The sequence below is a fragment of the Choloepus didactylus genome, chromosome 8 (genome assembly GCF_015220235.1).
Source record: "Choloepus didactylus isolate mChoDid1 chromosome 8, mChoDid1.pri, whole genome shotgun sequence".
Lineage (NCBI taxonomy): Eukaryota > Metazoa > Chordata > Mammalia > Pilosa > Megalonychidae > Choloepus > Choloepus didactylus.
This window is the reverse complement of record NC_051314.1, coordinates 8,839,022-8,906,021: the sequence shown is the minus strand read 5'-3', so window position 1 is coordinate 8,906,021 and position 67,000 is coordinate 8,839,022. Positions and strand designations below refer to the sequence as shown.

The 67,000-nt window shown below is 49.5% G+C and overlaps 1 protein-coding gene and 1 pseudogene across 1 annotated transcript; both read right to left on the bottom strand.

Moving 5' to 3' along the window:
* Positions 1 to 11,069: 11,069 nt before the first annotated feature.
* Positions 11,070 to 41,320, bottom strand: SULT4A1 (sulfotransferase family 4A member 1). The gene is made up of 7 exons (XM_037846511.1): positions 41,125 to 41,320; positions 27,038 to 27,168; positions 25,686 to 25,766; positions 24,905 to 25,031; positions 21,002 to 21,096; positions 15,600 to 15,738; positions 11,070 to 12,693 (listed from the first exon to the last, which is right to left on the bottom strand). Exons 1-7 carry the CDS (start codon positions 41,291 to 41,293, stop codon positions 12,581 to 12,583), a joined length of 855 nt encoding a protein of 284 aa, XP_037702439.1. The 5' UTR covers positions 41,294 to 41,320; the 3' UTR covers positions 11,070 to 12,580.
* Positions 41,321 to 41,659: 339 nt separating this feature from the next.
* LOC119542520 lies at positions 41,660 to 52,236 on the bottom strand (annotated as a pseudogene).
* Positions 52,237 to 67,000: the final 14,764 nt, after the last annotated feature.

Genomic DNA, 67,000 nt, shown 5'->3' with positions numbered 1-67,000 from the left:
TGGATGTGTATGTTCATATCTTTCATTAAATTTAGGGAATTTTTGCCCATTATTTCTTCAAATATTTCTTCCCCTTTCTCTTTCTCTTACCTTTATGGGACTTCTATAATGCATGCATTTGACATGCTTCATGTTGTCTCACAGGTCCCTTAGGCTCTGCTCATTTTTTTTCATTCTGCTCTTCAGATGGAATAATTTCAATTATCCTATCTTCAGGTTCTCTGATTCTTTCTTTGGCCTTTTCAGATCTGCTATTGAACCCTTCTAGTGCCTTTATTTTTATTTTTTATTTTTATTCCCCTTATTGTGTTTTTCACCTCCAGAATTTGTTTAGTTTCTTTTCAAACTTTCTAATTCCTCCCTTTGTTCATACATCATTTTCCTTATTTCCTTTAGTTCTATGTCCATGTTTTCTTTAGCTCATTGAACTTATTTAGGAGGGTTAACATAATGTCTTTGGTTAGTTGTTCTAATGTCTGAGCTTCTTCAAGGATAGTTTCTGTTGTTTTATCTGTTCCTTTGAATGGACTATCTCTTCCTGTTCCTTTGTATGTTTTGTGATTTGTGTGTGTGTGTGTGTGTAAGTCTGGAAATTTGAATATTTTGAGGTGTTAACTCTGGAAATCAGATTCTCCCCTTCCCCAGGGGTTTGATGCAGTTTGTCTCTGTGTCAAGGTTCTTCTTCAACACTTAGCCCGATTTATATTGAACCTATAAATCAGTCCATGATGAACAGTTAAATTCTCAGGTCTTTCTGAGCAGATGTCTTGCCCTGGGCTTGCACAGTAGCTTTCAAGAATTCCTCAGGATGTGTGACTGTCTCCCCTCCAAAAAAGGAGTTTCTCTCCCCCAGCATCTCCTCCTGGGGCCCTGGGCACTGTGCTCTATGTCTCAATCTCAGTCTTTTACCACAGGAAGCTGCAGTCTTCTTGGCTCCACTCCACCTGTCTGTACCACTTCTCTCCCCAGTAAATTGTGGGTTAGGCAACACAAACATGCACCTTGGGTCAGCCTTCCAGGGAAGAGGTTGTGGCCAATGTACAAATACACCCAACTGGCTTCTTTAGGTGTGCTAATAACCAGACACTAGGGACCCATACTGGGAATGTATGTGGGCTGCCAAGCCACCATTAGCTCCACAGCCTGCCATTCCAAGCTGGGGGTGGGGGTGGGTTTGCAGGGAAGGGAAGGTAGTGCAAGTAAGTGTGTGCTGCTGCTTTCCTGCATTTTTGGTTTTTCTTTTTCCTGATTTAGCATTTACTGAGTTGTGGTCTATCTTAAATCATTTTCCAGAGTTCTGGGGAAGTTGGTTCTGACAGATTCTGCCCATTTTTCACTGTTTCTAAGGGGGGCCATTTGCCTAGGGCATCTTACTCTACCATCTTGCTGACATAACCCCTCAGGAACTATAATTATAGTTTTATTATAGCAAAAAGGATACAAATAAGAAGAGACTCATAGGATGAGGTCTAGGAGGGTCTCAAACACAAGCTTGGGTGTCCACACCATGTGGAGTCAGAAACTGGCACCCTCCTGGCACACTGATGTATGTTATCAACCAAGGAAGCTCCCTTTGTACTATTCTTATTTTATTCCAAATAAAAATATAGAGAAACTTGTGGATTTTCTTCATAGTACTTATTAGCAATTATTTTCTTTGCCTACATATTTATTGTCCATTGCCATAAACTAGACTATAATCTAGATTACAGTCTCCATGAGGGCAGGGACCATGTCTATCTTGTTCACAGTTATAACCTTAGCACCTAGCTCAATGCCTGCTACATAGTAAACATCCATTATATATTTATTGAATATTGTTATTCTTAGGAACTACACACATTCTAAGCACCAGGCATTCTGCTAGGCACTTTATCCTGTCATTTTTCATTCCTCCATTCAACAACCCTATGGAAGATATTATCTGAAATTTAAGGATGGGGAAATTGACTTTCAGATATTAAGTGAACTGACCAATATCTCTATAAATCCGTATCCCTGAATGTGCTAAGACTCATCTATCACATATTTTCTTAAAATGCAGTTTTGTGTGAGTTTTCATGCATAAAACATATTACCACAGTGACTTTAAAACTTTTTCACTTTAAACCATGGGAAGAAATATATTTTACATCATAACTGCCTACATTATAAGCACATATATGTACATAGTATAATTAAAATAACATTTTGCAAACAATGCTTATCCTGATTGCATGCATAAATACTCAGTTCCTATTTAATTTAAAACTCATGAGCTCAAACGTAACAACTGGAAATCTACAGTTTGGAGAAATACTTATTATAGCATGATCACAGCCACAACTCCATCCAAGATTACATTCTAATTTTTCCAAGTTCCCACTTTCTAGCTAAGAACTATCACTTTCCTAGTCTTCTTTATCTTAATTTACATCAATATCATTAGCAGTTGACTTTCTTTTTTAGGGGACTTTTTTTGCATATGAAAATAAAATTTTTAATGACTAGCTAGAATTATTTCATATTTGATGAGGGATCAGAGTCACATAAAGGGTGGAACACCAAGGCCTCACGAGGTGAGTTATCCAGATATATGGTTACTGATTTGATGTGAATCTTCAGGAGCTCAAGTGAAAACCTAACACTGTAAAAGCCACGGGTTTCCTTCAGTTTAAAAGTGTTATTACAGGTATCCCCAGGGTGCTATGAGAGCAGAACGGAAGAGCCTTCCTAGGGAAGGCTTCCTAGAACAGGTATTCTCAAGTTGATGCTTATTGGAATCACCTGAAAGGTTATTAAAAATTGGAACATCCCAGGCCATATGTCCAAATGATCTAATTCATTAGTTCTGTAAAGGGGCTTAAGCACTGTATTAACTATCTATTGTTGTGCAACAAATTACCCCAAAACTTAAGTGTCTTAAAACCACAAACAAAACTTTTATTATCTCATTGGTTTTTTGGGGTCAGGAATTGGCACAGCTTAGATAGGTGCTTCTGGATCTGGTGGCAGTCAAGCTGTTGGCTGGAGCTGCGGTCTCATCTGAGGGCTCACCTGAGGTAGATCTCATTTCCAAGCTCACAAACATGACTGTTTGCAGGTGTTGATCCCTCACTCTGTGGGTTTCCCCACAGAGCTGCCTTAGGACATGTCAGTGGCTTCCTCCAGGACAAGAGAGCACTCAAAACAGGAGCCACAGTCTTGATAACCCAACATTGGAGGTGATATCCCATCGCTTCTGCTATATGCAATTTGTTAGAAATGAGAAGCAAAATCCAGCCCACATTCAAAGGGAGGGTATTACATAAAGGCATCAATGTCTGGAGGCTGGGATCATTGGGGATCTGCCTTTGAGGCCATCCACACAGGCACCCACATTTTAAATAAACACCATGAATGATGCTGATGCAGTTGGTTCATGAGCCATACTTTGACAAATTCTGACCTAGACACTGCACAGCCTGAGCTAGATAAGTAAGAATGCACTGGTGTTAGTAAACAGGAGAGAAAATTCCAAAAAAATGGACTCAGCAAGTGCAAACACAATAATGCATGAGTGAACATAGCGCTTTTAAGGAACCCTAACCCTAATCCTATAAATCCTTACTGACTTGTAGGAGCTCTTTATATATTCTGGATGAGTCCTTGGTTGGAGGTATATATATATATATATATATATATATATACTTTCACTTTAAAGTTCACCTTTATGTGAGTCTTCTAAGGATTCTAGTTTTTTTTTTTTTTTTTTTTTAGTGGCACTCTTTACAGAGGGATAATTTTAGGTGAAAAAACTTGACATGTATTTGGCTGTGAGAAAACAATGATATTTTAGCAGAAACTTAAACAATGTCTTTTGAACTGAACTGCACTCAACAGTGAAGCATAAGTGGTGTGTGATTGGGTCAATTGCTTATTTCCTTGACCACAGGATGCCTTTTCCATGTATTTAAACGGCTAATTAGATCACTTGGTCATGCGGTTTTGCCATGTAATTCTTTTTTTTTCATAGCAACTTCAAAGTGTTTTCTCCCTTCTTGGAAACTTTAAACTTCCATGTGAAGAGTTAACTTAGATGTTTTATAAGAACCTAAATGCTCTTTCATAGCCCCATGAAGTCTTTTGTGTTAGGTTTGATCTTTGTTCAAATAGACCAAAGTTCTGTAATGTGGCAGTGACTCCAAAGAACGGTTTAAGAAGGAGATGGGTATCTTCCTTGACAATAGTTGACAGTTCCCTTAGATGCCCAGTAGTGGATCTCCTTTCAATAGGGCTGAACCTAGACTTTTTGGGTAAGATCCCTTACCTTGTCCAAGATACCATACAGCATCATTTAAACCAGTAACACTCACCTCCCAAGAAACTGTACAGTCGACTACTTATAGCTACTGCATGAATCTGCCGCTCAAGATCTTTGATGATAATCTTGAAAGGCAAACCATGAAAAGTTGAAGTAAATATTTTTACAATATGATAGCCAATAGATACCTTATTTCCTCTGTAACTAGGAAGAAACTTTGGGATCATTAGGGCTGTGTAGCAATAATCCTCTGCCTCTTCAACCAGGTTATGAATACTCAGTGCCATTTTCCCACCACAATTCTGTACACCTAAGAGACTGGCTACAAGATCAAGCCCGTAATTATTTCACACTAACTGATAATGATATTGTAAATGGAGATTATGCCTTCCTGTGGAGAAATAAACAGCAGGAACTGATTAACCCCTAAGAAGTTAAGTGCTGTTTTTCCACAATGTCTATTAATAAAGAAGGAAGGAAGAGGACACACGTGGCATACATACATAATGTATCTAAATAGAAGCTGAGAATATCTCTGGGATATCTGCTAGGAAAGGTTTTTCTGACTGCTGTCCTTTTGGTAGCCTCATAAAATGGAGACTCTCCTGAGCTGTCCTTAGGATTAAAAAAAAATGTTAAAAAATAATGAGGTTTTAGTTCTTTTGGAAAAATTACTGTGGTTATTTTTTTCTCTACTAAAATAGATGCTTCCTCCCCCAGATATTTTCCCTGACAGATGATGCAGCTGCTCATTTTAGTTCAATCAGCCAGAAACTAAATTGCACATTTTAAACAGTCACTACAAATAATTGATTATCAGTTATAAATGGGGTCATTTTAATATCTATTTTAGGATCCTATGTTGATAAAGACTATCTGCAGGCTATTGCACCTCAGCATATTTTCATTTCCCTTTAATGTACTAATAGACTATTAAGCTCTTAATTTCCTTTAATAGTTACTGGTTGTCTCTCTTCATGTAAACAGGAATCAAAATCCACTTATCTTGCCCCTGAACAGGATCCCACTGTGTAGAACACCAACATTCAGAATCTTAATGAATCTGCCCCCAGAACATTATATTGCAGCAATCATAGCGTTAACAGTCCCTCCAGAATAAAGACCCAGTTAGAGAAGAACAATTTCGTGTTTCATACACCTGGGCAAACAAGCAAACCCCTCACAATTCCAAGTAATTTTCTTTGTGAAGAGCCAGGATCTTGCCAGAGCTTGCAATTAGAACTGTTCAGCATTTAATTTGCCTTTAGTTGGGTAACAAGCATCTATTGATTACCCGATAGGAAGAGAGTGCTGCACTAAGCACAGGCTGGGGACACAGCAATGAACAACACAGAGTCTCGGCTTATAGTCTAGTTGGGGCTGAAAATCAACACTTTGGAAATTTGGAAATGGTTACAAAATGTTTTCTGAACAAACAGAAGCCAATACACTGTTACAAGGAATTATAACTTTCAGAATTCAAGGTTCTAACTCTTGGTGCACTCCATTCTAAGGAGAAAGAGACTTGCTGCTGCTTGTCTTACGCTGGGAGTGGGGACAGTCATTCTCTGGGCTCCCACCTAATGTCTTTGGTAAAAACTAAAACCTTCATGTGTATAGGGTGGCAGCATCTGTGAGCTAGGATAAATTCATGATGGCTTCCCGGAGATCGAGTTTTAAGGCCATGGACAGGGACTGGCTGAACTTAGGAGAAGGAAGGGAAGGCTTTTTAAGAGGGCACTGTGGTTCATCAGAGTTAGGGACGCGACTATAGGTGAGGGTCATGGATGAGGCTAGAGGGCCCTCGCGGCCAGGAACAAACGATGTGCTTGGAGGGCATGGATGGAAGCGGCCGAGCGAGGCTTGTGTGAGCAGGGAGGCTAACCTCAGCGGGCAGGAGGAACGTCTGGTCATCAATGGCTTCTTCAGCATCTCTTAGGTGTTAACTTCCTGACACCAAGAAAAGCGAACAAGCCATGGCCACATAAAGCTTTGTCAGTGCCCAGGATGTTACGGGAGAGTGCTGTGGCTCCCAGAAGCGGGGTGCCGACACACAGCTGCCCCCTGCAGGCACGGGAGTGGGAGGCCAGGGGTGTCCCAGAGGGGTTCGGGCTGCGGAGATGTGATCTGGGTTAAGAAGGGAGAGGCCACCCGGCAGAGTGAACAGCCCCAGGAAGGGCAAAGGGCCCCGGGTGCCAGAGTTCCTGAGCAGAGAGATGGGCTCCAAGCTTCCAACTGTGTTCGAGAAAGATTCTTTTTCAGGAACTCACAGGTACAATGGGTTGTAAAGGGGAGAACTGAGAGACGGGAATACTGGAAAAGAAAAGAAATTAGCCAGTCCACTTACATCTTTTGAGAACACCCAAGATGGGAGAAAAGAGTGTTTTGCTGGCTCTGCCTGGGCGCTCCTTCCGCAGAGGTGGCCTTGCTCCCGGCCTTCGGAGACTGGTGCTCACTACCACGGATAAATGTAGAGATGACAACTTTCAAGAGGATAAAATGCATTTTCTGGTTGATTTTTATTTTTAAAACACATTGTGCATTCCCTGGTTTTTGAAAAACGCTGTTTAAATAGAGTACAGATTCCTTTCCTCGATGGTGAGGAGACAGATTTAAGGATTGCAACTCGGATGTTCAGTGCCAGCTAGCTTACAGGGATCCAAGTGTGAGAATCAAATTGTCATTTGATGTTCGGATTGGCAAAGGCTCGGCATGCCTTGGAGATGGTGACTACGGGCCCAAGCTGTGTGCCAGGTGCTTCTGCAACTAATTCTCTCTGCCCCTGCTGGCAAGGCCTGTTACCAGCTAAAAATTTAGTCTGCTTTCCTCAGCTCCTGTCTGGAGTTAAATCAATAGACAGTTTGACCACACTTAAGAGTCACAGAATGTTCACGCTGGATAGAATTTCAAGATGTGGTCTGAGACCTACCTCTTCATTATGAGATGAAAAGTGGCTTCCTCCATGGTCCCGTAAGAGGGGCAGATCTGGAATAAACCCGGGGGCCTTGGTACCCAGGCACTCATTTCAGTGTGTGTGGTTTCTTCCCAGCTGGGGTGTCTCGTCTCTGTCCACCTCCCCACCTCCCACCCCCACATCCTACCCAGGCGTCCAGACCCAGGCCACACTCTATTTGACATTCAGTTGTTGTCCTGCTCTTCTTAGAGGCACTGGCCCTTTGCTTTGCAGCATTTGCTCTGTGTTCCACTTTTGTCTGTCATGCCCATCTCCATTTGTTAAATGCGGATGCGTCATTTACCTTGAGCCGTAACTGAATGGTGGAAACACGGTACATGCTCATTTAGCTATAAACCGTATACTTTAACAACCAGAAGCAGCTTAGAGACCACCTTACACAAAACATGCACTTGGCTGATGAGGAGCCTGAGGCCAAGAGGGCAGGGGATTTGCCCAGATCGCATAGATAACCAAAGACAAATCAGGCCTGGAGCCCAGGCCCTGTGACCCCCTCCATGCCTCTTTTCACTTGGGTTTGAGTAATAACAGACAGCAGAGCCCAAGGGGAGAGAAGAGAGAGGCACTCAGTCCACAGGGGAGACTGTCTGTGTCCCCAGCACCCAGCGCAGAGAAGATGCTCCCGAAAGATGCCAAATGAGGAGCTAAAGGAAGAGAGGGAAGATAGGGGTGCTCAATGCAGGGTCCAGACAGTTTCCACAAGGGCACTGTGGAATGGAGGCAGAAGGGCAGGGGAGGATGACACAGCCCATCCCCAGTCATGCCCAGCTTCGGAGATGCCTCACCGAGACGGGGAAGCTTCCAGACAAGGGGAATACCCAAGCCAAGCTCGTCTGTTAAAGGACCAGGCACATGCTGGTGACTGTAAAGAAACAGACAGATGGCAATAGGGACCATGGCATGGGGGGAGGGTTTAGAGTGGGGAGACGGGATACAGTGCCCAGGGGCAGAACTGGGAGCAGGGTATAGAAGGCACAGCACAGGTGGCTTCAGAAAAAATGACATCAACTTTAAGAGACCAAGATGCCATTCATTCACTCAGCAAATACTAAGTGCTAGTTATATGCCAACTCTGACCCAGGATGAAAGATGGCACAGCCACGGCCCTGTCTCAAGGCATTCTCTGTCCATGGAGGGAGATGAGCGTGGTGGGGGGTACAGTGGAGGGAAGCAGGGTAAGGGCCCGGGGCGACTCTGGGCGCCTGTGGGGAAGGGGGTGCTTGGCCAAGCCATGACGGTCGTTCTCCAGGTAAAGAAAGCAGGTCAGTGGCATTTCAGGTGGAGGGAAGTAGACATCTAGAGGTTCAGAGATGAGGCCGAGTGGTTGAGAAACGCAGCCTCGACACCCAGCTGTCAGGCATTCCTGGATAAGACTGGGTTATCTCACCAAGGTACCATCTTGGTCTTGAAATGCCGACTCTAGGTGGTGCTGATGGGTAGGAATGGGCAAGGCTAAGGGGAACGGGACCAGGTGGTGCAGAGCAGACACACCTGAGGACCCCCTCGGTCATTACGAACAGCCCTGGCACCAGCTTGGAAAGGTGGACAAAAGCGGGCCTCTTCTTGGGATCTCCCAGGACAGGGGCTGCACACCTCGGGGCCCTAAACCCTCCTTCCGTGCCTGCGCCGCGCCGCGGATGACATCCCACGTGCCCCATCCTCGAACGCAGCTGAGGGACCTCTGACGAAATCTGATGGCACCTGCGACGTGGCCTCCTGGGGGCACTCGCCAGTGGGCAGAGGGTGGCGGCACAGAGCAGACTTGAGGTGTTTCTATATGTGGTTTGTTTAGGCTTTCAAAGAGACTTCATTCTCATTTTGTTTTTGTTCTAACCATCCTAGGAAGTGATCGGGACAAAGATGATCTCCACTGTGTAAATTCTGAAACTGGGTAAGAAAAGCTAAGTGGCTTCGCTGTTCCTGGTTGGAGCGCTGTGGCACTTGTGCTAGGAAGGGCCTCACTGGTCATTTCCCAGTGAAGAAACCGGGCCTCACAGGGACAAACGCCGTGCACCAAGACCATCAGAGCCAGGGGGACGCGGGGGTGCCTCCAGTCCAGGGTTTGGAAGTTTGAGTGCCTCCTTGGGAAAACAAATACTTGGCCACCCTGGGCTGGTCCCTGAGACTTTCTGGAATCTTTCTGCTCTGTGGAATGAAAATGTTGGGCAACTGCTGACTCACACTGGAGGCCCTTGGTACTCGGGCATACGATGGTCAGTTCTGTAAAATTAACAACCTGCCTGTCCAAATGTCCTCAAGCCTGTGGTGCTACTGCGACCCGATGTGCACTCCAATGCAGCCACTCTGACCTGATTATTCAATCTCCAACCTCTGGCTTTACTCGAAGTCTCCAGAGCATGTAGTGACACTTTGCCTTGAGTTAATTCCCTTGTTAGACTTAGCTCCCTGGGTAAGCGAGGCAGAAACCATATGTGCGACTTCAGCACCCGGCATCTGTGCCCAAGAACGCTTAGAATAGGCTGTTAAGATAATGAGGACCCCTAGGGATGCTCCACAGCCTCCGCCCCCCATTTCCAGGAGAATCACACAATTGGGTTAAAATCCCCTTCCTTTACTCCTGCTCTGCAGTCTCCTCACATGGCCGCCAGGGGGAGCTTCCGGGCATCCATGTGCCTTTGATCAAAACCCCGTGGCTTCTTTTCACCCTTAGCCCAAACTACAATCTCTTATGACCTCTGAGACCCTGCATGACCTGGATCCTGGCCACCCCTTGACTGAGTTCCTGCCCCGCAGTGTCCCCCCCACACCCTACCCCAGGATCCCCCCAGAAGGCTCCAGGCCTGGTTTCCCCCCACCCTCCTGCCTGGGCTCCACTTCTTCCCAGCCTCACCTCGCCCTTCCCCGGCATGTTATCCTGCTGCTCTCCCACATCCTACACTACAGCCTGAACCTGCCTTTAGTGTTTTTAATTAAGACTCTGTCTTCCCCACCAGGATGTAAACCCCATGAAGGAAGGGGTTTTTCTGCTCCACTGCTGCACCTCCCGTGCCTAGAACAGAGCCTGGGACAGCACAGGAACTCAAGTATGTCCTGAGTGAACAAATGCATGTAACGAGACGAAATCTCATCTATTCAGGGAAACGGCAGACATTTGATTATCACCCCCAATGTACTGTACTGTCTTGCCTCCTGACTCACTGACTTCAATGTTGGTTTGTTTTATGTGGTTTATAATGATTTGGGGACAGATGTAGGCAGACTGGGTTCTCAATTAACTAACCTGGGTCTGTGTTAATCCCAGATACCAAAAGAGGTTCTAGGTTCCACTTGAAAGCCTAGAAGAATTGCTCCATTTGAAAGTAAAACAGGATTTCCAGAAGACCCAAGCATACTCATAAAACAATGTGCCAGACTTTCCCTTCCACAAGGAACCGGGAGACAGAGTTTTGGAATTCCTTACTGATGAACTGCAATCCGCAGGTGAGATCTCTAGCACACACCAGGGTTCTCAACATTGGAAAGGTCCTCTCCTGAGGCCAAGGTGGTGACTCCGAAGGCCCAGGTTGTCTGGATCCAAAATACCTCCCACTTTCTTTCCTCCTCTCCTTCCTTCAATTTCCATTATTAAAAGATCCAAGATGAACGGGGAAATAGGAGGGGAATTCAACCTCTGGAAAGTCTAAATTTGAGTGAAATGGCAAAATTTGCCTTCTTGAAACCTGGCATGGGCCTGTTTCCTTGGCAGTCGGGCCAGGGGAAGGGGCGTCGATGGGGCTGCCAGTCATGGGGACCAGAAGTGCAGAGGGGGCTGCACAGGGACCCCCTTCTCCAACCACCAGCACGGAGGCTCGACACAGTGCATGGAACGTGTCTTTATTAAAGATGCAAGCAAGCACAGAAGTATGATGTATAGTGCTTAATAATATCCATACAGTACTAAAAATAGAAAAATAGAAATGAAATTTCACAGAAAGCAGCCTCACTCACAGATACACACGGGAAGGTGCTGCCAAGCCCACCATGCAATGCCATGTTCCCCCTGCTGTGTCACAGCGTCTCCTTTAAAAAATAAAACACAAGCACACATCTGCACCTGTTTCAAAGGAAGCCACCAGAACAGGGACCCTTCACACAGAAGCCACCCTTCTCACTGCCACTTGGAGCACTTCCCAACCACATAAATAACAGGCAGCCAAACGCACATAAACCACCCTGCGGCTCTGCTCCTGCCGGGGCCGTCTCCCTGTGGCTCCTCCTGCCACACTGGGGCCAGAAAGTCAGGCAGGCAACGGGGTGGTGATGCTCCCACCTCTACTCCCTCAGACACACTGAGGTCTGGGGCACGCAGAGGCTAAAGCAGAACTGCCAACCCTGATCCAAGTGAAACGGGGCATTAACTTGCAAAACAGATCCCCAGGGCTGAGGACTGAACAAAAGGAATGATAGATCAAGACTCAGGATTTTCAGAAATTTACTGTTAGGCATCTGCTCAGGAAAAGTAGGTTACTGCTTCAGGAAACAAAAATAAAGACCGTGGAATTAAACTCAAATTCTGAGCCCATTTCAGTCACTTTGTAGCTGACTCTTTAGTCACTGCATTCAAATACTATTGACAGCCTTCTCCTCCCATCTGCTGGACTCCCGTTCCAGGTTTCCCTCTCGGAATGTTCTGCAATTTCTCTAAATCAGGCCTTTAGAGCCATCCACTGGAAGTCTCTTGCATCCTTTCCGAAAATACCTAGTCAACAGTTTCTGCTTTGTTTCAGGAAGGTTCCAAAGAACCGAACCCCATGAGAATAAACAAATCTGCACCCCCCCCCCAATACCCCAACTCATTCTTTGTTCTCACAATTATCTCAGAACCAAGTGAGAACTGAATAGCTGTGCCTTAGATAATAGAACTACAAAAATAAATACAGTTAACCCTGAGATCTTTCTACCATTCGGTTGTGGCTCACTCCTGACTCCCTTCAGAAAAGAAAGTTTATTTGGTTTACCACTGACATTTATTTAGATTTCCAGTGAAAAGTTCTATAAAATACCATAACTGATAAGGAGCTGTAAAATGTATACATTCTGGTTGCATATGTTACATACTTTATACTTATCCTACAGTCCACTGCAGCTACAGTTATTACAATGTTTCCAATCATACATGGAGAGACTTCAAATTCTAAAGGTGAGATAGCTGCTTTGAATTGGAAATAATCACACATCCTCCAATTTCTCCACTGTTTCCCCACTGCCACCACCACTGTTTCACACACTGCTTCCAGACTTTGTCCAGCAAGTAATAAATGAACGCATACGGGACTGTAGCTAGTGGAGGGTCTGGGTGAGCATGCAAGTCTGCGTTTCAGTTACTATAAATGAAAATCAAACGTGAGGTCGCACTTTCCCATCTTCTGCTTATACACTAAGTCGAACTTCTCGTTCATGGAGACAGTGAAGATGTCCTTCCACAGCCCGACTCGTCCTGAAACAGACCAGAGCAGAATGTGCTGCAGCCGCCTCCTGTCAGGCCAGCTATCAAGCCATGGGCAGCCTTGGCCATGGGTCTGTGATCCATTCTGGGGCCCCTGAGAGCTGGCTGCAGGCTCAGGACAGGCCATCTGAACCACAGACCACCTGGCCCCCAAACATTTTTGAAACTGTTAATGTGGCAGGACTTGGACTGAACCAACCTCTCTCAGAGACTGTCAATAAACCAACAACCCATTTCTGGTGTCATTTCTTTCCTCAGTGAACCCGACACACGAAGTCCGGCCTGAGGCCCGAGAGAGGAACTTTCCCTCTTGTCCTCTGTTGAGCCCCCAGCACCTGGAACAGCACCCGGCACAAAGTGGGTGTCTAATAACTATCCCTCTGGGAGTTTAAGTCCTTTGTGACCTCACTATTCACTCATGGCTCAACAGCTCCATCAATACTTCATTTGCTTCTGGAGAATTTGAGAAAAAAAAAAAAAAAAAACACCCAAAAAGCAGAAAACTCTATGGTGAGTAGGATGTCCCCATGGCCAGATCAAGGGTGGAGATTTCAAGAATGTAGGCAAACCTTGGACTGGCATTGAAAGCGAATAAAACGATTACAGCATAAACATGCTTTCAAGACCCAATGCAAAACGTGCATCATGGCAGGAATTCCGCTCCCCGACACCAAACCGGGCCAGGGCACCGTGTGCCACCCCCGGCCACCAGCACGGTTCAGCAAGGTGCGGCTGGAAACAAGCACACGCCCTGCCAGAAGTCGAAAAGCACTGAACCTGCAGACCAAGGTGCAGGCGCCACACTGCCCATTTGTTAACAAAAGCTTAGAAAAAAGAAAAGGCACTAAAAATGACAAAAAAGCTGCTGAGTCCACCTTCCTTGCTAATTACAAAAGCTTAAGGTACTCTGGCCAGATATGAATGGTGACTTGGAAAGCGTCACGGTGGGGACTCCCGGCTGGCCTGAAGAGTTATCTCTGCTTCTAAATGGCCACCTCTGGGGACTGAAATGCGTATTTGGAATTCTTTTTACTGCCTGCATTTCAGAGCTCAGAGCTCTGACTCTGCTCTCCCTGTCCCCGGCAAGTGTCCTTCATTAGCTCCATTATTAACAGCTGTCCTTGTCCTGCAGGGCCTCAGGTAGGAAACTGCAGCCCTGCAAATGTTGAGCTAATGTATTCAATGTGGCAAGGATCTTTTCTTTGGTAATGCCTCTCTGTTCTAGAAGAGAAGACAACCAAGATAAATTGTTCCTGCTACCCTCTAATGATACCTAAGGGACAAAATTAGAAGCTCCTAGACCAACCACACTATAAATATAGTTTTCCATCATTATTTTCCTCAGCCAAGGCAGCTGAGAGCTCATCAAAGGAGTCACCCACCTGGTTTAGGGTTTGGAATCAAGACAGTGCAATTTATGATGTGATATGAATCAAATTTAAGCAATGTGGCTGGCTACTCAAGCCCCTGCATTCTCACCAACTCAAGGAGATCTTCTGAGCAAAGAGGCAATGTGCTAAAAGAAAACAAAATCAAAGAACTGAAATGAAGCAAAACCAAGGTAAATGATGATAAAGTAAACACATGGGAAGAAACATATGGGCACACAGTATGTTCTTGACACTTCTTCACCACACAAAGGAACCAAAAGGGGTATTTTGGGGAAGGTCACATCCAAGGGTAACAAAACACAGTGAAAGCAAAACTCAAAAAGAGCAAATAAATTTTAAATAATAAATATTTGTGAAGATGCAGCCAGGAAATGAATCACAAGCTCTTGTTTTCTGTGAACTCCATCCTGAAAGAGTGAGCTATTCTGCCTCATGGGCACTTTACACTTGACCTTCGGGGAGGCATCCTCTGACCCTTTCACACTGGGAGGGAAAAGAGCCAGGGCCACTCCCAGCAGGCAGCAAAGCCGAGACAGAGCCCAGGTCTCCTGCCCAACCCCAGAACTCCCCTCTGAACCTCAGATGTGCTGGGGAAATGGAGGGTGAGGCCACAGCCCAGCAGGTCTGGCCACCCACCTCCCACCCTCCCACCATCCCCCGCCTCTCACCACCTGAGGAAGTTCCAGACCAAGCAGCTGGGACCAGTTTCCATCGCTTCACCAGCTGCTGCATCTCCCTGCTTCCCAAGAGGGTGGTGTGGATGGCCTCAGCTGCCACCTTGGGAGCTGGGGACTTTCAATGCCCGAATGTTCCCAAGCTCTCCAGACAAGCAGCCACCACCAGCCCTGAAGGACTGGGAGAGCGACACCAGCAAATCTGGGGATGACCCCCATCCTGGGCTGCTGCACCTGGGAAGCCTGCATGGCCACCTGCCAGGGCTCTGGACTTTCTGTTGACACTCATCTCCCTCAGGTGGGGTCATCCCCAGCCTGTGCCATCAGTACCTACAAGGTGCTCAGTCACACTGTCCACTGGGGGAAGGAAGGAAGGAAAGCAGCTTTCTTCCACCCACTCCATCCAACTCTCCCAGAGCCAGTTACTAGCTCAGAATCCAAAGCCTTGTGCTGTGCAGTGTCATGGTGCCACACCAGGCCCTGGATCTGCCTCTGCAGTGGAACTAACCTCCAGGTCATCTGGCGGCATGTGATCACAGGCCATCTGGGAAGACCCTCTGCCCCAAAACGACTGGCCTTCCACAGAGCCTGACACACCCCGGGTGGTCACGCGTTTGAGTACGACACTGCTCAGTTACGATGCTAGCACCACCTGGAAGGGTACCTGCTGTGCGCCTGCTCTCTAACTCTAACGGGGATGGACTCTGCAGGGGGCTTGTGAGGAACGACTCTTGGGACAACCAGCTACTGATGCAAAGGCCCAGGGGGTAAATGAAGGTCCAGAGAGCTGGGGGGAAGGGGAACTGGGAGGGAGCGGGGGAGAGGTGCGTACCCCGGCCCACCGGCAGGGCCTCGGCATTGCAGCACTGGTCCACGAGCTGGTGGCAGTGCTCAACCATGGACTCCAGCTGGGCCTTGTCACAAGGCACACCCAGGAATCTGGCCAGCTGCTGCACCATCGTCGCCAGGTCCTGGAAGAAAAGGGCAGAGAGTACAGGCACCCTGTGAGGCAGCGCCTGGGAGCAAACATGGGCTCTGGGCTGGACACACGCTGGGCACGTTCAACGCCCTTGTCTTGCTTCATCCCCGAAATGAGGGTGACGTTAGCCTTGTTGGATGTGGAGTTGAGAGGGGAAGTGCTTGCCCACGGGTGCTCAGCTATCAAGGGGCAGACCTGCTTGAACCGCAAACCCAGGTCTCTCTCGGAATTCCAAAGCAGACACGAGGTCTGGATGGAGGAGGTAATTTTAAAACAGCAACAAGAGTAAAAATTTACTTCAGGACTGTGTCAGGAGCACAATCTGGCTTACTGTCCTCTTTCCCTTCCTCCCACCTGTCAGCTGGAACCTAAGGGCACTCAGGAGGGGAAGCCTCAGACAGGCCCCACCCCAGCCACCTCCCCTGTGAGGAGGCATGGGCCCCAGTGCCCCCACTGCCCCCCCGGGAAACATCCAGGCACACCCAGTTTCTCGATCAGGGGACAACAGTTGTCAGCTGGGACCCCCAAGCTGTCCACAGAAGTCCCCAGAGGTGGCAGCGTCTCAGTCACACATATCAGGGAAATGGTGGGGGTGGCTCCTCTCTTGAAGGGGATAAAGAAGTCCAACGATAAAGAAGGCTGCTTCCTTTCTTCATTGCAACATTTCCTGAACCTTAAAAACGCTCTGGGAACGCTGGTTCAGGGTCGGCTCCTCTCTGGACTTCCAAGGGAACGCCTGTGAAGCTTCCGGGACTGTCTCCCACCAGACCAAGTGCTCTCAGGGGGAAGACAGGCCACGCAGAGCTCACACCCCCCACACATGCACGACTCGATTGGGAGGACGGGAGAGGGTGGCAGAATGCACAAACGACTAAAAAAAGCCCACCTTCACCTGCCTTATCGTTGAGTACTTCTAATAAGAAAAAAAAAGCAATTGAGCAATTAAAGAAAGCTGGCCTTCAGTGGGGAAGCCATGGGGGGGATGCAGCCGGCCTAGAAACTCAGATGCTGGAGCGATGGGCAGTCCTGATCTGTCTCCCACCTCTGGCGCCCCATCTGGCCCGAGGGAGGGACAGAACCTGCACTGGTGACCTGTGTCCAGCCACACGTGAGGGGACAGTCATGGGGGCCGCACTGAGCTTTGAATCCAGCAGCCTCGCTCCACCCCAATTCCAGGACTCCCAGCTCTGGGCGGCTGGCAAGCCTGCCCTGCGCTGCATCTCACCCACCCATCAACAGGGAGTGCGGCACCTGCCTTCGCGGGCCGTGGTGCTGGGCCCGTGGCTGGGTTCAAGGCCCAGCACTGCCCCATCCAGCTGGTCGGCCGGGGTCAGCATGGCCCCTCCTCTGGGGCTGGTGAGGGTGCCCCGCAGCAGAGGTGCCAGCGTGGAGCTCGGGGCACAGTGGGCAGCAGCGGTGCGGTCGTGCAGTGGGAGGAGCGGGGAGGGAACGAGGCCCTCGGCGCACACGGCGACAGGGGCACCGAGGCTGTTCCTGAGGCTCCTTGGAGAACCGCCTGGGCCCTCCCACAACCTGGGGGTGGTGAGGGCCGCCTCATGGAGACAACTTCATTCCCGAAAATGTGACCTGGTCACTTAGTCTCTCTCAAGACGTTCCAGGCCATTCTCGGGGTCTTTAAAAAGAGAATAAACACAGCCTCGGGAACCCCGCCTGGTGGTGCTGGGCCCACAGTGGTGCTGAGTTGGCTGCAGCAGGCGGGTCTGTCCTGAGGGGTGGGCAGCGATGCCCTTGGGGACGAGCCCTTGGGGACTGAGGACGCAGCCCAGGGCAGCCAGGTATGAGAGTTTGTGTTTCATCTTCGAAGTCCTTGTAAATCCCACATGCCACACCCTCGTGTATCTGCACTTGGTTTAAAACTGAAATAATGTTTCAAGTTATTCATCAGTTGAGTAAAACTGAGCCCTGCAGACACACATGTGTCCCAGTGGCTGTGGGCAGCTAAGGTATCGTCGCTGAGTTACAGGCAGGCATGGTAATAAACGCTGACACGTGTGCCCTGCGACCCAGGGAGTCCTCTCCTGGGGCTGTACCCCATAAAAGAGAATGCTGTGTCCCCCGAGACTGAGGATGGTGCCCCACAGCTTTACTCACAACCACACGGAAACAGCCCTAACACCAGCAGCTGCAGAGCGGCTAAGCAAGCTGCAGTATATTCACGCAATGGAATGCCACGTAGACACGAAAGAGAACAAATCTGCTACACACAACACAGGAGATTCTCACGGACACACTAAGCGAAAGACGCAAACACACACCACATGATCCCATTCACGTGACGTTCAAAAACAGGCAAAACTAATCTGTGGTGGTAGAGGTCAGAATAGCAGGCACCACTGGAAACCAGGGTGTTAACTGGGAAGGTGCTAGAACGTTCTAGATCTCGATCTGGGTGGTGCTTACACAGGTACACATGTAAAGGATTATCAAGCTGTGCACTTAAGATCTGTGCACTTCAAAGTTCTACCTCAATAAAAAAGCAAAACCAGCAACAGTAATACAAGGAGCTGGCATTTACGGGGCATCTGCCGAGTGCCAGGCACAGAGCCCTCCCACAATCCTCTGAGCCACCCTGCGATGGCGGAGGCCATCGAGTCCTTGTTTCACAAAGGACAAAACAGGCTTGAGGGGATGACCAGAGCCCAGGTGTGATCTGACATCACCTGCGACTGGGGGGGACAGATTCACGCAGGTAAGTAGCAGAGCCAAGGCCACACTTTCCGCCCCACCACACTATCCTCGGTCCCTTTCGCAGGGTCCTCCAATGAGACATGTCAGACAGGAGGCAGTGTGGGCACGGTGGAGAGCCCCCCACTCGGAAGCCCCTTTGGCTCAGCCACACCCCAGCCACATGGCCATGGGTGTTACATGGCCTCACTTGGCCTGCCTCCCTCACGATGCGGATTAAACCAGATCACCCACAGAAAAGCACCTGGTGGTGGGGAGACATGCAGAGGTTCCTTCCTGCACGCGCAACGGTCTCTGAAGCCAGGCAGCCGATCTCCCTGGATCACCACCGAATCCCCAGGGCCTAGCACTCAGCACCCCTTGGATGTGCCAAGGAGCCCAAGAACCCACTGCGGCAAACATGAGGTGCACAAACCGAGTACTCGCAGACAAAATGCCTGGAGGCTGGGCGCATGCCTGCACACCTAGGAGGTGTTAATGCCACAGAGCACTGTGCCCATGGAGCAAACCCCCAGACCCAGGACCCTCGCCAACATCACGGTCCTGCAGCCCTGAGCCCTGCCCAACACCAGAGACGGGCAGAACCAAGCGGAGCCTCCAGACGGGCTCAGCAAACAAAAAGACTGGGAAACAGAAGATTGCTGGACAGGTTCAAGGGACAGCCAGGAAGTCAGTGTGGAGTCAGACGGTCTGAGAGCCTGAGGGTTGGCTGAGGCCGAGATGGGAGCCAGGGAGGGGCGTGCTCTGTTTTAGCAGGATCGGTGCAGGTGCTGTGCTGAGAGGAAACGGCAAGAAGTCCAGGGAAGAAGCGGAAATGCCGGCTGGAGCTTACTGCAATAATCCAGGGCAGAGAAGATGCTGCCTGGGATGGGGAGTGAGGGGCAGAACTGCGGAGGAATGGTCAGATAAGGGATATTCTGAAAGTAGAACCAAAAGGATTTGGAAAATGGACAGAGGGTGTGAAAGAGAGTGAGGAGTTGACAATGACTCAAGGTGTTTTTTTTGCCCAGGCGGCACAGCGGGTGGTGTTAGTGCCATAAACCAGCAGATGGGAGAAGCGACGGAGGAGCTAAGGGGAAAGCTCCGGAGTTCAGACTAAACACTAAGTATGTGATGTATACCAGACATCTGAGTGGCTCCGGGGACTGGGCCATGGGAAGTGCACGCTCGAGAGGCACACAGCTGGTCTGGTGATGTTATTTAAGGCAGAAGAATGGCTGAGATGACCAGGGAGGTGAGGGGCAGCCTGTGGACAGGGCCCAGGGGTGTACACACCCTCAGAGACACAAGGGGAGGGGCACCAACAAAGGGGAGAGAACGGGAGAGCCAGGGGCGTGAGGCAGCTCTAGGACCACTGGGCTGAGCCAAGTGGAGGTCACTGGTGCCCCCAACACAGCTGTTTGGGGGGACAGCAGGGCAAGCCTGACTGGAATGGGTCCAAGAGAGAATGCGAATGAGGCAGTGAAAATGTTCTGGAAGGAGACAGTGGCAAAGGTGCAGTGAGCTGTACATTTTAAAGGGTGAGTTTTATGGTGTGGCAATTACATCTCAATATAAAGAAAGAACGGAGGAGAGGAGAGGAAGTGCAGACAGGAAGCATAGACAACTCTTTGAGGGGTTTCACAGTCAAGTGGAGCTGCGAAGAGAATTCTGGTGGTGAGAGAAGAGGGGTTAGGAGAAAGGTTTGTGTCTGTGTTAAGGAGAAATGTCGTCAGTGTTCCTCTACTGATGCATCACACAGACCCAGGAGGGCAAGTCTGTCCTCGAGTTCAACCTGCTGTGCACGCAAAGCACTTCCGAGTGAACATGGTGGCCAGGACAGCGCTCATGATGACAGTGGAGACAATGCCATGTGCTCAAGTTCAAACAGCGCGATCTGAGGGCAGAGGCAAGGCCCTACTTCATTTCCCTGTCGCCTCTGCCTTGGCAGGGCTGGGCACACAGCAAGTGAACATTCATTCAATAGCTAACCACTTACTGTGGATATCCATCTTGCCACGGACTATGCTGGGCACACAGAAACACCCACTGACTCAGTCAACGCACAGTGGTCAGGAGCTGCCACATACAGAAAACTGGCCACAAGGGGCTCAATCGGAGCTCCACCATCTCAGCATCCTGATCCTTAAGCCGTCCCCTCCCGAGAGCAGGGGGTACAGTGGAAGAGCCTAGCTGTACCTCTTCCACTGTGGAGGAAGGAACAGGGATGGACAGGGGCTTTCTAAGCACTGCAGAAAACACAGCCCAGGAACTGCCCAGGGGCTGGGGGAGGGAGGAGGGGCCCATGTGGGTGAGCACAGGCTAGAGCTCCATCACCAGCCCAGCGGGGACTCTGGGACATCAGGGAACTTCTCTGCATCCCAATCTCACCCGAGACGAGGGTCTTGGAGTGGCTGTGCAGGGCACCCCGGGTATCCCCACTGGCAGTCTTGGTGGGGTGAGTGGGCTCTGCATACCCCCTGCATGCACACAGCGGACAGTCCGGCATTAGGAACAGCTGGAATGAGGGCCACCAGCCCCATGGACGGCCGCTTCCTGCAGCAACTCACCCGGTGCATGTCTTCATACTTGAGGAAAAGCACGTTTGAATCCATGCGGTGTTCCCAGAACTCCTGCACGTGCTCAAACCAGGAGCCGTAGCCTACTGTGGAGACAGTGAGGAGAGGGTGGGTTGCACAGCTGTGGGAGAAGACCTGAGCACGGGGGGCTCCCCCCTCTTACCGTCCAGAAGCTCTGAGGAGACTCTCCCTAACTCAGGCAAGAAAGGAATAAGCTCTCAGCCTGGCTGGCAGCCCCCAGATCAGCCAGGCCAGGATCCCCTCTTCCCCTGCATTCTAAGTAAGTCTCTCCTGCCAGGAGCCCCTCTTCTCCCCACTCCATCCCCTCAGCCCCGATGCCACGAAGACATGAACATTGGGGTGGGGCCTCTGCTCATCTGTGGGTGGGGGGAGCCCAGCGGGGACTCGGCAGTACCCACTGTCTGACCTGGAAGAGAACCTGCGGTGACACCTGCCAGGCCAGAGGGCCACAGGCAATGCCCCAGGGAAGACCAGAGGTACCACAAGACATCTGAGGGGAAGGCTGCTGAGGCCCAGCCCCTGCCTTTCCTCTGTGGCCTCACTGACTTGGGTTGGGGAAGGGGCCGCAAAGTTCTCTGTAAAAGCAATGAAGTGTCACCCGCCAGTCTCCCACTGCATGGGTCTTCTGAGGGGCTGATGCTGTAAACGGAGAGGTGGGAGGGCCTCAGCCTAAGAGCAGTGAGAAGCTGAGGCCCGGCTGGGACATGAGGGGCCGCCCAGGAGTGGTGGGCTAGGCTGCCTGCCCCTCACTTGTCCATCTGTCCATTTAGTGCACACAGGCCCTGCGGATTCAGACTTGACAGTCCAGGGCTTAGGGAATCCATGGCCTGGCAGGCCGAGTAATGGTCTGGTCCATCGGCCACTCTAGACAGAGGCAGGCACTGTGGAACGTGTGGGGCCCTTCCCACATGGGGACTGAGCTCCACAGTGCAGTCTCCAAGGGTCAGCAAGAGGCAGCCCACAAAGAAGGAAAGTGGCAGTTGGGGAGATAGCAGGTCCAAGTGCACCAGCCTGGGGCAGGCCAGGTGCAGGCGACAGAGCAGGCCAGGGCCGGGCACGGGGGCCTGCAGGTGTCAGGCCAAGGTGAAGGAAATGGGAGGGTTGCCACAGGAGCAGATTTAGGGGAGGTCAGAATAGCAGCATGGTGAAGAAGAAGGGCTCTGGATGGAAGCTGTCAGCCTCTCCAGTCCTTTACCAGCTGTGTGGCTTTGGATACACCGCTTAACCTTTCTGAGCCTCTGTATCTGCAGGAGCCCCCACACTTCACCGAGCTGCTGGGACATGCAGCGAGGTCACATGGGTGCAGTTAGTCTGGAGGGCCTTGCGGTGGGAGGTGCACGTTCCTGTCTCCCGCTCAGGCAGCACCGTGGAGGTCCTATGGTGCCGTCACCAGAGGAAGACATCGGGTTCAAGGGCTGTCCTAGTTGCACTGCTGGGGAACACTGAGACCCAGCTGTGCCAAGGGGGCAGCGCTCCCACTCACAGGGGTCATTCCTTACACACGGGATGGAGCCTGTGCCCCCGAGTTGCTGGTCCCCTCGTAGATTTCAATGTGTGACCGAGGGTGGGACAGCTGGGGAGCCGGGGGACCGCCAGCCCGTGGGTGCCCACCTCAGCCTGCCTTCCCACCAGCAGGTGGCAGCACAGCACAGCCTAGGCCCCGCGGCCTCAAGGAGCACAAGGAGCAGGAGGGAGCCCATCTGGCCCCAACCCCACATTAATTGAAACGGGGCTCTGGAAGGCAGAAAGGGGGTGCTGGTGACTGAGCAGAAATGAGTGGAAGGAGAAGAGCATGGAATTTAGTCAAAAAGCCTTGTTATAACCCGGGGTCTTGACCTCTTGGAGCCTCAGTCTCTTCATCTGTGAGACGAGGCCGGGTTGGTAAAGCACCCTGTCGAGACCAGGCAAGGACATGTGGACGGCAGCAGGTGGTCCTCCCTGCACTTTCCTGGGCTCAGGACAAAGAGCCGCCCGCTCAGCGCAGCCCATCGACGTCACCTTGTCCAACCTCCTCTCCTTAGGGGGTCAAAGCTGCAGCCCAAGGAAGGGAGCTGCCCAAATCGCTCACAGGTTAAAATCAGCGAAGACCCAAGAGAAGAACCATGTCCCCTCCCTCCTCCAATTGGGGGGCCCCGGGTCCAATGCCGGGCTCTGGTGGCAGCTTCTCTAGGCCCTGCACTCTGCTGTGGCCTCTGGCCTCACTCTATTGGTGAACGGCATCATTTCAATGCTCCACCTGCACCGGATATTTCAACTGCTAAGAACCTTGGGCAGAGAAGGAAAAGAGACTTTCCTTTGAGACCTCAGTATTTGGTGTCCTGACTGGGACACCTGAGGAAACAGACAAGAGTGGAAGGCGGGGAAGCTGCTGTGCCTATCGAGAGGCCTCGGTGTCTGTGGCCTTGAACGTCGGAGGCAGGGAGGGCATCATGGCCTTGAATGCTTGGAGAGGCCTCTGTTAGGACAACTTCTAACTCTGTGGCCCAACCAGCAGGCAAGGAGGTGGACACTTACTTGGCGGTCACTGCTGTTCGTGGCAGCTGTCCCTGTGCAAATGGCTACTTGCGTGGAGGCAGGGGTACATGCTGGGACTGAAGGAAGGGGCTTGCTCTAAAGGCAGGGCAGAGGGCAGATGAGGGGAGAGCCAGGACAGAAGACTGTCATCAGACTCGGGGGGCCTGAGGGAAGAGGGTACAGACTGCAGCTGAAGCAAAGATTTGCTGGAGGGACACAGAAAAGTTCCAAGCCTCTTAGGAACTTGTAGGCTTTTAAAACTACAAAAATTTTAGTTTTGAATGTTCCAGGCCTTTTAGGCAGCTGAGTTCTACACATGCTACAGTGCACCATGAGGGGTCAGCTGTCAACCAGGCCTGGGTAGGCAGCACCAGGTGCCGGCACCCTGAATTTCAGTTAAACATGGGGCAGCTCTGATGTGGGCATTATAAGCCTAGACTTCCTTTATGCATTTTATCCTAATCGTGTCAAGCAATCTCTCTACAGAGTCCCGGACAAGCCCACTGGATAGTGGGGGTGAAGCTATGCCACAGGAGTTGGGAAACAGCAGGAAGTGTCTTCAGACTTGGGCACAGCATGGTCTGGGTGTGGACTCAATTATACAGGTATGACCCATTTCAAAACTCTTCTCAGTACAAATGCTCAACTGCCCACTTGCAGCCCTAGAAGGATCCCCAAAGAGGGAAGCACCTTGGGAAGGAGGGAAGAGTGGACAAGCTGTTGGCACCATCCCCATGGGCACAGGTACCCCAGCCTGGAGAAGAGGGGTGGGGAAGAGAGCAGGTACATACTCGCTGTGAGAGGGGAGTGGTGCTGTAGGGGTGACCAGGCCTCTCTCCACCCTGACTGCTCCTCCCCTGGGGAAGGGGTGATGGGGGGAGCATCTGGCACACTCAGGCCCCCCCATGCCCTGCTGCCCCTGGGCAGAGCCTTGGTCCACAACCCTCCCTGCCCCCTGATGCCCACCTGGGGCCAGGGCCAAGGCTGCCTGACGTCCACAGCTGAAGGCCCACCCGGCTGACAGCTCTGCTCTGGCCTCTGTCACTGACAGTGGGTATTTGGGTCCCCATTTCCACCATTTTCATTCTCCCTTGTTCAGAAACCAGGGAAGAAGGAGGGATGCTCGTAACTAGGGAATGTCTCAGAAACCCAGCAATGTGTAGAAAGAGCTGGGCTCCGGGAGTGACACCTGCCCTCCCACCTTCCAGCTTCATGACCTCGACAAGCCATGTTGGTCGAGCTTCCTCACCTGAAGAACGGGAAGCAAGGGTGAACTCGCAAGGCTACTGCAGAACTGGAGGCATCAATTAACCATTAATTGTTGTCATTCTCCTGTCCTGTAGGGGTGAAAACACTTACATTTGTCATTCATAAATCTCCGGCAGAATTCTTGGAAAGTGCCTCGGTAGCTCATGGTCCGCAGGGAGCGGTGGAACTGGTAATAGGACACCACCAGGTCCTTGGGGTTGCGAGCCATGTAGATGACCTGCAGGCAGGAGGGCCCATTAGTGGATGGAGGCAGGTCCCTTTCCCGCCCAGGCAGGCTCAGAGGATGGACAGATGGATAGTCCACCCTCTTGTATGTCGCCAGCAGTTATAGGCCAACACCCCATTTCCAACATCATGTTCAGACCCATGTTCGCTACTGCCAGATACTTTTTTTTTTTTTACATTCTGTTTCAATAGTGATATTCTCCTGTCCCTCCGACAGTACTTGCTAGGATCGTTACTTGACTGTTTCTTGTATTTTTGTCCGCTGTGACTGCTTTTATATCAGCGGCAGACAGAAGGACGAGAGCCCTGGGACACCAGCCAGGAGGCACCCAGGCCTCCCCAGCGTTACGCACAGAGACAGAACAGCTAGACACACAGACGCCACCGGGCGCCCTCAGCCTCTGTCCGGCACACGCTGGGCTCAGCTGGTCGGGTGTGCCAATGCAGGGGGGAACCAAAACCAGAGGCATGGGGTGCTGCTGGGGCGGACGACCTGAGATGACCTCTGGAAGGCCCTTCCACCATACAGGTCCCCTGGGAGCAGAAGCCCTGGGAGCCAGTAACCGACCGCGGACCTGCCGGCCGGCCCAGCCACATGCCTTGGGCTCCTCTGTCAGGAGGGCAGCCGGGGAGGGGTCACACTTACCTTGGACTCGCCGCTGTGGAGATCCGAGGGCAGAAAGCGGTAGGGGAGGTGGCTCTTGATGAGGCGGGGGGAAGTCAGCTCCTACAGCAGGGGCAGACGGGAGAGGGGGCTCCAAGGAATGGTCTCATTTCAGGGAGTCTGGGGGAAGGTCTCAAAATGGGATCTGGGGCTGGGGAGAGGTGGTCTTGGACAAAGTGAAGACCTAGAATGCCAGTGACAACCTTCTCGTCTGGGACAACCGTCCAAGCTGGGCCAAGGGCAGGCAGTGAGGTATAGCTCCCCACCTGGAGGAGTCAGCCAGCCGCACCCACAGGGTCTGCTCAGAGGATGGGGCCCTGGGATGGACCCTGAGGGGTGGCAGAGGGACCACGAGCCACGAGGTGTGGAGGAGCACCTGCTGGCCGTCACGGCGGCCCCCACTGGTCTTACCACTTCCACCTCTCCCCATTGTGCCTCCTCGCCAGCGCCTGGGGTGACCTGGCAAATGCTTGGTCAGCTCCCACAGGCCTCCACTCACAGCCCCCAGGGCCCATCACACGCAGGGCTCTCGGCTGTACCCCCCGCTCAGGAGCAGCTGGGCCTCGGGCCTCTCTCCTTTCAGGACCTCACTCAGACGCCCCCTGATGAGGGGCCTTCCCAGCCCTCCGTGCTTTGCTCCCTGTCCAGCACAGATACTTATTTTTACTTTCTTGCCTGTCTCCATCATCAGGACCTAAGCTCTGCGAGGACCGCATCTTCCCTCTGCCAAGAGCAGTGCCTGGCACGTGGTGGGCACACAATACATTTTACTGAGTGACTCAAAAGAGGCCATCAGGACACACAGGCCAGGTGGTGTCGGGTGTCAAAGACCAGCCACAGGCCTCTGAGCCTCACTGTGAGGCCACTCTCCCGGGACGGCCCTCTCAGAGCCGTACTCAGGCTGCTATTACAGTCCCACAGGACATGAGGCCGAAACCAGAGAGGTGGTGGTGGGGATGGGGTGGAGAGACATTCCAGAAGCACTGGTGGGGGAGAAGTGACATTACTGTGGGATAATCACGTTTATCTCATTCTTCATGCCAAACATTCTGGGCAAACACCTCCCGCCCACTCCCTAGACAGACGGGGGGAGAGAGAGAGCAGTAGTCCCAGGGCCTGCCGCCGCCCTCGTGTCCTCCCCACCTCTCTCTCTGAGGCAGCACAGACACCCTCCACCCGGATCTGACCTTCCGGGGTCACTGGTGCCAGTTCCAGCCTGCCAGTCTCTCTCTCCAGGGTGTATCTGGGGACTCTCTGCCCTTCTCCCACCTACAAGGCTCCCCTGTACCCCCACAGGGTGCAGCTACAGGAACAGCCCGAGGGGCCGGCAGTACCTTGATGATGTCCAGGCCCGGCTGAGGGTACTCCAGGACTGGGAGCTGCTCCTCGATGTTCATCAGCCCGATCTCGTCAGGGTCGGCCCCCTGGCTCACCAAGTAGACCACCTCCTGCAGCAAGCTCGTGCCTGGGGGGAGGGGGCACATGAGTACAGGTGCCCCACGGCCCCTCATCTCCATGGAAGCACCTGCTGCCCTCAGCACCCATCTGCCCAATGACAAACATGGGCAGGATGGGTCCCAACGTTGCCACGAGATGCGAAGAGGCCATGCTGGAGACCAAGAACTACACTGATGTAGAAGTCCCAGTCCTGGGGCTTCCAGAAGGCAAATTTTTCCATTTACCCTGAGTGATCAGGGTCTGGGGATGACTCACTGGCCGATCACTTTATTTACAATGAAAATGTGTCTGCCCACTATGGATCAAGGCCTGGTGTGTAAACACCCGATGACCCACCCCTGGTCTCCACCAATGGGCACGCCCAGAACAACCAACCCTGCCATCGACCCTGGCACCGAGGCTTGGAAACACCAATGTCCAGCTACAGGAGAACAAACCCGTAGAACATGGAGCTTGTGCAGGAGTACAAACAGCAGTGCAGGAGGAGGAAGTATGGCCCCCCAGCATGGCTAAATCTCACAGACATAACAGTGAGCAAAGTAAGCCAGACTCCACCAAGCAGCTCTTGTATGAGTCTGTACATTCCCATATACATGAGGTCCAAGAGTGGGCAAGACTCAGCAACAGAGACAGAGTGAGGACAGTGGTTATTTGGGAGGGGAGCATCAGCTCAGAGAGGACCCAAGGGACAGGCTGGGGTGCCAGCTCCTGGGGCTCTGTGCCAGTTTGGATGTATTATGTCCCCCAAAACGCCATGTTCTTTAATGCAATCTTGTGGGGGCAGACATATTAGTATTGATTAGGTTGGAATCCTTTGATTGAGTGTTTCCATGGAGATGTGACCCACCCAACTGTGGGTAATACCTTTGATTAGATTATTTCCATGGAGGTGTGGCCCTGCCCATTCAGTCTGGGTCTTGATTAGTTTACTGGAGCCCTATAAACGCTCAAAAGAAAGAGCTCAGTGCTACAGCCAAGAAGAGACATTTTGAAGAAGGCCATTGAAAGTAGACTTTTGCTACTCCAGAGTTTGCCTGGGAGAAATAAGAGAACACCCCCAGACACCTAGAGAGAAACATCCTGGGAGAAAGCCATTTTGAAACACAACCTGGGAGCAAAGGAAGAAGCCAGCCACGTGCCTTCCCAGACAGCAGAGGTGTTCCAGACGCCACTGGCCATTCTTCAGTGAAGGTGCCCTACTGTTGATGCCTTAGCCTGGACACTTTTATGGCCTTAAGACTAAAACTTTTTAACCAAATAAACCCCCTTTATAAAAGCCAATCCATTTCTGGTATTTTGCATTCTGGCAGCATTAGCAAACCGGAACAGGCTCTTTAGCCCAGTCTGGTGGAGCTGCATGGGCATAAGCATATAAGTCAGACTTCAATTTAAAAATAAAAAACCTGCCTTCTATCTGCTCAGAGGTCAGAGGGGGCCTGACCTTTCCCAGGGCTGGTTACCAGCGCCCCTTCTCCTGAGGAGGGGGTGCCCGGGCCCACATCACTGAAGGCCGAGCAGCCCGCCGGGGGCACCGGACTCCTCGGGAGTGCTGAGAAGGACCTTCAGCCTCCCCGGGGCCACAAACCTGCCGAGCAGTTCTCCCGCCTCACAACCCCCCACCCCGAGGGGGTCCCAGCAGCACATCTTGGGCACGGCCCCAGGGGCTGTCCCTCTGTTCTCATGAAGGGCACCTTTTAGGTCCAGGTTCAACGGCCCCGGCCTAAAGGACCCCCTCATGGAAACTCTGCCATGAAGCAAGGTCAGGCTCCCCAGTGACCACCCCCGACACCCCTCCTGGCCGACTCCAACCACCTCCCACGCTCGCTCCACCTGGCGTCCTCGCTCCAGATCTCTCCCTTCGGAGGCTGCACCCGTGCCCCTCCCTCAGCTCAGCACACTCCCCACACCTCCCCTGACCCTCGATCTAAAGTCACACCCCCCACAGCCCGTTACTCCTCCTCTCCTGCACTCAGCCCTCCTCCTTGGACCCCTAACAGAGCCGTGCAAGTGTGCACACGTGTACATATGTGGACAGCCTCTTTCTGCTAAGCTCCAAGGGCAGCGGCCGGGCCTGCTCCGCCCAGCAGGGCATCCCGGCAGGCAAGCCGGCGCCTCTGGGCTGAGGGAGGCAGATCCAGGGCTCAGCCCTGGGCCAGGGGACCTGCCGATCACGTGTGCTGGCCACCCTGGCTGCAGAGTCCTAGTCACACCTACAGGACCCCCACAGGCAAGGAGCCAGCCCGAGAAGGGGAGCTCCCAGGGAGCAGGCTGGCTACAAGCACCTTCTCCATCCCCCACTCCACCCCAACCATCAAACTGCTCCAGGGTACCAGGAAGCCCAAGGCTGTCCTAGTCTGACTCTCAGGGGAGAGGGACACAGCCAACCTCGCACTCCTTTGTCCTCTTCAGGGGCATCGGCTCTGTGGCAGCTCCCCCTCCTTAACCCAACCTGGAAACGCTCGGGCCTCAGCCCCAGGGCCCTGGCTGCATCAACCTCTGGAGGGCCCCGCCCAGTCCTGCCCTTCCACCTCCGACTCCACACTGACCCCCCACAGGTATGGACTCTAGCAGACAACACCCCACATCTCCACAGGAACTGGCACCTCCAAGTGCACGTGTCTGAGGCTGACCAGAGTCACCCCACAGCCCTGCGTTCCCTTCTGCAGCTCAGCAGGGGACTGAGGCCAAGCAGGGGCTGACCATCCACACCTTCCCCACCCCTTAGACACCAGCGAACCCCGCGGTGCCCAGGCTGGGCCCTCCTCCCCACCATCCCTCGCCTCTGCGGGATTCCCTCAGCAATGTCTGTCCCGCCCCCACCCTCCTGTTTAAAACATCGCACCAGAATGACGCTTGCGCATTCACGCTAGGGCGTGTCACCTGTCCGCGGCTGCCCTCTCCCTCGGCACAAAAGTGAGGCCTTCACGATGTCCTGAGAGGTCTGTGTGAGCTGCGTGCCATGACCCCCTCAGCACTACTCCCCCAATCCCCTCGGACCCGCGCTCCCCGCCCGTGGAGCTCCTTCTGGCCTCCTTGCTGCTCCTCAAAGTGCCAAGTAGGCCCCTGCCCCAGGGTGTTCGCACCTGCTGTGCCCCTGCCTGGAAGGCCCTTTCCTTCCCTACCTCCCCAACCTCCTTAACCAGCGAGAAGGCCCCGTCCTTCCCGCCTTCACCCTGAAACACTGTCCTCTACTGAGCTAGCCACCCGAGAGCGCCCACACGCTCGCATGTTTATGCCCCTCCCCGCCCAGGAGACTCCGGGTGCCATAAGGACAGAGCTGCTTTGTGTGGCTGCACCAGGACAGCTGGCATCCGGCCGGGGATGGATTCCTGCTTTCTGGATGGACGAGCAAACCCTGGGCGCTGCAGAGGTGCTGAGTAAGAAGAAGGGGAGGCGTGGGGCAAGGGGGGCAGCTTTGGAGCAGAGGCCCTGAAGGAAGCAAGCACTGTGACTTTGTGGGGAAAAAGCAGCTCCTCCAATTTCTCAGCCCACTGGTTCCCAAGGAGCCTTCCCCAGCCACCTGAGGACGGGGTCATCACTCCATTTATAGATGGGGCTCCTGAGGCCCCAAACATGCCCAGGGTCCCTGTGTCCACCCAGGAGCCTGCCCGTCCTCCTCGTGGGGGCCAAAGCCCGGCAGCTCAGGGCAGCTGTGGTGAGCAGAGTTCCGAGATGGGCCTCTCTCCGTGATGGTGTTATTCCCTTCTCAGTGCCCCCCCCCCCCCCCCCGCCTGCAGCCCCCACAGGCTGACAGCCTAGGAGGCCATTCTCTACACACCAAAGTCTGGGGTCATGGCTTGAAATCTGAATGGTCAGCACTGGGAGAGGGCCCGCTCCCCACTATACCCTGGGAGCTCAGGGCCTTGTCCCACTCCCCACACAGGAGTCCCCTGGCATGTCCCCATGAGCTCTCAGCTGCACCCTCGGGGGCATGAGCAGCAGTGTGGCAGGAGAATGATGCCTCATCCCTTCTAAGTTGCGCCAGGGCTCAGTCCCTCCCAAGCCCACTGGCAGCTGCTCCGAGACAGGCTGGCCCTGCCTGCCGCCGGGGCCATGAGGGGCTGGGGGAGCCAGGGAGAGGATGCACACAGTGGGAGTGTCTGCTCTGCAGGCACCAGGGCCCACACAGGCCTGCACCTCTGTCCCTGTCAGGCCAAGGGGAGGTGAGAATGGAAAGCCCAGAGACTTCTGCTCATCACATTTAATCTTCCCAGCGCTTCTGCACAGGGGCCTGGGAAGGGTGGCATCTCCATCTCAGAGAAGAAAGGTAGGCCAGGGCCAGACCCGGCTTGAGCCATGCCAGAGCCCTGCTCTTCCCAGGAATGCCTCCCTCGCAGTCTTCCACCTAGGAGCAGATGGTCTGCCCATGGTGAGGTGTGTCCATTTGTCTGTTCATCCATCCACCCATCTGTCCATCCATCTGTCCATCCATCCATCCATCCGTCCATCCACCCATCTGTCTGGAGTGGGAAGGGACCCCAGAGACATCCCCACTGAGCTCCTGGCTTGAATGAGGAGAGAACTGCAGCCAAGAAGGGGCAGGGATCTTGGCCAGGGTCACTCGGCAAGTCTGGGGATGAGCTCCACCTTGACAGCCTGTTCCCACACGCGGGGGCCTGGACGGCACTCTCAGATGAGGAGAGCCCACCGCTCTCCAGCCATGGGGCTGCCGTCAGCCACAGGGGTCACCACAGAGCCTCTCCTCCCAGAAAACAGGAGCAATGTCCCTTCTTCTCTGGGGTGTTGGGGGCCCAAAGGAGATGACAAGCGGGAAGGGCCACAAAGCGACCTGCTCAAGCCAAAAAGGCTCAATCCAAAGGCAGGAACTCAGCACCTAAGATTGTCACACAGGAACATGCACCAAGCTCATCGCCTACAGAGGAGGGATGTGACCCCTTGTCACTTCCCAAGACATGGACCCCACGGAGCAGCTTGCCCGCAGAAGGCAATGCCATGCTCTTCACAGCCCGACAGCCTGGGAGGGAACAAAGCTCAGAGTTGAGTCCCAAGTCACAGGGCTGGGGAGCACGAGGGAGGGGCAGCCGGGGGTGCAGTGGCTACAGCACACCGAGAGCCCCTTCCCACCCTCTCCCTGCCTCCGCCCCCTCAGCCATCCCTGTGCAGAGTCTGGAGCCTCTTGGGGGAGGGGGCACAGGAGAGAAATGACTTCCATAATTGCAACTAAAAGCTGGAAGACAGCCTAATTCCAGCAGCAAATCCAATTTGAGATGAGCCAGGAGCCAAGCATTCAAAATAGAAACCGAGGAAGAGCTGACAGGGCAGGCCCACCTTGCCGGAGAGGGAAAAGGAGCCACGTGCACACCCCAACAGCTCAGCTGGCAGGTCGGCCAGACGGCCTTAATGTACAGAAGTGCTTCTGCTGACACCATCAAAACCCCTTCTGAGTGGCAAACAAATCAATACCTCACTCCCCCACTCCCCGGCCGGTGGCAGGCAGCACATCCTGACACTGGGTCAAGAACCATCGAAACTCAGAACAAAATGCTCAGAACCCTGGACACCAAGCTTCTGGGGTGGAACGCTGGGGTGCAGCCATGAAAATTCCCACCAAAACCCTAGGGGCAGAAGGATCCCAGGCTCTAGGGGCAGAACCAACCAGAACTGGGCCCCAAACCACTAGGATGATCCTGGGGTTGGAACCCTCCGGAATTCTCTTATTTTCATTTATATTACTACCAAAATCACACATGGGCCTAGTTTAAAAAGTTAGAATCCGTGCTCACAACCTCACTGTGTGATCTGTAAACTGTAGATGGTCAACTGGTTTTCCAGGAAGGAAAACGAGGATTTGGTCACGCTCCCTCACCTACAAACTTCCCTCCTCCCCAACCCCCAAGCACCCCCAAGACAGCCCATTACATGTTTTGACCTAATGCAGTTCAAGTCAGTGTTTTGTGTAAGGTAACCATGTAGGGGTTACACTTCCTTTCTTGTACATTTTGTTTTTTTTTTTTTTCTGGAGTGAGTAACTGCCTTTGTTTGCTTGTGTGGTTTTCTACGTGGCTATTAACGTTCATTCTCCAGTTCTGAAAAACATCCTCTCAATAGGGCCAAATACATGGCGTGACCTCTAAATTCCAGTTATTTCTTGGGGACACAGCCCCTTGCACCCAGGCTCCCACTGTCCTGCCTGGAGGAGCTGTCTCTGAGTGTGCTGTACAGATTCTTGGGGTCCTCTCCACCTCGCTCAGGAGGGTTCCCCGTTTCCTTTATATGTACACTCCTAGATACTGTTGTCCTGGCCCACTCTTGGGGGGGAGGGGTCTGTCCTCCAGGTGCTGCTGTAGAAAGACAGTATCAGAATTTACAGTTTTGAGACCTTGTATGAGTCCAACTGTCTATTTCCACCTCAGCCATGTGGCTGACTATAAAATTCCATGCTGGAGAACATGTTCCCTTCAGAATTTTGAAGTCACTGCTACTGGATTCCAGCTGCTCATTTTGCTGTTGGGAATTCTGAGGTTCTGGTTGTAACTTCTTTGAGTGTGACCCATTTTTATTTCTTTGTTGGTTAGAGATCTTTTCTTTATTCTCAGTTTTGAAATTTCACAACATGCTTCATTGTGTTCTTTTACCTTTTCACTGTGCAAGACACTTGGAGAGGCTTTTTAAGTCATTATATTTGAGTTCTGGGAATTTTGGTCTCAATAATATTCTCTCTTCTGTTTTCTCCATTCTTTCTGCAACTCTCAGATCAATCTAATTGTCTTATCCTTTTGCTCCTACTTGCCCTCATGTTGTCTTTTTGCTCTACCTCCTAGGATATTTCTACAAGTTGACCATCCAAACCTTATAACTGAGTTTTTAAAAATTTCAACTATATTTGTAATTCCCAAGAGCTCAATTCATGGTCTTTTACGGTTCCTCTCATCTGTCTCAATTCTCTGAGGACATTATCGAGAGTTGAGTGGGGTAGGATTTTTGGTTGGTGTCATTCTGGTTTCTTAGGTTTTCTTCTTCTCCTGACATCATCTTTGATCCTGACTTCCTTATTCCCGCTATTTTGTTTTGGTTTGTTTGGATGGGTTTCTCTCCTTCCCACTGCAGGCTTTAGTACCTGGTGGTCCTTGAATGTCCATTCACAGGTAACAAAGGACACTGGCGGCAGCCTCGGTGGGCGGGTGGGGTTGCTGACCAGAGGGCTGCATGTGTGTGTGAAAGCACCCATCCTAGATGGCTTCTCAGGGGCAGTCCAGGCATTTCCCTGGGAGACTCCAAATGTAAATGTCTGTAGGTCTTCTCTGTGGGTCAGTTTCTCAAGACAGGATGCCTCCAGTCTCCTGCCTGGGGGCTGTAATACCGGCTGGGCCACAAACAGGTAGGAAAAGGGGCAGGAATCTCACCTTGCAACGTGGTACTTTCACAAAACCCCCTTGCAATAACGCATTTGTTTCCAGCCTTTAGCTGTGCTGAAATCCCCCAAATCCACAGCCTCTCTGGATCACCTTCCCCAAAGAAGAAATCTGTCCTTGAAAAAGCCTCCTGTTCTCAATCCCACACCTAAGTTGCCACCTTCTCAGCTTCAGATGCATCCAGTCCTGCCTTCCTGAAGTTCTGCAGCTGGAGTTGCTCCACCTGGCTGCCACCCTCCCCGTCTGCAGGCACGCAGGTTCTCACCCTGCTAGGTTACCCTCATCCACCTGCAAGTGATCTTCCAAAAATAGAAGGCTCAGTCACAACTGTCTCATTCTCACTGATGCAGGGCTTTCTATTCCTTTGTTGTCATTTTACTGAGGTTTCAAGACTAGGCAAAGATAAGCATGTATATTCAATGTGCCTCAGTAAATCAAACGCCCCCCCACTGGTATTCCAGAGCCAAAGGACATCAACATTGTGGTGGTTTGAATCTATTATATACCCCAAAAGCCATGTTCTTTTAATCCAATCTTGTGGGGGTAAGACTTGTTGTGGGTGGGAACTTTTTAGATTATTTCCATGGAGATGTGACCCCACCCTTTCAAGGTGGGTCTTAGTGAGTTTACTGGAGTCCTTTAAGAGAGCTCATGGAGAGAGGGAGCTCAGAGAGAACTGAGAGAGACAATTGGAGAGAAGCTACGATATGTAATCCACGGTTTGTCCCTGGAAGAAGCTAAGAGCCGAAACAGACCCAGATGCTTGGAGATGCAGATAGAAAGACGTTTGGAGATGCTAAGTTAAGAGATGAAGCCCAGAGTTTGCCCTGGGGAACCCACAGATGCTTAAAGACAAGGCCACTGGAATCAGAAACTGAAAGCAACACAACCTGGGAGCAAAGGACCAGCAGACGCCAGCCACGCGCCTTCCCAGCTGAGAGAGGTGTTCCGGATACCACCACCTTTTCTTCAGTGAAGGTATCCTCTTGTTATGCCTTAGCTTGGACACTTTTGTGGCCTTAGAACTTTAAATCTGTAACCTAATAAATCCCCTTAATAAAGCCAATCCATTCCTGGTATTTTGCATTCCAGCAGCTTTAGCAAACTGGAACAACATTTTACAGCCAGAATATGCCCAGCTCCCTCTGAAACAGCAATGGTGGAACTTTTGAAAGTGGGACCCTATTGTGCAGGGCCCCCATCCCAGGTGCTGTCACATACACTGTCTTCCAATTCTCAGAATAATTCCCACCATTCAGATGAGGAGATGGATGCTCAAAGAGAAAAGTGGCAGTTCATGGTCATGTGCTGGTACACGGATGGGGAAACCAAGGTGAGGATTATTCCAGCTTTCCAAGCCCCAGCTTTGCCAGCTGCTCACACAAAGGTGTCCAAACAAATACTCTTCAACAGACAATGTTTGTAAAATGCTTACAGTAGTCCAGGCAATATAAATGATTTCTTCACTTGATTCTCAGAAAAACTGTAGGTAGCTGCTGTTACCATCCCCCTAAACACATGAAGATAAGTTTCAGGCATCAACTGCCCAAGGCCACCAAAGCCAGTGGATGGTGAACCCAGGACCCAAAACCTCATCCAACTAACTGGGCTTTACTACACACACACACACATACACACACACACACACACACACTCAGTTTACAAAGGAGTGACAGACCAAGGGCATAGCCCCACTTTTCTCACTTCCAGGTGAAGGCTCCCACCATGGAAACCCCACCACATTCCAGTTGGGGACTGAGCGTGAAACCAAGAAGCAGGAAGTAGCTGGGGGTCACCCGCACCCATGACCATGTGAGCGCAACCTTGGTGGTCCGACCAGCCCTCAACATCCAGGCCACACCCACCTCCTCCAGGCTGTCTCACGAGACTTCTTTCCTCATCTCTCTCATTCCTGGGCCACGACCTGACCTTGAAAATGCCCTCCTTGGCTCATCAGATGGCTTTTCAGACTGGCTTCCCCAGTGTAACTGCCTCTCCTTGAAGACAGTGTCACCTCATTCGCAACACTCCCTATAAGGGTACACTCACATACAAAGAAAACTAAGACATCAGTCTCCCCACCACCTCCCCACCTAGGGGATGTCTTAAAATTTGACTTAAATGAACCATTCGGGTGCAATCCCCTCAGCCGTCATGAGAAAATTGAGGTTCTGAGAGATCTGTGACTCGGCCAAAGTAACTCGGGGAATAGAACCAGGGCAGAAATGCTCAGCCCCAGGCCAGCCTCTCACTCCCTGCACCCACCGCCCCACCTCACCCAGCTAGTCACTGTCTCCCTCCTGGTCAGTGACAAACAAAGGCACACTCACTTCAGGACTGGCTGGAGCACATTCCAGAGCCAATGCTCTGGGACTCGGGGGTGCTGTACCCACCCCGACCCACCAGCACACCTCCCATTAGCAATGAAACCAAGGGCAGTGACCCCATCAGGAGGACCTTCACCCACAGTTTATAGCTCGGATTTAACACAGCCATCTTGGAGAGCCTCTTCCCATTTCATAATGAGGACAAGAGGCTCTGAAAGCAAACGACTATGAACAAGAGCTGTGGTCAACAGCAAAGTCCTATCTGGAAGGCACGATATGCTGCCGGCATTTGGGTCATGGTTCTAATAGGTGAGCAACAGAACTCTGCGATGAGAGATATACTGCACTTCCACACCATCCAACGAGACAGCCATTGACCACATACGGCTACTGAGCAATTGAAATACAGTAAGTGCGACTGAGGATATGAATTTCCAAGTTCACTGAATTTTAATTCATTTAAATTTAAACAGCCACATGTGCCTAGAGGCTAGAGTATTGCACAGCACAGTCGTAACCTGTCATCTGAGCTAAAATGACAGAAACATAAGAAAACATCTAAACAGCAGGGCCACGTTGTAGAAAATAGCATGAGAGGGGAAGCAGAGGATGTTACAGCTAATTATCACTGCCCTTGCCACCAGACTACCAGACAAACTTGATAAGCCCCCTGGCTCTTCTGGGCCTCAGTTTCTCCAAGGGGTGGAGTGGGAGAGGGAAAGGTGGGGAGGTGGACAAGGTTATCTCCAGGGCCTTGGCTCTGACCACCTGCAAGTTCATTATGAACTCAGACTTGAGCAGTGGAACCCAAGGAGTCCTGAGGTTTCCCCGTCACGGCAGGTGGAGGGGACACCTGCTAGCCCTGGGTCCCTGCTCCAGTCCTGGCACTGACCACTGCTTCCTGTAGCTCCTGCCTTCCCCAGCAGCCTGTGAGCTCCCTGAGGACAGGGACCATGGGGAAATTGTCTCTGTATATCTGGAACCTGGAAAAGTATCTGGGCACAACATGCACAGGAAGTGAAAGCTGACATTACTAACAACCCTGCCAGCTACTTGCCACATGCCTGTCATGGGCTAGGAGCTCTGTCATCATTTCTCTTGTCCTTACAGCCAGGCACCAAGGTCTCCCTGTGGAAACCACAGCTCATTTGAACAGGGTCACCCAGCTGGTATGCAGCAAAGCTGCATTCAAACCCAGGACTTTCCACTCCAAAGCCAAGTTCTTAATTTCTTAAGCAATACTGCTTCCTACCAAGCCATCCCTGGTGGAGGAGTGGGAGGAGAGACAGAGAAGGGCCACCCCATGCCCACCTGCAGAGCTCTCAGCAGTGACAAAAACCTTTAAATCCCTAAGTGGCCCAAGACTTCCAGCATTGTAAAGCACACCTGAAAGAAGACTGCAGCCTCTCGCCCCTTGGGGTCCTCCTGACTCTGCAAGGGCCGGGGGCACCTGTGGGGCAGGGGAAGGGCTGGCTATGGAACCATGAGACCTGACAGACCCAGCCTCTGAGCAAGTCCCTCCCTTCTCTGAGCCTCAGCAAAGGGGGCCAAGAGTGTTGCTCACAGATTGATGTTGGTGAAGCACCTGGCACACAAGGACTGGGTAAATGGCTGCAGAAGCTAAGTATAGGCTTGTGCTCAAGATGAGGGCACCTCCAAGGATCCCAGAACTGGAAGCAGCCTCAGTGACCATGCGGTTCAAGCTCTGGGTCTCCCAGAGGAGGAAGCAGAGGCTCAGGCACATCTGAGGGCATGGGAAGTGCTAGAACACGGGTGCTAGAACCCACAGAACTGGTCCTCCTGCTTGAAACAACTTCCAGGGGCCTATTCTCTCTAACATGAGAAGAATCTTAGGGTAGATTCTTGGGACCAATTCTTCAGCCCCCTTTATCGTTTCGTGTAATGGACTTTACCAATAGGGAAGTGGGGAGAATGAGAGCCATAAGAAGCCCTGGTTTAAGGGTACCACAGATGACTGAGATGACTTCTCACTTACCCAGCTACCCTTCCAGTATGGAACGAGGTTGAAAACCAGGAGGAAGTGAAGAACTTCAGAAAACAAGGGCCCACACGGGCCATGCACCCTGCTTCTCCTTCACTCAGAGTCCCCCGGACTCTTGGTCAGCTCATCTCAGCCTTGTAGGGTCACCTGAGCTTAGACTAGTCATTTGCCCTACCTCCATTTCACTGTTTCCCCATCTGTGAATGGAAACCTAACCTTGTCTTACCTCATACAGCTCAGGGAAGAACTGACTGTGATGATAGAGACAAAGGGGCTTTGCAAGCCAGAAAGCACAGAGCGCGGTCAGTTAGTCAGACAGCTACTGGGGTTATTTACTCTTGGTTTATATGCAGTTCTAACAACCACCTACCACCACCACCACCAGAGTCCTCATGCTTCCCAACCCTTGGGTGTTAAAAAGGGAAAAGGTGTATGCAGGTGGCAGACCAAGAAGCAGATAAGAACCTGATAAGGCCATGAGGACTGTCAGAAAAGTAAGAAAACTTTAAAACACAGCTCTCTAGGGAGGGGTCCTGAGGTCACTGCTGTATTTTTAATCACCAAAGAAAGGGGCATTGGCTTTACTCTCCTCAAGGGTGTGCTTTTGTCTTCGAACAAAGTGACAAACAAGAAGAGATTTTTAGTTATCCTTAAGAAAACTTCCTTAGATCTAACACCTCGTTCACCATCAAGGTGCCCAGAAAGGTCCCAGCAGAACCCCAAGGGGCCCCAAGGCCGGGGCCCCCTAAAGCATCTCCCCACAGTCCCCAAGTCCACAGCTTTCCAAGTGAGCCTCCTGGCCAGGTCCTTGAGGAAGGAGCCTAAACCTGGAGTTAACCAGACCCACCTGGACTCCCCTCTCCCCATTCCCTCCCCTTCTCCACTTCACTTCCTCATCTGCAAAACACAGAGAGACCACAGGACCACGGTCCCTTATCTGCAATTCCAAAATCCTAGACAGCTCTGAAAACCAACTTTTACGCAATTCATCTGGAGGCAAGTCCTGTCCTACACTGATATGAGGCTATCTTTAGTCATTATTTATCATATGTGAATATTCATATGTTTTGTAGCAATATATTGTAAGTATATGTCATTCTAAAATACAGCTCCATATTTTATATACACAACTGCTCCTCTAATCTCTGGAATATTCTGAATTCCCACACCCATTGACCCCACAGTTTTGGGGGAGGGGCCCTGGACCTGCAGCGACTCCCTCAAGGAGCTGCTGTGAAAGGAGAGGCCCCTTCCTTCCTTCTTCCCAAGGACAGCCCAGCAATATCCCCAGGCAGCAGGCAGCCCACTCTTAGCCTTCGCTTCTGCAAGCTGCACAGCCCGGGGCCTTCAGCTCCCCCTGGGACTATACACAGCTATGACGGCCAACATACAGCTTTCTGGGCAAATGGGCCCCACTGCTGGTCCATTGTGACCTGAAGGCCACGCTACTGACACATTGCACTCTCTCCCTCTAGAAGGCAGTAGCAGCAAGGCACATTCATGGAAGAGGAAAGCTGCTGCTCCTCTCTACAAACCTCACCTGGCTTTACACTCTATCCAAAAAACTCCCCAGCTGTGGGACTCTGGGCAAGGAACGACCTTCCTTTGAGTCTGTGCCGCCTCTGCAAAACGGGGATGACCCTCTCTACCGTGCAGGGATGCTGTGAAGATGACGTCAGTTAAGCTGAGAAGTGGGGACGCACGCGGGGTACGCGGTGACTGAGGCGGCCCTGCAAAAGGGGAAGCACCAGGCCTGGCACGCAGGGCGCTGGGACAGGGAGAGCCCCAGCCCCCACCGAGCGCCCACGTCGGAAACGAGGGCCGTAAAGGCCTTCAAGTCCATTTTCTCCCCTTCCCAGATGACCACCAGGATTTTGCACCCATCAAAGGCTGTAACGGATACAGAAGCAGAGTGGCGCAGCGACCCGTCCAAGGTCACACTGCCAACCAGATAATGGGAGGGGAAGCTGGGATGGATGGCGGCCCTGGGCCCATCTTCCTGGCAGCTTGGGCCAAACGGGTTCCTTCTCTGCAGAACACTGTCCAGCCGTGGGGTCGCGGGGTCTCCGGCCTGGGCTTCCCCAACTGCAGTCTGCGGACCCACCGCCCCTTCCCCGCCCGCCCCGTCGGCATTGGGCACCAGACGGGCAGAGGGCGGGGCGGCGGCGGCCAGGGACAGGCCGACCACCCCCACCGCGGCCTCCCCGCCCGCGCGGAAGCCCCCGGCCGCGGCGGCACCACACGGCCGCCGCAGAGCTCACCGGACTTGGGGTAGGTGACGATCCACACGTCGCTGGGCCGCACCGGGAAGTTGGCGATCTCCTCCATCTTTCCGCGGCAGAAGGGCGGCAGCCGCACGCCGTGGAACTCGAAGTACTTGCTCTCGAACTCCCCCGGGGTGCTGGGGGTCTCGGCCTCGCTCTCCGCCATGCCGCCGCCGCCACCGCCCCACGGCCCCCGAGCCCGCGCCGCCCGCCCCTGCCCGCTCAGCGCCCACGCTCCGCACGCGCCCCCCCGCCCGCCGCCTCCAGCCGGCGCCTTACGGCTGCGCCCCACCGGCGTGACGTCACGGCGCCTCCCGGCCGAGCCCCGCCCCGAGCCGGGCCGCGCTCCGAGTGCGTGACGTCAGGGCACCGCCCAGCTAAACCCCACCATGAGCCGCCGCCGGGTTCCCCGGGAGTGACGTCATGTAACACCCGGCAGAGCCCCGCCCCGAACCCGAGCGGGGTGGTCGCCCTGTGCGAGCGTGACGTCATGACGCCGCCGGCCCGGACTGGCGCGTAGAAGATGCGCCCCTCAGACCTTCGCGGACGTGAAGTCATGGCGCTGCCCGTCCGACCTTCCGCATGGGGCGTGGCACGTGGAGCGTGGGGCGTGGGGGGTGGGCCCTGCAGGTATGACGACATGGCGCAGCCCGTTAAGCCGCACACCCGACCACCTTTACCGACCCACACAAAGACAAACCCAGATCCCCTCCAGCCCTTCTCTTCCTCCTCCTCCTGGCCGGCAGACCTCAGGATCCTCCACTTAGGCGTTCATTCATTCAGCTCACTGTTCCGAATTTCAGCAAGTGTTCAACACGGACCCATGGAACATTCCAACTAGAAGTGACTGGAAAGATTCATTTATTCATTAAGCAGATATTAATGGAGAACCTGATCTGAACCAGGTTCCTGATATACGTCAAGGAAGAAGACAGGCAAAAGTCTGGCCCTCCTGGCACTTAAATTCTCAGGGAGATGACAGATAACCAAGATGATTTCAGGTCGTGATTGGTGCTATAGAAACTATGCTTCACAATCCTTTGTGTTATGGTGGTGGTGGTGGGGCGTTGGAATTTCAGATTCTGAAGGTAACCCACACTCTTTAGAGACAGACAATTCGGGATAGGGGCCAGAAATTTGCATTTACTATGGTTCTTCTTATACAGACTACAATTTGAGAACAATCAAGGTATCTTAAAGATCAGAAAACTGTCCACCAAGGGCCAGTTTCCACTTGAGTAGGAAACATCCTATTCCTGGAGGTGTGTAAGATTAGGGTGGATGGCCCTTGGAACTGAAGAGGCTCTTCCTACATTAAAACAAAACAAAACAAAAAAAAAAAAACGTGGTTCTGGAAGGCCTGTTCTCTGTCCCCTGATATTCCCAAAGCTGCTTATGCCACAGGGAGGAGGCCGCGGTCGCTGTCCCTGGTGCTGAACAGGGGACGCTCCCTGGGAGCTGTCCGCGTTGCTGAAAACGCGTAGCTCCCCTGTACCTTGCTGGCCTCCAAACTGGACCTCTGGGACCACAACTCCAGGTGCACCTGGTTTTGCTTTGTCTTATTTTATATCTTGATGTATGTTTCTCCCTTATATGGCGGCCCAGGACCCTGGTCCCCTTCTAAATGGCACATAGCAAATCTGCTTTAGCCAAGGATAAAAGTCAAGAAAGTAAACAATCTCTCTGGAAGGAGGAGAATGTAATCATGGATGTAAAACAGCACTGATGATATCTTAGTCTTGAACATTAATCTTAGGCCCCTTTAATGATTATACTAGAGACCCAATGTCCTCATTAGAATATCTTTTTTCTAAAATTATATACATATTGCCCCTTTGTACCCCCCTGTCCCTTTGGGAGTGCTATCCCTCTGTACTGGCCACCACTGGAAAATCTCTCCTGTTTGAAAGTCCTAATAAATCTATGTCTGCTTCTGTGCCTCACATGTTTTTCAGTCTCGTGGCAGCGCCAGACCATGTTTTCCACAAACTCTGTCTGGGCCTGAATGAGTTTTATCAATCAAATCTTTGATGCAAAGTATTTGTTTACTACAGAAAATGGCATTTCAAAAGGAGAATAGTATAATGAACTTCTATGTATCCATCACTCACTGTCAATTTATCAACGCATGTTTTATCAACTCCCTACCATCCCTCCTCACCCAGATTATTTTGAAGCAATTCCTAGATATTGTATCATTGCATTCATAAAGAGTCCATATAGACCTCTAAAAAATAAGGATTCTCTGGAAACATAATCACAAAATACATTAACACACCTAAAACTTGATTATTATTGACATCACCACATATCCATTTTGTGTACATGATCGTATTTGTGGGTGGAATGCAAAGCTCAGAGGGGTTGAGGAACCTCCCTGAGGAAACTTAGTGAGGACAGGACCTCATGTGGGGGCAGAAGTCACCCATCTGCCATCACATGACCCCAACCCCACATTGGCACACACAGTTCTCCTTGCCACAGAGGACACTGAGAAAGCCTGAGGCACATGGTACAGACTCAGGCAGGTGGTCACACTCACAGGGTGACACTTAAGGTCAGTGGAGCCCAGGAATTACAGGCTCCAAACACACTCCTGCCCAGATGGGTTTGTGCTAAGACTAGTTAAATCAGAATCCTTACAGGAGAGTCCCAAGCATCAGTATTTCTACCCATAATTCCAGTGACCAGTCAGGGTTGAACCACAGTCTGACCTGGGCTTGAATGATCACTTCACCATTGACTGGCTGTGTGACCTAAGACAAGTCACTTCACCTCTCTGAGCTTCATATTCCTTGGTTTAATTTACCATGGGCCACCCCCATCCTACCATTGCACCCTTAGTCCCCCCTCCTGGAATAACTTTCTAGTTAACTTAAATTAACTGTTACACTCAAGGAAATTGGAATAGAAGCACAAGAACCTCTTTGGGCAGGGATCTGCCTCAAGCATAAGACAACATCAGTAGACAGTTGCTACTCAGAAAGTCAGAGTGGGAAACTTGCAGCCAATCCAGGAATGAAGCCAGAGAATGGGAGTCACAGCTGCTTCCTGGCCCCAGGACCCCAGGAATGGTCCAAGCAGAGACAATGGGAGAACAGGGGGGTGGTGGACCCAAGACATTAGGACACTTGGTGTGAAGCCATGACGCGGGGCCTCAAAGTCCTCACAGCTCCTCTATTACCACTGGAACAGTCACTCCTCGCTGCCTCTTTTCTGAACATTACTCCCTATCATTTGATATTTGCTGCAGCCTGAAAGGAGCATTTCATTTTCTCTAATAAACATTACAGCAGCAGAGAGGCAGCAGAGGCCAGCTCAGCCTTGGTGGCTCCTGGAGAGGGGTTCAGGTTTGGAGAGACTTCTGCATGCCCTCACTCTCTGCCCTCTCTTCTCCCTTTTTTTGATCCCCCCTAGCCCACAGGCCTTCCCTGATCCACGGACTCACTCATACTTCCCTCACCCCTTCACTCCCCTTCTCTCAACCCTCCCATGACTGCCCCAATCCCAACTCCTCATCATGGCTCACAGTGCCCACCACACCCAGCTGCTGCCCACCCTTGCCCCTTCTCTCCAGGGTACTCTCTAGTTCATGTGGCTCCAGGCACCGGGCTGCTACCTATTCCTTGAATACATCAACTCCATTCTTGTCTCAGGGCCTTTGCACTCGGTATTCCATGTGCTTGTAAAACTCTTCCCCCAGGTCCCTGCCTCTCATCCTCAGGATCAACTCAAATGTCACCTCCACAGGGAAGCCCTCCAGACCACCCTCTCCAATTTTACCCCTACACCCCCAACGTCATGCTCACTCTAGTCTCACAGCACTATCATTCCTTGGAACAATCTTATTCAGCATCTCCCGCACCACCCCCACTCCATGAGAATGAAAGTTTGTTCACAGCTGTATCCCAAAGCCTCTAACTCCTGAAGTGTAAGCTGAGTGAATGAATGAATGAATGATGACTCATTATCTCTTTGGTTCACATATTAATTCCTTTGTTCCTCTTTCCCTGGCTCATGCTTCCATTTCTCTACCCTCCCCATATCTATTTGGATTCAGCATCTCGTAAGCACCTGGCCAGGGACATGCTGTTCATTCTGCTCTGAAGTCAGGAAGACCAGTGACCCCTAGGAGGGTCCAGTGCCCAGTATCCTCTCTACCTGAGAGGCAGAGGGAAAATGGGAAGGGGTGGAGGCATTGATGGACCATAAACATTCCTAAGGAATTGGGGGGAGAGTCTGTGGTGGGGACACTGGGGGCACCCCACAACAGCACATGCAGCTGCTATTCGGAAAATACTGTGACCACTCTTGCTCCTTCTACCCTCCCATCTCCTGCTGGTGTCTCCCACTGGATGGGCCAATAGAAAGTCAGAGATCAAGGCTGTCAAGGGGGGCAGATGTGTGGTAACCCCTTGGGACCACTGCAGGACAGAGAAAGACAGAGAAAGATCCAAGTGTGGGAAGCCTCTGCCCCATCATACCCAATGGCTCCCTGACCTCTGATCTGGGCATCTGGCCTTTTCTTATCTTCTGTAAAGAGCTCTGCAAACATAATTCTGAGACATACCCCAACCCTCTTTCCAGCAGATGGTGTCCCCAAACCTCTCCAGTATGAAAATTATGGAGGCAATATGTGTGCAAGGTGACCCAGGCACACAGAGTCCCAGGGACACAAGAGCAGGCCAGGCCTCTACCCAAAGAGAAGCTGGTGGGTCCCCTTCCTGCTCCCAGGATAAGACTCTGAGAGGGAAGAGGACCCTTCCAGGAGACAGTGAGAGGCAGGCCTCACTCGGGCCTGAATCCCTCACAGCCCAGGGGACAGACATGAGCACAGAGGATGAAGCCTGAACAGGGGCAGGAGAGGCCAGTCCCCAGGCGGGCCCGGCCCAGCACCCTCAGGCCCGATGGGCGTCCAGAGGCTCCAGGGTCGATGCTGCAGGAGGAGCTGCCCCAGGTTGGAGGGAACCTACTTCCAGGGGCCTGGGCACAAGAAGGCTGCAGGGTGGTCAAAACCCATTAGAGCAAGTTTGAGAGCCTCAGGGCTCCCTGAAGGGAAAGTGAAGCCAAGGTGGGGCAATCCTGTCCCCAGCCCTGAGTCACTCTTCTCCCAAATTCTGGCTGAGCTGTGAGTGAATAAAGCTTCTGGGTGTGGGCACTCCTCTGGTGGCTTTAAAAAGTGGCAGCCCTCCTGCCATTGGGAGAGGCAGGTGAGGGGCAGGTGGGGGGAGAGGAGCAAGCCTGGCCTGGGCTGATGTGGGGAAGCCTGGAAGGAGGGACTCGGCAGAGCAGGGACCCAGCCCCTTGTGGACCTCACCATAGTGATGGCACCAGGCAGCTACCGGAGACTGAACTATATGGTTGGTCAGCTCACATGTCCAGCACCCAGCAGTGCACAAAGCAATGTGCAGATGGCTACAAGGATAGATGGACAGAGGTACATGGGTGGGCAGGTAGAGGATGTGGATCGCCTCACCCAGGGTCTAGGGAAACCACAGTGCCTCCCTCCACCCAGCACAGCCCCTCCTGCTCCACACTGTAGGACCCGAGGCCCAGGCCTGCAGGGCCCCCTGCCCACCTCACTTGAGTTGCCTGAGCCAGGCCTTCATTCTGGAGTAGATGTCAAGGGCCCAGCTCCTCAGCAGGGCACGCACCCAGCCGAGGTCTGCAGGCATCTTAGGTAGCCAGACCACCACCCTGGAAGATGGACCAGCCCCAGCAATGCCTGGGAATACCCCAGCATATAGCCAGCAGAGCCCACCCTCCCCACGGCCCAGATCAGAGCCACAGGGTCCCTGAGCCAGGACACCAGGCGCTCAATGGGAGAAAGACAGAGGCACCTGTGGTGGTGTGAGGGGTCAGGGAGGACCTGGGATGGACTTGAACTTGGTGGAAACAGCTGGGTCCTTGGGGTCATCAACTGCACAGGGCCCAGTGAGTGGGAAGCAGGAGTCAGAGGGGAAGGCCTGGGGTACACCCGGCTCCCCTGCTCTTTAAACTCATGGCTTGAGCAGGTCACAGAACCCTCTGAGCCTCAGTTTCCTCATGTGTCATATGGGGACATAACTCCATGGGTTCCCACCTCCCACCCCTCCCCACCTACTCACAGCCCCCTCCATGGCAGCTCCTAACCTCCTCCAGCTCTCCAGCCCATCCTTCCCCTCCTCTCCCTCCTGACCCAGCTCAGCCCAGTACTTCTTCCCCAGGTCACCTCTCACCCCCACCTGCACCCTTTCAGCCACTCCCCCCAAGCAGCCAAGGGCATTCCTCAAACATACCTCTGACTGGAGCCCTCTCTTGATGAAAACTCTCCCAAAACTTTCAGGCCTCACCAGGCTGGAACATCCTCCCTTTCTGCTCCTTGAATGGGCCTTACTCCTTCCTGCCCCAGGGCCTTTGCACTGCTCCATTTCTTGGAAGGCTTCTCCCTTCCCTCCATGCCTAGTGAACTCCTACTCATCCTTCAGATTATAGCTCCAAATTCATCTCCTCTGGGCAGCCTTCCTGACAAGACAGCTCTAGTGTGACCTGTCTCAACTCACAGGCAGTGTAGACCTCTCCTGGGGAGCTCTAGTTGGAGGTGTGGGTGCAAGGGTGTATGTGTGAGGATTTGTGGGCATGAGGGGCCCACGAGGCCAGTGATGGGGTCTGGATCTATGCTGCTCCCTCTCCCCCAGCCCGGGCTTGACCCTTGATGGGCTCAGTAACTCTCGGTGGAATGAGTGGACAAATGATGAAGAGTGATCCATTCACTGAAGAGTTAGAGCAGTGCGGGCTTAACCACAGCTAGTCTAACCTGAAAGGGCCTTGTTCAATGGGAAAGGAACCCAGGAATCAGAAAGGTCAGGAGATGTGGCCCTGGCCACACAGCAAATCTGAACCAGACTCACTTCCAGGAACAGCACATTGTCTCTGAGGCTCCAACAGATGCAGGGATGGGCCAAATGTCACACAGACAGTAGGGGGCAGAGCCAGGCTGCCCCACTTTTCCGTACCTGCTCCCCCACTGCCTCCACATTGGACCAGTGTTTTAGAGGAGACCACCAGGGCACCAGGCCACACAGCCAACTCCAGGCAGGGTGAGAGAGCAGCCAGGCCCAGCCCCTCCCCTCCCAGCTCTGCACACCAGAGTGTCAGCCACTCTTCCTGCCATGGGGGCTGGTCTCCACCACAACCCTGGCCATAAGCCACCCCTTCCCAGGACCCCTGGCCTGGCCTTACCTTCTGATCCTAAAGTAGACAAACTCAAAGGGCAGCATGCAGAGTAGCAGCAGGTACTTCAGCACCCACCCGGGCCCCGACTGTGAGAATTGGGCCCAGATGCCAGGGTCCCTCTCACATGCTCTCCTCAGTGCCACAAGAGAAGCCCAGCATGGCCCAGTACACATGGTGGCCATGGATGGGAGCCGCACCCCTGATTCAGGTTCCTTTGGATGTCACCCTGAGGGCAGGCAGCCAGAGCGACTCCCAAGCTCTCACAGTCCCCAGAGGGTGCCCCCTTCTGCAGAGGAAGTAACAACCATTGGTCAAGCCCCTACATGTGCCAGTGGGAAACAGGCCCTCATCATGGAGTACCTCACCACTGTCCATGAGATGGGCATGCTGGGCCCTTTACACAGATGAGGAGACTGAGGGTCAGAGTGGACAACTTACTTGAGCAAAGACCATTGCCAGGAAGGAGCAGAGCATGTATGGATCCCATGCCTGTCAGATTCTGAGCTCTTCCACCCCTCCTGCCCCTCTGGGAAGTCTGTCTATGGACCCCAGGATGGAACGCAGGCCCCCATCATGCCTCCCTGGATAGGAGTAACATGTCGTTGTCATTAAAACATCATCCGCAGCTCTGACCACAGTGACCATTTTGGATTCCTGTTCACTGACCTGACCAGAGTGTAAAAGTCCAGCCTGAGAGCCCATGGGCCATAAGGGGGCAAGGAGGGGGACACAGGGGGACCAACACCCAGCCTCCGATCACAGCTCAGGCCTCAGCCCAGACCAGCAACCTCCATCCCGGCCCCTGCAGCCTAGACACAGCCTGTGGGTTGGATCCACCCCTATCTGCTGTGTGAGGACAAGTCCCTTCCAGACACCTAGGCTCCCTCCCCTGTAAAATGGGGATAGCTGCAGGACCTACCTACCTGGGCAGGTGTGAGGATTAAAGGAGGCCTGTAAGGGGCAGCCCCAGCCAGGTACCAGGTCCCTTCCCAGAGAGGGGCTGGCTGGAGGTGGCTCTCTGGTGCCCCCTGGTGGCTGCAGGGATGCATCCAGGGCTCCAGAGTCCAGAGCTGGGACCGCGCAGGCTCAGTGCAGATCCAGGCCATCAGGCCACTCCTGCCACCATCGCAGCGGCTGCAGCCCTGGACAGGTGCCCTCCTTATCCCCCCACCTCTCGCTAACCCCCAATGTACCTGCTCTGCCTTCGGCTGTCATCTCCACTCCTCCCAGCCTCCTGCCTCTTTGGCTTCTCCCTCCCATCTCAGTTCAGGAAACTCCAGGACTAGAACTCAGAGCAGCAGGGAGCTCTGCAAGGGAAGGGCCACCCCACCCACATACACTACCTCAGGGGCCCCCACCTCCCTCCTGCAGCTTTCAAGGGCACCTGCCTGGCCCTCCCAGGCCCTTAAACCTGAGCTCATTTCTGCTACCCTGCCCCTCAGCCTCTATGCTGCAGCCACATGACCTCCCAGCTCTCCTCTCTCTTCCCCAGGGCCTCTGCACATTTGTCCCCTTTGCCCGCAGGCTGCTCGTCCCCTTCTCTTTGCCTCATCAACTCTCACTTAACAAGTCTCATTTACATGCCACTCAACCCCCCCCTCACCCTATTCCCTGTGCCTGTGGAATCTGTTCTTTCCTGTGATGTTTGTGTCATTAAGAAGGACAGCAGGCTGAGGGTTCAGAGCAAAACTCCTGCTTCTGCCACTTGCTAGCTGTGTGACCCTGGGCAAGTTACTTAGCCTCTCTGTGTTGCTTTTTCCTCATGTGTCCAATGGGGATATTTCACAATCAGCCTCAGGGTGTAACTGGGAGGATGAAATGAATCCAACTCTTTCTGGGAAGTCCAGAAACCTCTGTGTGGATCATTCCTTTATCCTCCAGCCCCTCCTGCCCTTTTCAGGGTGGAGAGCAAAGACCTGGCTTTCTTGGGCTCAGATATGGTTTTGAATCCCAATTACAAGCTTAAGCCCTTGGTGAGTCCCTTGTTCTCTCTCTCTGCGCTTCAGTTTCCTCATCACTGAAACTGGGTAAGGATTACACCTTGATTGCTGTGAAGGCTGGAGGGCACAACATGCAAAATGTCCCTGGTGCCACACCTGGCACTCAGAAGGTGCTCAAAAATTGGGGGGGTCTGCCCTCCTCTGGGCCGTGAGCACCTTGAGGAGGAGCCCTGGCTCCAGGCCCCTGAGTGGAGGGCTCCTAGTGGGAGACAAGCACAGGGAGGGAGGGGCAGTACTGGCCTCCAGCTCCGGTGAAAGCTGCTCAAAGTTGGGCACATCCTTGGGCACCACATTGGGCACTGCCCAGTTCAAAGCCAGGCCTGACTTCTCGTCTTGGTCATGGCCAGCATCCTGGGTCCCAACAGCTGGGGACATGGGCTCCTCAGGCACCAAAGTCCACATCACTGGCTCCTTGGTGAGTCCTGGGGCAGTGGGGGTGGGGGGAGTAAGACAGGTCAGCTTTCTGGAAGGTCACAGAGAAAATGACTCCCTCTGACTGTCCACACTGTCCATGCCAACCGAATCCCCAACATCAAACCCCAGCTCGGGTGATCTGTTGTTGGATGGACTCTGGGCTCCTCCCTAATCACCCCTTCCTGCACCGCCCACCCCCCAGCCCAGTTATGTTCCCTGTTTCCTGCACCTTTCAAGAGACCAATCAGAACCCAGGTCCTGAAGACACAGTCCAGAGTTCAAATTCTTGCTCCAACACCTGCAGGCTAGGTGACCTAATTGCCCTGTGCCTCAGTTTCCCTTTCTATGCAGGGGGAACTTTATGACCTGTTTCATAGGGTTCCTCTGAGAATCCAGTGAGACCCATATGTAAGCCGGGCCCAGGGCTGGGCGCGTGTCAGGTGCTCGGCCGATGCTTCCTACTGCACTGCTTGCTTGGGCTCTAGTCCAGGGCACCGAGGACGAGGTCTGAAGCCTCAGGAAACACCTCGAAAACATGAAACTGTGGGATCACATCCAAGCTCTGCAGGCCAGAAGGCCTCTCTGGCCCACCCACCAACCATTAGCACACACGGACACACACACACACACACACACACCTGCTGCCACACTGAGTTACTGTTACCTCAAGGCACTGCCTCTCTCCCTGTGCTCTTCTTCTCTCCCTAGAATGGCTGCTCCTTGTCTGTCTGCAACCTTGCCACACTCCTCATAACCAGTCAAAGCCCAGCTCATCTCTCACCACCTCCAGGAAGCCTTCCTTGCACCGCAGGCAGGGTCTGGTGCCCCCTCTGGGCTCCCACAGCCCTGGCAGCCCTCCCTCAGGGCCCCATCTTCCTGAGGACAAGGCAGGGCCTGTGTGTCATCCCTCTCTGGGTCCCCTGATCAGGCCAAGCCCAGAGCAGAAACTGCAGATGAGAATGGGTGGGCCCAGGTCCCTAACGTGCCAACGCCCTGGAGGCACCATCCATCTGGGGCTCACCAGGGGTGGAATCCCCCTCTGGTTGTCAGCTAGGGGTGGGTCACCTACCTCACCGCTCCAGGAACCTCAGGGCATCCGGGTAGCCTTGTCTGCAGTGGTCGGCCACTACCTGCCAACACACAGGGCAGCTGGGGTGGGAAGGATGTACCCGCCCCCCGACTGGTGGTCACAGGCCAGGGACCTGCCTTCAACCAGCGGTGACCAGCCCAGTCTACACTCCCCAAGGGACCCAGACATCAGGGCTCAGGGACCCCAGCTTTCTTCACGAAGGGCCACAGGAGCGCAGGTGGGAGTGAACCCCCCCCACCCATTTCACTCCCCTCCTCTGAGATGCCCTCGCTGGCTTCTCTTGCTCAGACCCCCTCCCCTGCCTCAGTTCCCTCCCCTGGCCTGGGGCGGCTGGGACGTCATCTGGCACTGGCAGGCCACACAGGTGCCCTTTGTCCCTTCAATGTCCATTTCCAGGACCAGCCTGAGATGGAAAGAGGAACCCAGGAGCCACGACTGCCCATCTGGGTCAGGGCCCCTCTAGTGGGGGCCATGGAAGGGGCTCCATGTCCCCTCGCTGTGTGACCTTAGGACGGCTGTGCCTCCTCCCTGGGAACCACTGTCCCCTTGTCTGGAAAATGGGGCTGACACTTTCTGCTCTTGGGATGTGCGGAGGCTCAGAGTAAGTGACTACGACCTTGTTTTCTCATCTGTAAAGCCCTCTGCAAACACGAGAGGTTGAAGAGATGGGGAGGCCAGGGCACAGGTGTGGCAAAGGACTGTGGTATGACAATAATTAGTTTGTGTTAAATTACCCCTTTTCCAGAAATACCAAAGGGTGAAACACAGGAAATGTCTGTCTGTGGCTCATCTTCTTGCCAGCTTGAGCCTTGCCTCTACAATGTGGGTCAGTTGGATGACACTCGAGGGCAGCAGGGGAGAGCAAGGGATTCGGCAGGCTGGGGTGGAGTCCTGGGTTTCCCACTTGCAGGCTGTGTGACTTTGAACAAGTCACTGAACCTCTCTGTCCCCAGTGTCCCCCACCCTAAGAAACAGGAATGACAGGAGGGGGCACAGGGCCAGCCCTGGCTAAAAGTCAAGCTCAGCAGAGGTAATATTAGTTTTCACTCTTTCTGGAGGTGCAGGTCCTAACTCAGCCCTTCTCCAGGGAGGGAAACAACATGCAGGACACGGCTGAGCCCACATCCTGGAGGCCAGTCCTGCTCAGCCTCCCCTTGGCGATGTGAATCAGGGCATGTGGCCTCACTGCCCTGAGGCTCAAGGTGGCCCCAGGGACACAGAGCCGGACACTTGGAGCTCTCAGTCATGGCCAAGCCCCTGTACCCTGTGAGGGGCTACCAGATCTACCTTGGACTTGGGGTGGAAGAGGGAGAAAGGAGATGCACAATGCCAGGAGCATTGCCATGTGCCAGGCAAAGCCAGGGACCTAAGGATCTCGGGCAGCCAGCACCAGAACACCATGGTCTTTCAGGACAAAGCATTGTCTTGGTGACTTTGATCTTCCCCTAGCATCAAAACTGGTATATTCTGGATGTAGACACTTTATCGTACAGAACGTAGGGGCTGTTATATCTCTACAGGTATTCTCTGTAAGTCAAGCATTTTTTTAAATTCAGTTTTATTGAGATATATTCACATACCATACAATCATCCATGGTGTACAATCAACTGTTCACAGTACCATCATATTGCTGTGCATTCATCACCCCAATCTATTTTTGAACATTTTCCTTACAGCAGAAAAAATCAGAATAAGAATAAAAAATAAAAATAAAAAAGAACACCTAAATCATCCCCCCCATCCCACCCTATTTTTCATTTAGTCTTTGTCCCCATTTTTCTACTCACCCATCCATACACTGGATAAAGGGAGTGTGATCCACACACATTGTCACCCTTTGTAATCTACATTGTTATACAATCGTCTTCAAGAGTCAAGGCTACTGGGTTGGAGTTTGGTAGTTTCAGGTATTTACTTCTAGCTCTTCTGATACATTAAAACCTAAAAAGTGTTATCTATATAGAGCATAAGAATGTCCACCAGAGTGACCTCTCGACTCCATTTAAAATCTCTCAGCCACTGAAGCTTTATTTTGCTTCATTTCACATCCCCATTTTGGTCAAGAAGACATTCTCAATCCCATGATGCTGGGTCCAGATTCATCCCCGGGAGTCACATCCTGCATTGCCAGGGAGATTTATACCCCTGGGAGTCAGGTCCCACATAGGGGGGAGAGCAGTGAGCTCATCTGCTGAGGTAGCTTAGTTAGAAAGACAGAGAGGGCCACATCTGAGCAACAAACAGGTACTCAGGGGGAGACTCTCAGGCACAATTATAAGCAGGTTTAGCCTCTCCTTGCAGTAACAAGTTTCATAGGGGGCAAGCCCCAAGACAGAGGGCTCAGCATGTCAAGCTGTCAGTCTGCAATGTTTGTGAGAACATCAGCAACAATCCAGGTGATGAAGTCCAACACTTTCACATTCTCCCCAGCTCCTCAGGGGGGCCCCGAATATATATTTTTATTCTCTGCCCAAATTACTTTGGGGTGTGTTGCTATTTCACTCTAACCTGTACAGACCTACCATATCTCATTTCCTATTCAAAGTTCCATGTAATTGTGGTGTTTGGACAAACTGACTGTAGAAGTTATATTGCTTAGAAAATATAGATCTTACTCCAAATAAACATTTTTCTCTTGGTCTCACAAGAAATTGAAGTTTTAACACACAGTCAGTTTCAACCTTTACCCTTTGGCTGGATTTGCCCTAGTCTTAACGAGCTCAGCTTCATTCATATTTCAATTGAAGTCTGGGCTCTTTTTCAGCATTTTCTTTTTTAACAGTTGCTGTATGCATTAATACAGACATTCATATCTGCTGAGCTCTAGCTCTGAGTTTCAGATGTCACACAGATACCCAATTAAGGCAAGCATATTTTTGATTGAGTGCTGTACATTGTATGTGGAAAATTGTAAAAATGAAGGACTTCTTTCTTCAGAGAATATATTCCTGCTTTTGGAATGTACCCTGGGAAAACAGAAATCCAGAACAATCTCAATCCAATTTCAGGGATTAGGATCATTCAAAGAAAGCTATGGACATTTGAAAACATAATCAGTTCCAGAATTAGTGAAGCTGTCCCATTCAGCCAAATTCTTACCTCCTTAGGATTACATAACCCTGGATGCAGCCTATACACAGCCTGATTCTCATACACATGAATTTGAGCCTCTGCTCTGCCAGGTGGGCAGCAAATTGTTACACAGAAGATAGCATGAAAGGAAGTGTGTTCCAGTAGGTAGAATTAAATACTATAACAACAGGAACACGAGTTATGCTCGCAATGTAGTAACTTACTTTCTGTTCAAATTTGTAAAAACTAATTTAACTTGTATGTTTAAGCTCCCATTAAATTGATGGTAAAAAAAATCTTTCTCTGTTAACAATGTGCTTTGAAATCACTGTGTGACAAGTAATATATTACCAGAAAGTATTCTTATTTCACCCTGCATTGTAACCTCTCTGGAAAAAGATCTATGCATCATTGTATTTCAATATATAATGTTGGCAAAAAATGAGGATATGATTGTGAATGATATGGAAAATACTGTAATGCTCTTCTGTAAGTCACTGTTATGAACTCACCTTGAATGTTCAATTCACTAATAGTACATTTATATCAGTGGAATGACAAATGAAAGAAAGTTTCAGAGAAAGCACAATAGCATCCTATTTATGAACGTGATCGGAAAAAATAGAGGGTAAAAAAGTTAGCATGCAAAATAAGACTATATTTCAAAGTAGTCAACAGAATTGCAGGAAGTACATATAAGTGAAGAAAAAGTTGGTCCATTTATATCATATGAGGACTTGAAGTTTGATTAAGGGACTTTTAGTATAAATAAATGGAAGCAATATTTTACCAAGTAAGGTCCCTTTTTAAGGACCTCATTAACAAATGGTGGCAGAGATGGAAAATAAACAGTTTTTAAAGAAAGGTTTTGATATCAATATTGATATAGATTTATATGTAGAGAGAGAGAGAAAGATTGATTGATTGATACACATACATGTTTGTGTATGTGGTTAGTCAGAATTTTGAATTGCTGGTGATACAAGCTTCTTCTTTTGACATGGGATGTCAATGGGATGGAGTTATGTTTTTATTGGTTGCTTTGATGCCGCCCCAATAGAGAATGCCCCTAGTCCAGGAAAACATGAGGCTGAGCAGAAACACATTTCCAATTTAATGACATATTCTTCTTTCTCCACTTATGCTCTCCTGTCCAAAGAGCATTGTGCTAGAACTTTAAAGAAGAAGAAATTCTTATTCTTTGCATTTTATAAGGAATAAAATTAAAGTTAGAGAATTTTTATTTATCATATGTGATAATATATAACCAACAATGCAAGACAACTTATCTGAGAGTGGTTTGTCATCCCTAAAATGCTCTGAGAATAGTTCTATATTCTCCCACAGTCTCTCTTGGACATAGAAGACTATATCTTTTCTTGACCTGTTGAGAAAGTTGCACCTATGATAATGATTCTAAGACAGCAATACTGCCATAGTTCTGAAAATTCAAGAAACAACATCTAATTATTATAGGTTTGTGGCTGTCATGTACTGTGTCATAGTGCCATAGTGAATTCCTACACATTTGGCTTCAAATCTCACCCTACACTTACTAGAGATCATGTTTCAGGGTTTATCTAAGTCTCTGTTCTATCAAATATAATGGTGGACCAAGAACCCAAAGTTTCAATCTGGTTGTAGAGGAAATGGGATAATATATGCATACAGGGCCAGCAAAGTCTGAGGCATTTAAGACCAGTCAACAAGTGTCAGATTTATCATCAACTAAGGAATTTGGGTATCAACAGTTCACCATTATTTGAGTAATGTTCAGCAAATTACAAAATTCTCTGTCAGATTCCTCATATGAATCATCAGGATTATTAGAGCAACTTCACAGTATTGCTGAGAATAGTATTGCATATAGATCAGGGATATCAATAACCGTCATCCTCTTCCTCCCCACACACCTTCTTCACCAGCTGTACCTTTAGAGACCACAGTGCCACGTTGAACATTTACAGATTGAATTAGTCACCAAGTACTTAAATGCTCAATCTGCTGTGCCTATCTTAATGTCTATAGTAGCAATAGGACCTGGAAATTTCATACAAGTGAATTATATGAACCATTTAATGCCAGTAGTGTTTTATAGTGACCTACTTTTAAATAAAAGTTATACTCAACTCTTTTAAATACTTTTCCAACATTATGTTTAACATTTCTGTTGTTGAAGGAATAAAAATAACACTATAGTAAAAAAAGTCCAATAATCAAAAAAATTGTAAATCACATAAAGAAACAGAAAAGCACAGCCCATTCACAGGAAAGAAAATAAGACTGTGCCAGTAATTGCCTCTGAGTGAGCTCATACATCAGAATTATTAGTTGAAAACTTCAAATATACCGTATTAAATATGTTCAATGATACAAAGGAATCCATTTACCAGGAAAAGAAAGAAATTAGGAAAATGTTGTCTGAACAAAATAAAGAGATAGAAATTGTTAAAAAGAACCAAACATAAATTTTGGAGGTCCAAAGTACAGTAATTGAAGTTCAAATACTCATTACATGGACTCAACAGCAGACGTGAATAGGTAGAAGAAAGTATCACAGAACTTGAAGATAGGACAATAGAAATGATTGAGTGTTAGGAGTAGAATGAAGAAATAATGAAGAAATTGATCAGAGACAGAGGGACCCTTTGAGACACTATGAAGGTTAGCAACATAAACACCATTGGAGTCTCAGAAAGATGAGAGAGAAAAAGGTACAGAAGAAGTATTTGAAGAAATAATGGGTGAAGGATTCCCCAATCAGATGAATGTCTAATATACACATGCATTATCTCAATCAACTCAAAGCAGGATAAACTCTGAGAGATCTACACCAAGACATATTGTAGCAAAATTGTTAAAATCCAAAGCAAATTGAGGATTTTGAAAGCAGCAAGAAAGAAGAAACTTCTCAAATAATATTAATAACAGATTTATCAACAGATACCATGGAGGCCATAAGACAGTGGGATGGCATATTTAAATCCTTACATAAAAGAACTGTCATCCAAGTGTTCTATACTTGGCGAAATTATCTTTCAAAAATAAAGGAGAAATTCAGACATTTATAAGTACATAAAAGTTGAAAGAGTTCATTGCTAAAAGAACTGTCTTACAAGAAATGTGAAAATGACACTAGACAGTAACTTGAAGGCACAGGAAGAAATAAAGAATACGTACAAAGGTAACTAGATGTGTAAATATAAAATACTGTATTATTATACTGTTGGTTTGTAAATATTTTCCTCCATATATGATTCAACAGGAAAATATGTTAAAAAATGCATGATAGATCTGTGGTAATGGACACTGTATAAAAATTTACTCTGAAACACTAACAACATAATTGCAGAAGGACAGAGATATATAGAAATAAAGAATTTGAATACTACTATCAACGTAGGTTGTTATTAGTTTAAAATGTCCATTGTATTTACAAAGATAACCATTACAAAAATAACTAAGAAATATAGAGAAAAGGAAAGAAGAAGGAATCAAAATAGCACACTACAAAAAAGCAACTAAATACCAAAAAAGCAGTAAAAGAGTAATTGAAGAATAAAAAACATAAAAGACACAGAGAAAACAAATAGCTAAATGTCTGAAGAAAATTCTTTCTTCTTCAGTATTACCTTAAAAGTCCATGGATTGAAGATGGTGGATTGGTGATGTGTGGGTTTTATTTACTCCTCTGAGGCAGCTGCAAGGTAGCCAGGAACTGTGTGGAACAGCCACCTCAGGGAAATCTGTGATCAGTCACACATCATACAACAGTCTGGAATGGGTGGAGCAGCTGGGATTGCAGTGAAATTTGTAAGTTTCCCCAGCCATGTGGCATGTGCTGCTCCCCACCAGTCATGGCAGACTGCCTTGTAGCTGGTTTCTTGAGGGAGGAGGAAGCAGTCTGTACTGGGAACTGGGAGGGAGGCTCAACCCAGCCCCAGTTGCAGAATTGATTAGCAAACTCAGACTGCTGAATAAAAGCTCCAATCACAGATAAACTAAGACCAGAGACTAGAGAATCTGGAACAATCAGCCTGGTGGAGAGGAGAGAGCTAGCAAAAACAGAAAAAAAAGACTTTTGGAGTTGGGGGTGTTCAGAATACAGAGAAGGGCTGGGCTTCAACAGAAACGGGCACATATGCAAATCCAGGAAGCCAGGGCCCTTCTCTGAAAAGTCAGTTTTTCTCTTTCCTTGTTTTCTCTTCTCTTGCTGTCCAACTCCTTTTCTTTTTGCATTTCAATAGCCCATAATTATCCCTGTCAACCTGGCCTCCCTGCAAGGGCAGAATTAGAGTTGTCTCAGAGTAACTATTCAGTAGGAAGAGATAATAGCCTAAAGTCTTATCTTTAAATAGCCTATACTGGAACTGGCAAAACTTGGGGGCCAGGGAAAGGCCTTTCTTTTTCTTTTTTCTTTTTTGTTGGTCTTTTTTTTTTCTTGAAACAACTATTCTAAGTAGCCCATTACAGAAAGCCTCACAGATTTGCAATTGGCTGCTAGACCAGGCAAGAGTGGAGGTAAGATAGCTCTGAGAGACAAAGCAATGAGTCTAGTGAGGGAGGGAATTCCCTACATGGCATAACTTCCACAAGAAAAGGGGAGGGCAGGGCCCAGCTCAGGTGGCAGGCCTCTTTTGGCGAACTCAGCGTCCAGGGGCTGGAAGACAGAAACCAGTTTGAGTCAGCCATGTCCCTGACAGGGACAAGGTCTGCGAGGATTAAAGTCACCTGTGATACCTCTTTACACTGGTGTGGGAGCTGCAGGTTGACAAGCACCACTTGCTGAACAGGATAGGAGTAGCACAGAGTCTAGAGGCTTCACAGAAGTGTCTGACAATGTGCAGATTCTTATTCTCAGGGAAACATCATACCCTCCTCCTGAGACTTGGGCCTGTTTGGACTGGGAAAATCTGATTGGGGAGGATCATATCTGAAGAGACTCCCTCAGAAAAAGGTTATATAGGGATAGAGCAAGAACCAGAAAAGCAGGAAGTGAAAAACTCTGATCAACTAAACAGAAGTTATGGTAGAAGTCTAGAATAAGTTTAACTGAACGCCAAAGAACGTATAGAGAACAAAACAAACCAACAAGAAAACACTAGGTAAAAGATTGAAAATGAGCCTCAATAAATTAATCAAGAAAACCAGATGCCTAGACAGCTTAACATAACAAGCCATACTAGGAAACAAGAAAATATGGACCAGCCAAAGGAAAAAACTAACACTTTAGCTGAGAAACAGGAATTGAAACAACTAATTAATAACCAAACAGATCTCCCAAATAAATTAAAAATCAAGTCAAAAATCAATTCAATGAGCTGAGGGAAGATATGTCAAGAGATGAAATATATAAAAAGGACATTGGGCAAACATAAGGAGGAACTCGAAAGTATGAAAAAGCAAATGGCAGATCTTATGGGAATGAAAGATGCAATAGAAGAGATGAAAAACACAATGGAAGTTTACAACACCAGATTTGAAGAGACAGAAGAAAGGATAAGTGAACTAGAAGACAAAACAGCTGAAAGCCTACACATAAAGGAACAGATAGGGAAAAGAATGGGAAAATATGAGCAGGGTCTTAGGGAACTGAATGACAATATGAAGCACATGAATATACCTGTTATAGGTGTCCCAGAAAGAGAAGAGAAGGGAAAAGGGAAAGAAAGAAAATAGGAGAAATAATCACTGAAAATTTCCCAAATTTTATGAAAGACTTAAAACTATAGATTCAAGATGTGCAGTGTACCCCAAACAGAATAGATCCCAATAGATCTACTCCAAGACACTCACTGGTCAGACTGTCCAATATCAAAGAAAAAGAATTCTGAAAGCAGCAAGGGAAAAGCAATCTATCAGATACAAGGGAAGCTCAATAAGATTATGTACAGATTTCTCCAGAGAAACCATGGAGGTGAGAAGGCAGTGGTGTGATATATTTAAGATAATGAAAGAAAATGTCTGCCAACCAAGAATTCTATACCTGGCAAAATTGTCTTTCAAAAATGAGGGGGAGATCAAAATATTTTCAGACAGACATACACTGAGAGAGTTTTGAATAAGAGACCTGTGCTTCAAGAAATACTAAAGGGAGTGCTAACAGCTGATAGAAAAAAACATGAGAGAGAAGTTTGGAGGAGAGTGTAGAAAGTAAGACTACCAGGAAGTATAAAAGGAGAGAGAGAAAGAGCAAAAAAAATAAGATATGACATATAAAATCCAAAAGACAAAATGGTAGAAGAAAATACTGCACTTACAGTAATAACATTAAATGTCAATGGATTAAATTCCACAATAAAAAGACACAGACTGGCTATATGGATTAAAAAACAAAATCCATCTATATGCTGTCTATAAGAAAGTCACTTCAGACACAAGGACAAAAATAGGCTGAAAGTGAAGGGTCAGAAAAAGGTATATCACACAAACAGCAACCAGAAAAAAGCAGGTGTAGCTTTATTAATATCAGAAAAACTAGACTTCAAATGTAAAACAATTAAGAGACAAAGAAGGCCACTATATATTAATAAAATGGATAATTATCAAGAAAATATAACAATCACAAATATTTATGCACTGAGTCATAGTGCCCTTAAATACATGCAGCAAACACTGTCAACACTGAAGGGAGAAGTAGATACCTCTAAAATAATAGTTGGAGACTTCAATACACCACTATGACCAATGGATAGAACATCTAGACAGAGGATCAATAAGGAGACAGAGATGTTGAACAGTATGATAAATGATCTAGACTTCACAGACACTTACAGAACACTACACCCCACAACAGGAGGATACATATTTTTCTTAAGTGCTCATGGATCATTCTCTAGGATAGACCACATGTTGGGTCATAAAGCAAGTCTCAAAAAATTTAAAAGAACTGATATTATACAAAACACCTTCTCAGACCATAATGGAATCAACCTGGAAAACAATTATAGACAGAAGTTAAGAAAATTCACAAATATATGGAGGCTAAATAACACACTCTTAAACAATGAGTGGATAAATGAAGAAATTACAAAAGAAATCACTAAATACCTTGAGGCAAATGAAAAATGAAATCACAACTATTCAAAACTTTTGGAATGCAGCAAAGGTGGTACTGAGAGGAAAATTTATTGCCCTGAATACCTATATTAAAAGAGAAGAAAGAAAAAAAATGAGGAATTAACTGCTCATCTGGATAAACTAGAGAAAGAACAGCAATCTAACCCCAAAGCAAACAGAAGAAAAGAAATAACAAAGGTTAGAGTAGAAATTAATGAAATTGAGAACAGGAAAACAATAGAATCAACAAAACCACAAGTTAGCTCTTTGTGAAAATAAATAAAATCAATGGAACGTAAGCTAGGCTAACAAAAATAAAAGGGGAGTGGATGCAAATAAACACAATTAGAAATGAAACAGGTGACATAACAACTGACCCCACAGAAATAAAGCAGATAATGAGAGGATACTATGAGCAACTAAATGCTGATAAATTAGGAAGTTGTCCTAGATGAAATGGACAACTTCCTAGAAAAGCATGAACAACCAACATTGACTCAAGAAGAAATAGATGACCTCAATATAACAATCACAAATAAGTGATTGAATAGGTCATCAGAAAGCTCCCAAAGAAGAAAACCCAGGACCAGATGGCTTCACATGTGAATTCTACCAAACATTCAAGAATTAGTACCAATCCTGCTCAAACACTTCAAAAAAATTGAAGATGAGGGAAAGCTACTTAACTAATTTCATGAAACTAATATTACCCTAACACCAAAATCAGATAAAGATACCATACATGCAAAAAAGAAAATTATAGACCAATCTCTTTAATGAATATAGATGCAAAAATCCTCAACAAAATCCTCACAAATAGAATCCAGCAGCACATTAAAAGAATTATACACCTTGGTCAAGTGGGATTTATTCCAGGTATGCAAGGCTGGTTCAACATAAGAAAATCAATTAATGTAATACATCACATCAATAAATCAAAATGGAAGAACCACATGGTCATCCTGATTAAGGAAGAAAAGGTATTTGACAAAATTCAACATCCTTTCTTTATGAAAATACTTCAAAGGATAGGAGTAGAAGGAAACTTTCTCAATATGGTAAAGGCAATATGTGAAAAACCTACAGCTAACATTGTACTCAATGGGGAAAGACTGAAAGCTTTCCCTCTAAGATCAGGAACAAGATAGGGTTGCCCACTGTCACCATTGTTATTCAACATTGTGCTGGAAGTTCTAGCTAGAGCTATTAGTCAAGAAAAAGAAATAAAAGCTTTCCAAATTGGAGAAGAAGAAGTAAAAGTTTCACTGTTTACAAAGAACATGATCCTCTACGTAGAAAATCCAGAAAAATCTATAGCAAAGCTACCAGAGCTAATCAATGGATATAGCAAAGACACAGGCTACAAGATCAACCTGCAAAAATAAGTAGTTTTCCTATACACAAGTAATGAGCAACAGAGGAGGAAATTAAAAAAAAATCCATTTACAACAGCAAACAAAAGAATCTAGTATTTGGAATAAACTCAATCAAGGCCAAAAAAGACTTATACAGAAGAAAACTATTAGAAACTGCTAAAAGAATTTGAACAGGACCTAAAAAAGTGGAAGAACATACCGTGTTCCTGTATTGGAAGACTAAACATAGTTATGATGTTAATTCTACCTAAACTGATTTATAGATTCAATGCAATACCAATTAAAATCCCATCGACTTGCTTTGCAGTAGTAGAAAAAACAATAACGAAATTTATTTGGAAGGGCAAGATGCCCCAAATAACCAAAAATATCTTGAGAAAGATGAAGGAAGTGGGAGGTCTCTCACTACTTGACTGAAGCATACTACAAAGCAACAGTGGTCAAAACAGCATGGTACTGGCGTAAAGATAGATATATTGACCAACGGAATCAAATTGAGTGTTCAGAAATAGACCCTCTCATCTATGGACATTTGATCTTTGAAAAGGCAGTCAAGCTAAAACAACCGGGACAGAGCAGCCTCTTCAATAAATGGTGTTTGGAGAACTGGATATCCATTTCCAAAAGAATGAAAAAAGGACTCTTCTCTTACATCTTATACAAAAATTAACTCAAAATGGATTAAGGATCTACACATTAGTGCTAAGATCATAAGACTTTTAGAAGAAAATATAGGGAAGTATCTTAAGGATCTAGTGATAGGAGATGGCTTCCTAGACCTTACACCTAAAGCACGAGCAATCAAAGAAGAAAGAGATAAATGCAGTCTCCTCAAAATTAAACACTTTTATATATCGGAAGACTTTGTCAGAAAAGTAAAAAGGCAACCAACATAATGAGAGAAAATATTCAGAAACCACATATCAGGTAAGGATTTAATATCCAAAATATGTAAAGAAATCCTACAATTCAACAAGCAAAAGACAAACAACCCAATTAAAAATGGGCAAAAGACATGGATAGACACTTTTCTGAAGAGGAAATACAAATGGCTCAAAAACATATGAAAAGATGTTTAATTTAACTGGCTATCAGGGAAATGCAAATCAAAACCACAATGAGATATCATCTCACACCTACCACAATGGCCATTATACAAAAACAAAACAAAACAAAACAAAACAAAACAAACAAAACAAAACAAAACAAAAAAACAGAAAACTACAAGTGCTGGAGAGGATGTGGAGAAAGAGGCACATTTATTCACTGTTGGTGGGAATGTGGAATGGTGCAGCCATTCTGGAAGGGAGTGTGGCCATTCCTCAGGAAGCTAAGTATAGAATTGCCATATGGCCCAGCAATTCCATTACTAGGGATATACCCAGAAGGAATTAAAGCTAAGACACAAACAGATATTTGCAAACTGATGTTTATAGTGGCATTATTCATGATTTCCAAGAGATGGAAACAGCTCTATGTCCATCAATGGACAAGTGGATAAACAAACTGTGGTATATACACACAATGGAATATTACACAGCTGTAAGACAGAACAAAATCATGGAACATACAATAACATGGATGAACCATGAGGACATTATGTTGAGCGAAGTTAGTCTGATACAAAAGGACAAATTTGGTACAGTCTCACTAATATCAAGTAACATTAATGAGCAAACTGAGAGTTAAAATTGAGAACACAGGTTATCAGGAGATAGAAAGTTGTTAGAGGTCAGGCACTTCATGCTGAAGGATTATAGTTCAACAGGATTGATGGTGTAGATCCAGAACTGAAGAGTGCAGTGCTGTGTGATGGTAGCACAGTACTGTAGGTGCACTGACCAAGGATGCCTGTGAGTAGGGTTGAGGGAGGAGGGCTGGGGGCATGTGTGATACCAGAGGGAATGATAGATGATAGAGACTGGGACTGTGTAGCTTGGAGAAACCTAGAGTAGTCAGTGATGGTGACTAAATATACAAATGTAAAAATGTTTTTACACAGGGGAGAAGAGAGGAATGGTAATCTTGTGGGATGTTGAACAGGGATGGGTACTAGGAGAAAGATATAACCAATGCAACCGGAGTCTGGGTTTAACAATAACATTGTAGTACAGTTCCATTAAATACAACATGGACAATATACTGAAGCTGAATGTCTGGGAGGGATGGGTGTAGGAAGGGGTATGGGATTCTTGGTAGTGGTGGTGTTGACTGACCCTATTGCTGCATTTTATTTTATTTTTACTTTTCCTTTTATCATTTTACTATTCTTTTGTTTCAATTTCTTGTTAAGTTTCAATAATATGTTTAAGTGCTAATTGTGGTGAAGAATGCACAACCATATGATGGTACTGTAAATGATTGTACACTGTGGATGATTGTATGGTATTTGAATATATCCCTATAAAATTGCAGGGGAAAAGTAAACAGAAGAACACAAGTGCTGGAGAGAACTTGGAGACAGAGATGTATGTATTCACTGTTGTTGGGGAAGTAGAACAACAGTAGCCTATCTGGAGGACAGTACAGTGGTCGCACAAGAAGCTATGTATGTGTAGGTTTCAAAGCCCTGAAACCTCAGTATGGGGTATATACTTGGAAAATTAGAGAGAAGGGTCACAAATGGACATTTGTGCTCCAGTATATATGGTGGCAGTGTTCACTATTTGCAATAGAGGGAGGTGGCCTAAGTGTACATTGACTGATGAACAGAACGGTGAACTGCAAAGTATGCATAAAATAGAATGTTGAGTGGCTACAAGGAGAAATGAAGCTGTGAGAACACATTTTTGACCAAAATGGAGATGCAAAATGAAATGAAATAAAGTTTCAGTGGCTGAGAGATTCCAAGTGCAGCCGAGAGGTCACTCTGGTGGGCATTCTTATGCACTATATAGATATCCCTTTTTAGGTTTTAATGTGTTGGAATAGCTAGAAGCAAATACCTGAAACTATCAAACTGCAATCCAGTAGCCTTGATGCTTGAAGACATTTGTATAGCAATGTAGCTTACAAGGGGTGACAGTGTGATTGTGAAAGCCATGTGGATGACACTCCCTTTATCCAGTGTGTGGATGGATGAGTAGAAAAATGGGGACAAAAAACTAAATGAAAGATAGGGTGGGATGGGGGCAATGATTTGGGTATTCTTTTTTACTTTTATTTTATTATTATTATTTTCACTTTTTCTGGTACAAAGAAAATGTTCAAAAATAGATTGGGGTGATGAATGCACAACTATATGATGGTACTGTGAACAACTGATTGTATACTTTGGATGATTGTATGGCATGTGAATATATCTCAATAAAATTGAATAAAAAATTGTGCCTAGGAGTCCCACCCAAAGAGCCTCTTTGTTACTCAGATGTGGCACCCTCTCTCACAAAGCCCACTCAGCAGGTGAGCTCACTGCCCTCCCCCTTATGTGGGACATGACTCCCAAGGGTGTGAATCCCCCTGGGAATGTGAAAAATGACTCCTGGAGATGAGCCTGGACCCAGCACTGTTGGGATAGAGAGGAACTTCTCAACCAAAATGGGGAAGACAGATGAAACAATAAGTTTCCAGTGGCTGAGAGCTTTCAAATGGAGTGGAGAGGTCACTCTGGAGGGTGTTCTTAAGCACCATATAGATAGCACCTTTT

What these genes read in the sequence shown, in the direction of transcription:
- SULT4A1 (XM_037846511.1), bottom strand. Translation starts at nt 41,293, where the DNA reads ATGGCGGAGAGCGAGGCCGAGACCCCCAGCACCCCGGGGGAGTTCGAG. An exon ending in GAGATTTATGAATGACAAAT is followed by an intron (nt 21,097 to 24,904) that starts GTAAGTGTTTTC and finishes CTGTCTCCACAG; the next exon opens with TAGGCTACGGCTCCTGGTTT. An exon ending in GGCCCTGCCGGTGGGCCGGG is followed by an intron (nt 12,694 to 15,599) that starts GTACGCACCTCT and finishes GGTCTGTTTCAG; the next exon opens with GACGAGTCGGGCTGTGGAAG.